The sequence below is a fragment of the Serinus canaria genome, chromosome 1 (assembly GCF_022539315.1).
Source record: "Serinus canaria isolate serCan28SL12 chromosome 1, serCan2020, whole genome shotgun sequence".
Taxonomy (NCBI): Eukaryota; Metazoa; Chordata; class Aves; order Passeriformes; family Fringillidae; genus Serinus; species Serinus canaria.
In genome coordinates, this window is record NC_066313.1 from 47,069,557 (window position 1) to 47,141,645 (window position 72,089).

Here is a 72,089-nt window from a genome sequence, read left to right on the forward strand (position 1 = left end):
CTGTTGGAGTGCTAGGTAACATTTCACAGACTAACAGAACCAATGAGTTTGGAAAAGACCTCTGAGATCATCGAGTCCAACCCACGACTGAACACCACCGTGTCAACCCCTGAGTGCCACATGCAGTCTGACAGTCTTTCCTTAAGCACCTCCAAAGTCGGTGACTCCCCCACCTCCCTGGCAGCCCGTTCCAACGGCTGGTTAAGAAGAGTTAATGGCTAAGGAGAGCTGTGCTTACTGGGATTATTTCGGGCAGGATGCTCACTCCCGGTCCCGGGGGGCGGCGGATGTCCCGTGACGAGAGCCCCGGGAGCGGGGGGAGCCGCGGGAGCGCGGGGCGCTGCCTCTCCCGCTGCTGCCGCCAGAGGGCGCCGCGGCCGCCGAGCGCCTCCCCCCGCTGCCGGCGCTGGCGGCCGGTCCTGCCGGGAGGAGGGAAGGGGAAGGCGGCAGCAGCAGGAGGAGGAGGAGGAGGAGGGCGGGCAGGCAGGCGGCGACCGCGGCACCGCCACCAGCCGGAGGCCGCTCGCCCGCGCTCCTGCGGCAGAGGCGGGCAGCCGGGCGCACCGTGCCCTTCGCCTCCTCCCCGCGCCGTGCGGCTCAGCGGCCCCCGCCAAGATGTCTCGGGAGCCAGGCTGCAGCCGCTGGCTCCTCTTCGCTGCCTGCGCCCACCTCGTCTTCCTTCTCCCGCCGCTCCGCGCCCGGGGTGAGTGGCGGGGGCCGGGCCGGGACGCCATGGCGAGGTGAAGGGAGGAGACCCGGGACGCTCGGCCCCTCCGGGGAGGAGGGCACGGAGAGCCGGAGAGCTCGGAGCGGCGCCGGAGCCGCCGCCGCTTCCCGGCCGCTGTGTCCCGGCTGGCGAGGAGCCGAGGTGCCCCGTTGCCGAAGTTTGTTGGCGGTCAGGGCTGGAGCGCGGCCGGGCGGCGCGGGATCCCTGCGAGGTTCCGGCTGCGGGGGGAGCGGCTCTTGCCCCCGGGGCGGGGTGCGGGGCCAGGGCGTGCGGGCAGGGACAGCCCGCACCGGGGAAACCGGCCTGGGAGCCGGAACAGCTTCGGGCAGCAGCCGAGCCCCGCGCGGAGCACTCGTGCTTGTGTCTGGGCAGCGCCGCACCGACGGAGTGTTCTGCTCGGGTGTGGGGGGGAAAGGTAAAGCCGCCCGCCTAACATGCCAGCCGAGAGGAAGGAAATATATTACTGTGTTTTAGAGATGTTTTTCATGTGTCTAGTCAGCTGGGAGAAGATGAAAGGAGAAGGATTATTAGAATGTCAGCGATTGGGTTGCTACAGGCTCCTGGAGTTGGGAGCTGCTGGCGTGAGTGTAAGAGGCAGAAGTAAATGTTTACATCTGTGCTCTTACTCATTATTTCTATTCCTGAATATTTCCATCTCTTTCAGCATAACCTTGTCAGTTTGTTGTGATCCTTTGGATTTGATTCTCTTCCACTGCTATGGGTTGTGCGTCAAAATCATGCAGGGGAAAACTGGTGATAATAAATCACGTTTCCAGCAAAGTAAAACTGTGATATTTTGGTTTTCCCTCTGCTAAACACTTTTCCTTTCACAGACATAGCTTAGTTTTTGGAGGAGTCCTAATACTCTACAGCTCTTCCTGAAGCTGCATTTCATTCTTTCCAGGATGAGTAGTTTTGCTCCAGTAAGGTACTATAGCACTTCTAATGGCAAACAGATTGTAGTCAGAGAATAGCAGATTCAGTTTTTCCCATATCTGTGTTTATTGTACATGCATAGATACCTACCTACATGCAGGTAGAAAGCAGAAATGGAAACACTTGTGTTCTTGTTTCGTAGGTCTTGATTTAATCCTTGTATGGGATTTATTTACCAGAAGCTTCCTGCATTATCATGGTTTTCTTTTTGTTTTTTAATACCTGTTTATGTTACAGAGTCTGTCCTTTCCCAAATAACCCATGCTTTTGAGATGGCCTGGATAGTAAATTTGTTCTTCAAAAACAGAAATAATTTGAATTGCCTTCCACAGAAGCAAACAGCTTGTCTGTCAGTAGTTGGGTAATTTCATAAATTCCAGTTTGCAAGTGGCAGCTTACAGAATGGGAAAATGTATTCAGATGATTTTGTATGGAGTAACTTCTAGGCAATCAGAAGGGATCATGATGATGCTTTTTCTTCTACTGTTCTTGCTTGCCTTTTTTAAAGACAGTGGTGTACACATTGAGCCATTCCAGTGGTTCAGAGTAGTGATTTCAGCTGCCTTCTTCCCATATGTGCCATTTGTGTAAAGAAATAGGAGTAGTTGCTTATATTTTATGAAAAGCTTCAGATGCTGCAAATTTGCTTGCATCAGCCTCTCCTCTTCCTCCTCCCCCTGCTCTCTCCCCATTTTGTGCTGAAGAATCTGTAATACATTCTTATCTGGCTAGACCAGAGTCTTTGATGCTGATAGTGAAGAAATATTATAAATATCATAAAAGCTTGCATTTAAATACACAAAACTAATTTGTAGTGCTCACAGGCTGTCTCATAATGGAAGATCCCATCTCTTTGACTGAAAATATCAGTGCAGATTTTCTCTGCAATCACGTCAATCCATAGAACCTTATGTTCTTTGAAAACTTCTATGGGGGAAGAAACCCAACCAAAACAAAAATAGGTCTTTCATTAAATTATTATTAGAAGTGTAAAGAAATTCTGGTTTTAATGTTTTCTCTACTACATAGAACGTAATCACTGGCTGTCATTATTCAAAGTGGTTATTATCAGTCACAGTTTTGCCATACATGAAGTCATAGAATTGTTACTTTTTTGTAGCTCATTGAAACTGACCCACAGCTCAGTGAGGGTCATTCCAACCTGGTCAGTATTCCCCCAGGTTGGAATGACCCTGGGGTCAGTCAACCTTGAATCAGACTGTGAAAGAGGAATATAACAGAAGTATTGCTTTTCTGTCTCAGGTGGATTAGTCTGTGAAAGCAGAGAGTTAACTCCTCAGTTTTAACAGCCTTGGCACTTCAAGGACATATAATTTCAAACGTTTGGTAGTTGTTTATGCATGTAAGAGTATTACCAAAGAAAGGATTGCTACTACATATAAAATGTGATATTGTATAATTGTATATATTTATACAGTGTGTTGTGTTTTAATGCTGCAGTGTTTACATCCACTTTTCCATCCTGCACATATTCTTGCAGTTCGGTGGCTGAACAATGAAAATAATTGCTGAGTTTAACTTTCTAGTGTTATAAGCAAGTCTACTTACTTATCAAAATTTTAATGGAAATACCAGAACACTTGACAAAAATGAATAGGAATTGAACTGAATAGGAGTTCTCATATAAAATGTCCAGGTTTTGAATGGATCCAAAAATGTAGTCTAGCTTTTCCAGTGGATTTTAGTCATGCTCTCAAAAGGTATAAAGATAAGATTGGTGATAATATAGAACTTTAAAGTCTTTCTAAAATTTCTTTCCTTTTCTTATCCTCAGTTCTTGGCCATTTAGCAAAAGGAGGGGAGGGCTAGTGATTGGTTTGCTTTTGTCTGCTTGTGCCAGATGACATGATGTTAATGCACAACGTGTGTTAACAACCTTCAGAGTACACAATGCATTAAATAATGAAGTGACAAATACAAGATTACAGTTGCATTTAAGATGGTGCCTTGCTGTTTTTTTCTGCTTTGGATAGCTTTGTTTGCAAGAAACTGTATAGTTAATTACCCTGGTCTTTTGGTTACTGTGGTATCTACAGGGCTTGAACTTTTTCCAGCTAGTAAAATTCTTCTTGCAATGTATTTTCTCTGTGCTCTGTGGCAAGTCCAACTGAGGTATGCTTACCTTGTATTGGAAAACTCAAAAAGGGCTTGGGGAAATTCTGGATTTTTCAAAGCTACCTCTAGCTCCAGAGAGGGATATGTGCTTTAGGGAGTTATACTGAAAGAAATCCATTACAATGGTCTGAATTAATAATGATGTTTGAGCATGAAAAGTTACTGTTTTGTTTTAGTAGCATCTAATAGCTCCTAGACATAGGTCATTCTTCTTTGTGCATGTATGCCTTGCACACCACAAAAATACATCCTTCACACAGAGAATTTACGGTTTTTGCCTGTGTTGTACAAGTGACCTGGCCATGAGCTGCATCTGGAGTTAGAATTTTTTTATCAGTGGTTCATTCCTGGGACCATCTTTTTCAGAAACCTCCTGGAAGTGAATTGCATGTGAATGAATTAATCTTGGAGTTGTCCATTTGTGCCAAGGCTCTGTATTTTCTACCTACCCTGTGGTCCATTTTTTTTTATGTTGTAGGCCAAATAAATTTACCACGTTCTTTTCCTGCTGCCATTTTCCCAGTAAATCCTTAGAAGGGGATATTTATTTGCATGCTGAGAGACCCAGTTGCTTAGCCAGAAGAGTCTTGGCCACAGCTGCCTGCTGAAGACTGCTTTATCAAATTAGATGTGCATAACAGATTTGCTAATCAGGTAGAAGAGTGCTGCTAAGAAATTAAAACAGTCTCTGTGCATGAAAAACTTCACTATTGTTGGGTGAAGAGTCTTATGGCTTTTTTGGTGGTGTCTTCAGGGGTCTGTTAGTGTGTTTTATGAATGGTTCTTCAGTAGCTTAAAAATAGTCTGAACAGTTCTTGTCTTATTAAAATGTATTAGCTGGAAAAAAGTCTTCCTTATATACTTAATGTAAAAGATACCAAGTCATTTTAATGTGTTTAATTGTTGAAAAAGGAGGGGAAGCTGCCTTAGTGAAATCACATGGAATAAGAATAATGGTACAGCAAGAGACTTTAGCATTCATTGCATGTATTGGTTTGTTGAATAAATTATATGTGTAAGTGTTGAAATTGCACTGTGTGACAGAGTCAGAGCTGGTTGATTTTCAAGACTCTTCTTCTACAATAATGATCCATCCCCACATGCAGGAAGGCAAGCAAAGATGGTAGGAGGCCCACATGCACAAACAGGAGCTCCTGACAAAGCTCAAACATAAAAAAGGAAGCACACAAGAGATGGAAATACAGTCAGGTAACACGGAGACACTGTCTGAGAGTGCAGGTATGCCATTAGGAAAGCCAGGGCCCACCTGGAGTTGAATCTGGTGAGAGATTCAACTTGTGAAAGGTAAGGAAAAGGGCTCCTGCAGGTGTATCAGCAAAAGGGAGACTAGGGAAAATAATAACAGGCCTTCTTATCAATGGAGGACAGGATTAAATAAGTACATGAAAGAGTGCAAGGAGCTTGGAACCTTCTTTGCCTTGATCGATATTATTAGAACTCACCTTCAGCCCAGGCCCCTAAAATTCATGAGAAAGTCTGGAGCAAAGGAGAGTTACTCCCACTGGAGGAGGACTGCTTTAGGGAACATTTAAACAAACTGGACATGCAGAAGTCCACAGGACCTGGTGGCAGTCACATACAAGCTCTGGCGGAGTTTGGCAATGTCAGTGCGAGACTTGATAATCTTTGAAAGGTGATGGTGACTGGGGGAGGTTCCTCAAGACTAGAAGAATATCACCCTGGTCTTCTAGGAGGCCAAGGATAAGTTAGCTAGTGGTACCTCAGTCCCTGGGAAGGTGCTGGAGCAAATAACCCTCAGTATCCCTGCCAAACAAGGAAGGACAAGACAAACATGTGAAGGACAAGAGGGTGACTGGGAGAATTCACCATGTTTTTATGAATGGGCACTCGTGCTTACCAGCCCAAAGGACCTCTGTGAGGACATGACTGCCTTCATGAATGTGGGGAAAGCAGTGGGTGTTGTTCATCTCAGCTTCAGCAAGGAGTTTGAGCTCAGTCCAGTCTCCTACAATGTCATAACAAACTGGTGGAAGTATGGGCTGTGTCAGTGGACAGTGAAGTGGATAGAAAGCTGTCTGACTTGGTGGGCTCTGACGAGTGGCATGGTGGCTCCTGTAGTGTTTAACCTTTCGTTAATGACAATGGAGTGTGCACACTCAGGGAATTTGCAGAGAGTATTAAATGTGCAGGGGGAGTTGTTGCTCCAGCTGGCTGTGCTGCCATTCAGAGGGAGCTCAGCAGGCTGGATAAGCAGGCCTACAGGAAACTTGGGAAGCTGAGTTCAGTGAAGGGAAATACAGAGTTCCCCCATACAAGAGGGCACCCCATGCTACACTGCACACGGGGGGCACATTGTCTGGGAAACAGCTTTGCAGGGCAGGACTTGAGAGTCCTGGCATGCAGAATCTGATCATGTACCAGCAGTGTTCCTCTGTGGCCAAGATGGCCAGCAGCCCCCTGAGCTGCTGGGGGAAGAGTGTTGGCAGCAGGGCAAGGGAGGTGATGCCTCCTGTCTGCTCTGCACTGGTGTGACACACCTGGGGTGCTGCATCCTGGTCTGGGCTTTCCAGTACTAGAGAGATATGGAGATACTGGAGTGAGTCCAGCAAAGGACCCTGAACATCATAAATAGATTGGGACCCCAATGGACAAGGAGAGGCTGAAGGAGTTGGAGCTGTTTAGCTTGGAGAAAAGAAGGTTCAGGGAGAAGCTCCAACATGTAAATACCTGATGGGATGCAATAAAGAAGACAGAGCCAGACTGTGGTAATTAACAGGACACAAATCATTTTACACAAATTGAAATACAGGAAATTCTCTTGGAACATAACTACTTCTTTCTTTGGTTTTTATTTATTTTGTTGTTTGGGTTTTTTTTTTTAATTTAAGAATGAACACTGGAAGAGGTTGCTCAGAGAGTTTATGGAGTTTGTTTGAGGAAATAATCAAGACCTAACTAGACAAGGTCCTGAGGATCCAGTTCTGGGGGGTTGAACTAAATGACCATTAGGGATCCTTTCCAACCTCAACAAATCTGTGGTTCTGTAGTACCAGGATGAGTAGGTTGCTTAATTAATTCCCTGAAGAGCTTTATCTGTGCTCTCAAAAATGTGGTGTGAAATAGATGATCTGATTATTGTTTGATTTGTTTCAAGGATCATGTGTGTTAATATTTTATAAAGCTCAGGAGCAGTGTGGCATGGGTTATTGAATGCACTGTGGTGACAGAGGCAGCATCTCTTGTCAGTCACAGTTGTCTTAGGTTCCATGTGTCATTCCTCAGGTGCATATTAAAACCTGAAAATTAGGCTTGTGAATAAACTGAATTTATGAGGTGACACTTCTTCAGGTTAATACTACATAATTAATACATTTCCTGGAATAAGGATGCTATGTGTTGATCTTGTAATTAGAATTGTGTCAAGAGGAAGGTGTGGATCTGGTTTGTTAGGGGAAGCTATTCCTTGTCTGAGCTGTAAATACTGCTATATTGTGAGAAAAGAAGGAAAATTACATTTTTTCAGTTGGTTAGAGCCTGGTGCTCATAACATGCATTCAGTCCCTGTACTCGCCACTCATTTAAGAGTTGTGGGTCCCTTCCAACTCAGAATATTCAGTAATTCTGATTTATGACCACCATGAGTCTGAGTGTTAGAATGATTTTTGGGAGGTCTGGATCCAGCTGTGTGATTTGACATGCAGGTTAACCAGCACCTGAGATGTCACTGTGAACCTCAGCTCCTGGACACTTGATGAAATTTGATCTCCAGCTGGAAGGGCATAAGGATGTAGGTGTTCAGAGGTGGGGCACCCTGGACCTAGGACAATCTTGTCTTGCTGTCCTATATTGTAGGTTTCTAGTGCATCAAAGGAATGGTTTACTAATGGCTAACAATTCACTCTGAAGTGAATAATAAATAATAAATAAATAAATAAATAATAAAAATTTGTCATGAGACAATCCAGTTGAATCTGTTTTCCACCCCAGATTTTAAGAAAGCCATCAATTTGACCATGAAGAATAGCATCTTGAATTCCTTCCAAATTGTAATAATTTGCTTTCATTTGCATCTTTTTAATGCTTTTAAGTAAAGGATTTCTTAAGAAGAATCTTAGCAAGGCTTTCTTATGTTAAATGGAACTACTTTTACAAAAGAGCAGGCTGAGACAAATTGACTACATCAACAACAAAAAAAGTAGCACCAGAACCCATTTTATGATTATTTTTTCTAATACAAACCAGAAGTGTGTCAAAGGTGGTGTCACTATAAATAGTTTAAGCTAATACTACTTCATTGCAGATTAGTTGTGTGGGGACCCTGTTCTTTTTGTAACATATATTTGGGTCCCATACATTTACAAGTTTCAATGTTGTTTAAAGGTAGCATTCAAAGCCTGTGATGGGCATCTTCACTTTTGATAGAAATTTCTGTCAGCCAATGTAAGTTTCTGTGGTTCTAAGAGAAGCTTTGGTAATTCAAACTTCAACCTAAAAGCAGTGCACTGCAGGTCTCCTGTGTGGTAGCACATTAGGCTGTTACCAAGTGAGCTACTGGACTGAACAGATTTTTTTTTAAAGGGATTTATTTGCCTTAAAGCCAAGAAAAATTGGCTTCATATCAGAGTGATTTTTTTTCCAGTGATGGTGTGGGACTGTCAGGCAGCAAATGTTTAAATTTTTTAAAAACAGACTCTCATGTTCACAAAGATTATTACAAATACAGTATCATTTAAGGTGAAAAATCTACCTAAATGATTAAGGGGGGGAGGGGAGTTGGGGTTTTTTTGCTGCAGAACTTCATCAGTTGTGAAAGTGAGCTGCTGTAATATGAAAGAAGTCTGTTTTTTCTTTCAGCTTTTGCTGTAAGTGTAGTTTCTGAAGGTGCAGAAGATGAGACTGAACTACCAGTGCTGCAGGTAATAATTTTCAGTTGCTAGAGCAGGAACATTTTACAGACATTATAAAATAAACTGGAATAGACCTGAGCAAAAAAAAAAAAAAAGCCTAAGATCTGTGGCATTGATTATTTTAATTATTGACTTCAGTAGTACCAAATTTCATGTGATGTCTTTCTGTTCTGGGTCATACAAGTTCTTAGTGCTATTGCTGTTGAGAAAAGTTTTGAGTGTATAACCTTTATTAATTCAAAGTTTTTGAGTATATAAACATTATTAATTCAAATTAATTCATTTTCCTTTTTTCTTGGTTTTGTTAAATATAGACTACATAGAGAGGGAAATGGCTGCCTCTCTGCCAAATTAGCATTATTACATATTACCACTCAGGTCACGGCTGAAGCAAAGCTCGTGTATGAAATTTCAAATTATCCAGATGAGGAGAACTAATGGTCAGAGCTATCCCTAGCTTTAAATAGCATCCTGAGTGTTAGGTGTGTGTGACTGCATGTCCTTTCAGAGACTTCTGACTACTGTTTGTATATGAGCACATATTTTTAACAGATATTTCTGTATGTATAAAAGAAATTTAAAGGAGGAAAACAAAAGAATTGGAATGAATCAATGGTTAGAATCTATAGCTGCCATTTAGATCTAGTGATCTGACATCAAATACAATAGCAGTATAGTCAGAAGTATATGTTTCTAAATAATTTTTGGTTTTGATGATGACTGCTATAACTACAGTAATTTTTCTAGGTGAAAAATATTCCTGTTGCAAAGTGCTGATCTGCCTCAGTGGCTGGGAGACTCTGTTGTTATTCCTGATATGTTGCTGGTTGTTAAATTCCATCACTGTCTCAATCCAGCTGTTACCTTCTTATATAGGATATAATTTATGAAAGCTTTCCTGCTATTTTACACTTTCAAAACCTTCCCTCAGATGAGGTCAGAGGTGCTTCCTAGAACTCTTCAGGCCAAAATACCTTTTTCCCCTGTTTTTTAAAAAATAGCATTAACAGGACTATAACAGGCAACAATTGTTTTGTGTTTTAATAAAAGTAATTTTAAATATGGCTTATTCTTCACACAGTGTACCACAAAACACAAAGGTTTTTGTTTGCATGGAAAGTCAATCTTCTGTGGTTTTCTGATCCAGGTTAGCTTTGAATGTTAACTTTCTGTGCTATATAACAACAAAGTTGTGTATAGCTATCAAAATAAATTAATCTTATAACACATTTTAAACTTTATTCACCCAGGCAGCAGGAAAAGGATCATAAGAATGGATGCAGTTGCAGTAATTTTTGGAAAGGTTTTACAGATGGCTACCAGGGAAGTTGGAGCTTATTCATTTCAGTGTAAAAGTCAGAGGAAAGATCATCTGATGCAAGTAGAGCTAAAAGGATTACATACATCTGGTATTTAAAAAAATGAAAGGGGCTCAGTATTTAGAAACAGAACTTGTCTCAAGGGTAGGAAAACTATGTATGAGATTATTACTGAGGAAATGTGTGGCACGTCTGTCTGAAAGTCTTGAAACACTGGAACCAAGATAGGTCTTACAATGTTCTTATGCAATTAGTAAAGATGAGTTTGATTTTCATGTGGACAAACCAAAGCACTGGAGTGCTGACACCTGGGATAAATTGTGCACCAAATGAAGGCTCTGTTTTCCTTCCTACAATTTTCTAGGCAGTGCAGAGATACCTGATGTTTGTGATACCTGAGTAAATTCCAGTGCAGTCATGTTATGTGCAACAACCTTTTGATATTTGTCTTGATATAAATTGCATTTGAGTCTTCCTTTAAAAATTGACAGAAGATAGATTTGATAGAAAAAATTGATAGATTCCTTTAGTTTTGATAGAACCTTGATAGTAGATTAAATTAATAGAGTGCGTTTTTTTCCTACACTGAACAGGTGTGTTTTTATTGTAGAGCTCCATATTCCAAACCTAGTGCTCAGAAGATACATAATTAAAAAAAAAAAAGACATTGTTAGTAATAATTTAAAGAGCTCTGGTATAAATTGAGTAATGGAAAAGCATTTTCTCTGTTTTTTTCTTACTCTTACTGTATTTTCTGAGTCATAGTATGCAAGCATGTAGGATATTTCTTGCAATTCTTGATGATGAATAAAGTTTACTTTATTTTTCATATTAGTTTTCGAGTTAAAACTTTTATGTATACGTTTATAATCTGAGGAGTGCTTTGACTGGCAGTGTGTTTCTGTATAAATATTTGAGGCTTTTTGTATATTCTTACTTGGTTTTTTTTCTTTCTTTCTTCTAGAACTCTGAAAAAAGTAGAACAATTAGTAGAATAGGCAGAGGTAAGTAGAGTATAGGGCTGTTTCACAAATACTTTTTTTTTTCTTTTCTTGGTTCATGTAGTCTCATCAAACAGAAAACTGAATCTTTGACTTTACTTGCAGTTCTTGTAGTTAAGTTTTCTGTGAACGTGTGCTCTTGCACTGTGAAAAGGATGAATTGCTTTTTGTAGTGCACTATAGTTTAAAATAAAATTTTATGATACTTAGCTGTTCCTCTAACAATTTAAGATGAAACTGAATTTTACCATTCTGCTAGGCTCTAACTGTATTCATAGTAACTAGGGTTATTGTAAATTGCTTGTAACAAATTATAGTTACTTTGTAATATCTAGAAGCAAGTATTTAGGAAGCATGTCAAACATTAATGGGTAAAATAGTGGTAAAACTTTTTGCTGCTGGACAGATGATAAATAATGAAAATAAAAATTCTGCAAGGTTCTGCCTTCTCTGAAGACCAGTCTGGTGTCCTTCTGGCAAAAAGTTAACAGACCTGACTTGCATTCTCTGTGCTGTAACTGTGGACTTTTCACTCTGCTAAACCCTCAGGACTTGGCTCTGCTTGTTCTGAAAGGACCCAGCTTAATCATGTCAATGCTGGGAGGGTATGAGGGGCACTGGAGAAAGTGAAGGTTTGGTGGTGTCTTTCCTCTTACTGCTGGTAAAAAAATGTAGTGGGTTAGATGGACTGCTGGTCTGATGCAATACATCATTTTTTTTGCCTCTTCTTAATAAAGTTATTTTGGTTTCAGGGGTTTTTTTGTGTTTTGGGTTTTTTTTAAGGTCTTTTAACCCATTTCTATAGGTAAAATGTAAGGGCTTGAAACAGACTGCAGTTCTTGATGGTTCTTAGTTCCTCTGATATTTCATTCTTCTCTTTTGAACTGTTACATACAGATCAGTAGCCCCTTTGGAAATTAATCTTTCAAAAGACTGTTTTTTCTCTTGCTTCATTGGGTCTTTCTCAGCTTGAGAAACAATTGAGGTGTTCAATATTGTAACTGTTTTCTGCTGACATTTTCATACACTGAATATGTCTTTTATTAAGGACTTTACCTATAGCAAAGGAAACTATTTCCATTTGATTTAATCATCAGAGTAGATGTTATCTCACTCCTAGAAAGTATGCTATTGTGGAATGTCACAGGTGGTGTTAAATGTACCATAAGAGAAACCAAGTGTAGTTCAGATGCTTCCATATCTGTAAATATACTGCTACTAAATCAGCAGTTACTAAAAACCAGGTAGTGTTTGCTTTTTGTCTCTGTAGGTGTTTTTGGTGTTGTGCATGTAGATTTAGCCCTCTGGCTCTCATTAGCATCAACAAAGTGTAGTTTCAATTTTCACACTGATTTTAATTTTTGCACAGGAAATCTAGCAAAGATCTTGCTAGATAGCAATTAGTTGCTATTCAGAAGTTTTTATTATGCATGGGGTTTTTAAGCAGTTTGGTGGTTCAGAGCATGAGCACTGTTGATTCCTACACTGTGTAGGAAAAAAGGGAAATGAATACTGATATCTATCCAATGCTTTTTCCACCTCTGTAATATATCACCAGAAACCTCATACAATTTGACAGTTGTCTTGATGAATAAGCTAATAACTTGAGGGAAAATAATATTGAAGGGAAAATAGAAAAACATCTAACTGCAGCTTTGAGCTGTCACAGGTCTAAATTAACAAAATTAACAAATAACTTTTTAGAGCAACAAAGCAATATAATCAATAGCAGTCTTCTCATAACCTTAGTGCAGATATTTGTGGTTATTTTCCTTGTGATCCTTCTTCATGGGCTCAGTTTTACTCTTTTTCCTTGTGATTACTTCTTTCCTTCTTCGGACTTTCCTTCTTTTTTTTTTTAAGTTTTTGTTTGGGTTTTTTTTTGGTTTTTTTTTTTTTTTTTTTTTGTGAGCTTTGTCCTTTCTCCACAAAAAAAAACCAAAAAAACAAAAAAACAACCCCCCCCAAAAAAAAAAACAACAACAAAACCCACAACATTCTGTACAGATCTCCTGGGCATTAGTTTCTTTCCTTGTGGCGCTGTCTCAAGTTTTTATATTCTGAGTTTCCTGGTACACTTTCTACACAGTATCTGTCAAGTTCAGCCTTTTATGGCCAAGCAGTCCTCCTCATTGATTGATTAATTAATTGATTGATTAAGTAGTTAATGGTCTTGAGTGGGTTAAACAGCATAGATAACTCAAGATAGAACTCTTGGTAAGAGTTCTGGAAAAGGCATCTGTCCTCTCCCTTTTATCATCTCATCCTCTGTTGTTGTCTGCTGTGCTCTGATTCTGAATGGGAACGTATCTTCCTATTTTCCAAGATTTCCAAGTATTGAGGGATTATTCTGTCTCCTGTTATCAAGAAAATTTGGCTACCTGCTTCATCATCTACTTGTATTTTACAAGAGGCACTTGTATAATCCATAAATGTTTGCAAAGCTACTTCACTATTTTCTTTTAAATTGCTCTCAGTCTTCTCTCCTGCTTAAAGTTTTTAGTTATGATGCCTTTAAACAGTGTGAGATATTGGTGCTGTCATATTAGGTAAGAGTATCAGCTCAGTGTTCTTGTGTGTGTCTCTCCACCTGATGTTTGTTTCTGGGTAGGATTTTAAACTGTTGGTTTGTTTGGGAAGCAGCTTTTCTGTTTCATGTTCATGGGTTTCCTGCTGAGGGGAGATGCTGGTCTGTGACCATTTTTACTCTGGTGATGAGGAGTGCTGGTGTCTTGGAGAAACAGCAACCTCATGAATGTGGCTGCTGTTAATTGCTGCACATCTTCCAGTCATGCCACGCTCTTTTAAAATGAATCTGGAAAAGAGCTGGTTTGGATTTTCATGTGTGTCTGTGTGTTAAATAATGCCTTTTTACTATTTCGTGAAATATTTATATAATTAAAGGAATAGCTTACTGTGTAATAGGTTTCTACATACAGCTGGGTTCTCACTAGCTTTGGAGCAAATCAGAAAATAACTTATTTTATCTTTAAATCTTCTTATTTTCTTGTTTACAGAAATAAAGGGAATTGTATTTGTCATCCAGAGCCAAAGTAATTCTTTTCATTCCAAGAGAGCAGAAGATCTAAAAAGAGATATTTTGAAACAGGCTGCAGATCTTGGCAAGGTAAGTTGAGATAATATTAAGTGCCTTGTTATATATCCTGTTGCTGCAATGTACTAAAAATATTGGGGTTTGTTGTGCCTTTTTAAAAATCCATTCTATTTCTTTTCTAATTGTTTTTTGTGTGCTTATAAGAAAACTAATTCATTGGTTATTTACTGATTGTACACTGTGATTTACCACTGCTTTAATTTCAACTATCAACCTTTTTGTGTAACAGCTGTTTTTGTTTGGATGGCATTTGATGCAAAAGTGATAAGAAAGACTTGGAAGAAGGCAGCTGTTCAGTATGACTGTAGTGTGTTTACAGAGCAAAAAAGATGTATTCTTTATGATGTGAAAAACATAACAATTTGATTATTAGTTAGAATAATTTTAGCTGAGTATTTTAATAGAGCCAGTGAATGTGCTGTAGTGTAGATTTTGTCAGAATTCCATTGCACAGTTGTGACATGGTGGCAGTAGAATGGAAATGTGTATGGACAGTAAATTCCTAAGGCAGGATTCCCCCCCTTTCCTGCAGCAGCAGTCCTCCACACCTCTCTTTTTTCCTTCTCTAACTATTCCTTGTTCCTCTGCCACTCCTCTGCAGATTGAGCAGAGCCACTCCTCTCAGACTCTCCCCTTGACCTGCTGGTGGGTCACACTGACCTGAGAGCTGCATGTTGTACTTTACAATCTGATGGGAAATTTGATTTGTAAAGCGTAAGCCCAGAGAGAAGAGGTTTTTAAGAAACTTATACTGAAAGTTCAGTGTGCATAAACAATTCTTTATTTTCTTTGTGTTTTATAAAATTAAGAAAAAATTAAGAGTGGCATACAGCCCCTCATATGAAATAGCTTGCTGTGAGGTTACTTGACCTATTTCTCATTTCCATGTTCTTTGTTGTAAAGGAAAAAGAAATCTGATGTAAATTGTCTTATGTACATTAGTCTTGTAGTGCCTAAATCAGATTGCTGGATGTTTTAGGCTTCATTTATCCAAGCTTATCAAACCTGTTGTAATTAAATCCATTTTAAATGCAATTTTTAATCCCTTAATGAAATCAGTCATGTGAGCAGCCTTTGTTCTGCAGAGCTCTGCTCTTTCAGAGTCCTCTTTGGAATAGAGAGGAGCGTTCAGATACAACGTGTGCAGAGAGGATTATGGTGTCAGTTGTTAAACCCAAGGATTTTAGTTGAGTTCTGTAATTGATGTTGCAGAATATGAGTAATAAAAAGTTCAGTAAGTAGAACTACAAATGGTTTCAGTGAGGCTGGAATATAAGCATGTTTTGTGGGAAAGAGGTGAAATAATTTTGTAATCAGAGTTGTATCTGAAACTGACCTGGCTTCTAAAAACCTTTATTGCCTAGTTGAGAAGATGCCTTTATGGAAATGCTGAAATGGTGGTGCTTTTCTTGTATTAAGAGTTACTTCTTGAGCAGCAGTCATGGTGTCTTAAGAGAAGCAGTGATGGAAATCCCGCCAGTAATCTCATATCTGAAATTTGGGAAAAGGGGAAAGCCGTCAGTGTATAGGAAAAAAATAAATGGGCATAATCAGCAGGTTCTTGGTAAATCTTGATTGTTTTGGTCAACTCACAACGCCACTGTGAGACACTCCCCAGTAATGCTGATTATGGGCATGGGGCAGATCATCTCTGCAACCCTGCATATCAACATTTGAAGTTGGCATTTTTCACTGCAGAGAATACATATGAAATTATTAGCTTCAGGCAAAAAAGTTAAATCCTTGTGTTTTCAAAGACAACTGCTATATGAAAACAAAACTGAATCATCAGGTTCACTCCTCTGTTGCTACAGGCCCAGACAATAGTCGGTAAGGTTTCATTAGTTATTTTCTGCTAGTTTGAAATGAGAAATGGAATCCAACTGCTAGATTTGTGTTACTTCATTAAGCCAGCACATATGCCTCACTTCAAAATGGATTAAGTAACTGACATTAATCTTAACAAGTGATTTGTCCATTTATTTTCTTTCATGGGGTACTTAAAACGTTTTTCTAATGTGAAACCAATCTGTAATCCTGGTCACCAGTAGATGTCAGTATTTTGTTCTTGCTTAGAAACATTTTCCATAGCGATTTATTGAATATTAGCCAAAACTCTTCAGTTAGAATTCAGCAATGGCAAAAATTCATTACAGTTTCTACCAGTCTTCTTAATTTTCTGATGTTATGTAACATTTAACCTCTGTAAATTAGACCTTTGTAAGAAGCACCAAATAAGAATAAGGAAGCTGTTGGGAGTGTAATATTTGGGACTATGCCCTTTCTGTCTAAAAAAGTCAGAATCAGGATTACTTTTTTGCTATTACTTTCAAAATCAGAAAAGAGGTAAAATAAAGTTTTTGAAAAATTACCGGTTTAGGTGCACTCAGTGCTTTTTAATTGCCTGTGATTATGACACTGTTTAGAAGACAAAAGTCTGTATATTTCCCTATGAAAACTCGTCTAGTAGAGTTGGAGATTTTTTTTGCTTTGGGTCTTGGAGGGTTCTTGCATTGAACACCCTTGGCCAATTCAAAAAACTGTAATTTTTCCTGTAAAGTCTAAAGATCAAATGGGGTCCTATGAATAATGTTGTGGTTATAGGATTTAGTGGAAGAACTTCTTTTTCAAGGCAACTGAGTTATTTTTAAATAACTGATGCAGATTTGTATATTTAGATAAAATAGACAGAATTTGCTTGAGACTTTTCAAAATCAATGCCATGAATTCAATGCAATCCATAATGTACCTCTTGCTTCCATTTACAGTTACTTGCTCTAATTCAGGATTCTAGTATGAAAACCCTGCTTGCTTCTCTCCCTCCTGTAATGGCTTCCCATTTCATGGAAGCCTCTTTCCAGCTGAGACTGATCAGGCCATTCATTTTTTGATCCTGCAGTTTTAACAAGGTTTAACAGATTATATTCAGGTGAGGTGTTGGGCTACATTCTGACCTGCCCCTCCATCTCCATGTGTACAATAGTTTGTCTCTATGGCAAGGTTTTCCACCATATCAAGATCAACCCTGTTTTTTAAATTAAAACAGGCATGTTTTAATGTCAAAATTTCTCAGTATTAATAGATTGATTTCCTTTGGTTTTTTGTGTAAAATAATAGTGTGCCTTTTATTTTCTTCCTAGCAACAACTTTCTCCTTTTTTTTTCCTACAAGGATTTATTCAATATTGTGTTTGCAACATCATCCACAACTTTAACATTTGCATTTATTTTCATAATCTGTCCATAAAACTACATTTTTATTATGTGGGGAGAGCTTGCAGTATAAAACCCTAATAAGAGTGTGCATTTAAGTGGTCGGTGAATGAAGTTCCTATTTCTATATTTTTATCCACGTTAGCACCTGTGTTGGTTTTATGTTGTGCTACTTATTCTGCTTGCATACATTGCCTAGTATCAGTATGCTCTTGGTCACTTTTCTTTGTTTTTCTTTGTAATGCTTTTAGGATTTGCATTTTAAAGTGCAACTGCTGATTCTGGGGCTTTAATATTTGGGTGCTCCTGTTGTGAAATGCTTCTAAACTCTGTTCTGTGGAAAGGTGAGGTACATTCAAAATAAAACCTTTTGAAAGTGGTCCAGGAAAAGTGTACAAAAGATTCTGCTTAGTTTGGAAAATGTATTTCGGAGTTGTCTTAAATCTCTTCAAGGTCAGCTTGCAGGGCCTTACACATTTGAGTGACTTTTGTTTTATCTTTGCTTTCCTCCAGCTGTTCTCCCAGCTTTTTGTTTTAATTGTTTGATCTTTGACTTTCTAATATGCCCTCGCTTCTCATTCTGCAAAGGTACTGGCATCCTTTTGACAATTGCTAGGCTTTGTTATCAGCAGAATTGATGCCTTGCTCATTAGCTGTTGAAAGTGTAAAAGTTACCTCCACTTTGTGCTGGAAGGTGAACAGGATCGTTTTCCTCTAATGGATGCTCAGCAGATTTGAAGGAATTTGTAGCAGTCGGATAATTCTGCACTAATGAGATCTTTTAAATGTTTTAGTAGTGATGAGTGGGCTGCCCTCAGCCCTGCCTTGCAATCATATGCCATTTCTATATCACTGCTTTTACCAATCAAATATGTGGTAGCTTCCTTCACGTTTTTAATGTAGAAAATAGGACCTGCCACCTCACAGAGATGTCCTAACATGTCAGGGCAAAATATAGACAAGAAATTCAAAAGTTTAGAGTGCTTTAGGCAAACTTCTCAGCCTCTTCAGCAGCAATCTCTGCATACTTAATAGGATTTGAACAAACCTGTTTTACTAAGGTATTTCTTTTCTTAGTAAAGAATAAGAGATTGCTTCATTCTCCACTGGTTTTGGCTATATTAAAATTGCTCAGTCATCTTTATAGAATAGAATGCTCAAGTGTACATGAGACTGGAATTACTAAATCATCAGATTAAAATCATTACCTGGTGACAGTTGTTTTGTTCTTGTATATTCTCCTGATCATCTGTACTGGTACTTGAAATACACTCACCAAATTTCTTGTCTCGTGGAAGCTTTTTTCTGCTCTCCTGTTCCTTCTCTTCTTCCCTAGTTAAAATAGGTACATTAGATTTCCTTGGCCAGAGCCTGTTGTGGGGAAGGGACCTGCTCCCCCATGTATCACACTGATTTAGCTTGGGAGACAACTGTCTCAGTCTTGCTGTCAGTGAAAGATGCTTTAGGCTTTCCATGAATATAAATCTACTTATACTGCTAATCTTGCTGATATTTAAAGAAGCATCTGAACCCCATAAATTGCTTCATTTCATTACTTGAATCATAGAATCATTAAAGTTGAAAGAGGTCTCCAAATCATCAAGTCTTTGACTGAATACCACCACACCCACTAAACCATATCAGGAAGTGCCACATCTGCTCAATTTTTGGAATACTTCTGGGGATGGTGACTCCACCATGGCCCTGGGAAGCTTGTTCCAATGCTTAATCACTCTTTCAGTGAAGAAACCTGTCCCAATATCCAACCTGAAGTGTTTTTATGCACTAGTTGTGATTGACAAAAAATTTGCTTTTAAGTAAAAACTCACTTTACACATTAATATTATCAACTACAATACTAAAATCCTATCTTAAACCCATTCTAAATAAAGACCATACTCAGACCAGGCAACATAATTACAGTGGTTCATCTTTAATATTGGCTTTCATGAATAATAGCTATGTACTGTATACATACCACACATCTGTCTTTTGCATGATTGCATTTATTTAGAATTCCTGTAAACTGTGAGCTGTGGAGAAAGTATTCCTTGCTGCTTTTTATTCACTCAAAGGAAGAGCAAACAAATGGCACTTTACTGCAAATGTTGTCCTGCTAGGCTACTGTCTTATTATGCACATCTGTGGTAGCATTTATAATAAGCACTCAAAACTTCTCCAGATTTTTTCCACACCTTTTTTTGTCTTGTTACAAAAAAAGGTCTGATTTGTTAATTTGCACACAGTACTTGCTGTGTTTTTTTGCACTCAGTATTTGCTTTGGCTTTTTTGCTCTTGATTTGTGAAAGCAGGGCAATGCTATGGCCTTTCACTGAACTCTCTGAAATGACACATAATATATTATGAAAACTCAACTCTTTTTTAAAATGATAACTGGGCATCTGAGAGTAGAACAGAAGTAGAAATTCTCTCTAATGGAAAATAATACATTATACTTTATTACTTTGGGCTTCCTGAGGAACAAAGATTATTGGAAACCGTGCCTTATTAGAATCATGGGGTTTTTTGTTGTGGGAGTGTTTTACACCTTATTGTGGCCTTTCTGTACTTCAGAGGGGCTTATAAAGAAAGAGGGGAACAGACTTTTTAGAGGGCCTGTAATAATAAGGAAAGGGTAAAGTTTTTAAACTAAAGGAGAGTAGATTGAGACTCAGCATAGGGAAGAAATTTTTTACAGTGGTGTTGGTGAAAAACTGACAGTTTGCCAGAGAAGTGGTTGATATCCCATCCCTGGAGACATTTGAGATCATTTTGGTTGGGATTCTGAGCAACCTGATATAGCTGAAGGTGTCCCTGCTCACTGGAGGGGCCTGGACTAGAGTTTTGAATGTTCCTTCCAACTCAAAACTGTTCTAGGATTCTATGAATGAAGCATAAAGGAAAAAATAGAGCAAGAAATTAAAAGGATTGGACAACTTTGGAGAAGCTCCTAAATAACAGATGTGTTAAACAGAAGCAAAGTTCTTTTACACTGGTAATGTATAATAGAACTTTAAATCATCCATGAGTTGTATTTGAATGGGATTATTGAAATAATATTTTGTCTTGGATTCTTGGAAATGAGGCTCTGATAAGATTGATACTTATGTCTTTAAAACATGAAAAATAATTTAAATGCCTATTGTAATTTCCAATATTTAAGGAAATTGTTAGAATATAGAGAAGATGAAGTGTTTGGTACAATGTTTGAAGCTGGAAATTCCCAGTAAATTGTCTGACCCACTGGGCTTAGAGGTAGGAGGTTTGCTATTACTTTCTTTTACTACTGCTATTGGTATTACTTCTTTTAGAAATCCTTCAGGATGTCTACAGAATTGGCATGTTTTTGAAAATAAAGCTGTAGGGAGACTTCAGTATGTATTCCACAGCTCTACTTTGTCAGAGTAATCATAACAGATGACTGTAAGAGCTTGGCTTATTTAGCCTCCCAAGGGAAGGCTGAGAAGGTAGGCTAGCTCTGAATGTGTCTTAGGATTGATTACTGAAAAGAAGAGAGTAGGGGAAATGCTGTTACGTGCTTGAAGGGTATGTAGAGCTAGAAGACATTTCTGAGTCTGGAGCTGTGCAGTTCAGCAGCAATGCTCAGGGTATAAGGTCCCCACTCCTGCCCCTCACCTCTGGGCTTCATGAGGCAGTTTAATGAGCTCACAAAGCACAGAGATAATAAATGCAAGACACCTACAGATATGAGCAAACTGGACTCATTAGGAGCAAATTCCTGTACACTACTTTATTTTTCTCTAGTGTATTACAAGATGGCTTTTTGCTCTGCTCAGGTGACTCAGTAATATAACAACGAGCACATTACTGTCGTGTTTTGCATTTCACTGCAGTTCTGGATCTGTTTCTATGCCTTACTTGCAAAATCATGTCACATAGGACATATAATTAATAGTGCTGAGCAAGGTCTGGTGTGAGTTGTGTTCTAATAAAGTGTGTTCTCACAAAAGAATACACTTAGGGCAAGGTTTGGTTATGCCTAGGTGAAATTCAGTGAGCTACTCTGTAGGAAAACAAAGCAAATGCAGTTCTGCTAGAGGAACCTAGAGGATGTGACCTAGCCTGGAAATCCCATTTTAGCTGGGGTGGATCTCTGCCATCCTGGGTGTATACAGGAGCCCACGTTGACCTCATAGTCTATGAAACCATAGCATTTCCTTTTGTTTTTACCCTGTATGGTTTTGTTCTCTATAAATTGCACATTTCTCATACAGGATTTGGTCGATTGATGCGAAATTCCACGTAGTGCAGAAAGAATAGAGATACATGTTTCAGGTTAAGAATTCCCTTATTTAGCTCTTAACTCTTTTACTCTGAATTACCTTTTCTTTATTGGATAATGCTAGTCTTCCAATTTTTTTCATGTTAATGAAGAAAACTTTCAATATTTATATTCAAAAACCAGAGCTCTCTTGATGATTTGGTGTGAAATTGATTGTGCCATCTTCATACTTCAACTTTCATAAAAAATACTAGATGATTTTAAGGTACAAATGAGGCTGTGTGAAACTGTGTCTTTAGAATTAGCTTGAAAATGTGGATCTAACCCCTTTATTCACACTTAGTTTTTCTTTGTGTAGTGTTTGCCATTGTCATCAGTGACAGGTAATGTTGATCTCACTGTGCTGATAGAGTAGGTGTATTGGGGTAAAAATATCTCATACTGTATTTCAATTCCATTTCTTGGTTTTTCCCTTTAAAGTCAGCTCTGTTGTGTAAGTGGGGAGAGTAGTTTCTGAGTCTTCAAGAAGTGATTAAATTAGGTTATTTAGATTATAAAATACTTGTCTCATATGTAGAATGTTGGTAAGTGTGAAAGCACATGGTTTGTAACTGTGGAAACATTAGTTTCAAGCTAGAATAACCAGGGAATGCAGTACAGGCCATGGATGCATTTGTAGGAGAGTTTTATGAGATAGACACAGTGTGCAAGTTACATTTCATTACCTTGACTGCATGTGCCCTTCCACTCCTCAAAGCTGACACCAGATACATTTTGCTTTTTTGTTCTGTCCTTGTACTGAAGATGGAATAAATAAAATGAACAGGTCAGCCCAGTTCCACTAGGTTCAGAGTAAAAATGAGAAAGGAAAAGCAACAGAAATGCTCCTGTATTTTTGTAAGTGGCTGTTTTAGATCTCTAGAGTGTGTTTTAAGCATTTCCTTTATTAAGTTAGAATTAATGCATGGTTCGAGGTGAGTGGAAGGAAAGGCTCCTGCAGGACATGAATTTTCATGTTTTAGAGGGAGTTGGGTAGAGAAAGAGAGCAGGTTTATGAGAATGTCAAAGAGAAAAGATATCTTGTAAGCTCAAGAGAGCTTTTTCTTTATCATCACTCCTTTGCTCTGCACAAAGGAAATAGAGTATAATGGTACAGCTACTTAGATTATGTAATTTACTTCATATCTTTTGCATGGGTAAATGCTGTTTTTATCTAGAATTAATCCAGTTTCAGCCTTCAGTGTGATAGAGACCCTGAGTATGTTATTATTAACCACTATTTTCTTTGTCTATTGTACATGAAATACATGGCTTCCTGAAAATACTAGCAGGCTTTGTATGCATGTAAAAAGAAATGTTCTTTTAAAGACAGAGGTCTTCCCTTTTATCTTCCTATCTGCAGCCCCTTAAGGAAGCATAATTTTGTGGTTTTACCACAAACTTATGCTAAAAAAAAAAAAAAAAAAAAAAAAAAATCTAAGAAAACTAAAGATAAAACTATAAATAAAGATAAAACTATACCCAAGTAAATTTTACCATTTTCACATTTGGGTGAATTATAAGGTGTTGAGAATACTATGACTAAGATTTGCCACTTCCACTAAAAGCTCTGAACTTTTGGTTTTTCAGTAAATTGAAAACAAGCAGAAACATATTTGTTAGGTTAGTTTGAACTGGAACCATAAATCAGAAATGCTGATTTTTGAGATGCAGGTGAATATCCTGTTACAAATTGGAGTTTTGGCATTGTTTCTTTTCAATTTGGGTCATTCTAATAGCATAAATCCTTATTTTTGTATAAGGTAAATGCACTCCTGAGAGACACAGTTATTCCTTAGAGCAGTAGATGTTTTCTTTAGTATATGAAATTTGGAGGTTTGATGTATTTCTAGATGCTGTGCTTAAATGCCCTTAAAAAGGATTTAAAGTAAACTTGACATAGTCAGCAAATACTGCAAACTTTATCTTAGAGCTTTTCTTAGAAAATAAATTACTTTTGCGTTTTAGTGTGAATTTTATGTTAATGGCATCATTCACAAATATCATTCATCAATCAGAGATGTTTGGCACATGCAAGCTCTGAGTGGAAAAGGATTAGGGCTTGGAGAGGCAGGTGCACCCCTACAACTCATGGTCCTCTCTGTGCTTGTGGGCACACAGACCTCCAAAAACAGACACTCAAAGCCTCCTGCCCAGGAGTTAGGAATGTGTCACTGTTATATTTTCTGGAAAAATCCCTTTGCCCAGGATTCTTTTCCTGGGAAACTGAGAAGCCTCAGGGAGAAAGGGAAACAATATTATCTCATTTGCATCTCCTGTGTTTTGCCACTTTGGAATGCGGTTGGAGATTGTTTATCCAACAGGTGGTTGTTTCATTGGTTTCCTCTGAATCATTTTGACTTAATGACCACTCAGGGTCAAACTGTATGGAGGCTCTGGAAAGAGTCACAAGTTTTTCTTGAGTATCTTTCTCACCTTCTGTCTGTATCCTTTTAGTATTCTTTAGTATAGTTTAGTTTAGTGTTCTTCAATATATTCTAGTATCATAAAATAATAAATTAGCCTTCTGAGAACATGGAGTCAGATTCATTATTTCCTCCCTGCTAATACAAAAGAAATGGAATTTAAGGAGAAGACAGGACAGACTGCAGTGATCAGAGCAGGCCATGGCAAAACAAGTGTCCTTCCCAGCAAATTGTTACAAGTGACCACCTCCCTTTTTTCCCTGCACTTACCAATGATTTTTTTCCTCCTTGGCCTGGTTTCAGCTAGGATAGGGGAAGAGAGGGGTTGACTGAGCAGCTATATGTGGTGCTTTCCAGCTGGGCTTAAACCACTCCTCAAACACCATCATCCCTCCTCTGCTGACCTTGTACTCTTTCCTAAGCATCTCATGTGAAGTTTTGAAGGTGAAGGTGAGCAGGGAGCCTCTCCTTTCTCTTTAGCTGGTGTCACACCTGGACAGAATGATGCTGCAGTGGGGGATTGGACTCGCTGGTGGAGCAGGGTACTGCTTGTGTATTGAGGGATGTGTCTGCATCCAGCTTTCCACATGTAATACAAATTGTGCACTTTGGTTTATCAGAAGGCTGTGTTTAAGTGGTGTTTTCTTGGAAACTACCCCAGAATTCTAGCTTATCTGCTGGACACTGGGATCTGCCACATCAAAGAGGTTTCGAATAACAAAAGAGCAAAGGAATTTTTGAGTATTTTCCTTTGTAGGAAACCTTCTTTGATCTTTCAGGAAAAAAAATGTTAACTCCTCATATTGATTTTTCTGTAAATCCATCGTTTTTTGTCAAGATGTTAGTGTGACAAGTCAAAGCTCAGCTCAAAGTAAAGAGTGTTGGAACTCTCACTTAAGCTGAGTGCAACGTGATTGTCCAATGGACGCCTTTGCAGAACACCCTTCATTATTTATAAGTATTTCTTCATGGGATTTTATGGAATGGCAAGGAGATTACTATGATCTATTGATTACGTGGGTTCTACTGCAAAGCATGGAACTCCAAGTCTGTTAGCTTTATAGCTAAAAGACAATTAAGAAATTACAGGTTGGAAGAAGCACTAACCCTCACTTGCAGTTCACCTTGTTTCGTACCATCCTGAGTCATCTATTTTTCAGGGCTGCTCGCCAGTCAAAACCTAGTTACTAACTGGAAAACTAATTAGCTCTTCCAGAGTAATTTTTTAAAGATTGATTGATGTTTAGGAAGAAAGTACATATAATTCAAGTTTAATGGGAGTATTTTTATTTTTCTTAAAGGAATTGCCTACAGTTCTGCTTATTCATCAGATCGACAGGCATGAGGGTGCATGGACAATATTGCCATTAATGACAGAGTAAGTGTAATGCATGCCAGTCATTTTCAGAAGTTTTTGTAACCAAGAATATATGTAATAGTTACTCAGACCTTTTTTTCTTTTTTCAAAAAGCAAAAATTTTTAATGAGAATTGCAACTTTATATTTTAACTTTCTTACTGTACTTCTTTTGTTTTATAAAGCAATTTTCTGATGAACTTAATTAAATCAGAGAAGCCTATTTAAAATAAAAGAACAGCAATAATAGAATTTTACTGAGCAACAACCTTCTTCAAATCACAGAGCATTTTAAAATTATTAGAGAAGTAAACTAGTCTAAAGAAACAGCATTTTAAAATGTGTATTTTTCTGTTTGGTCCCCGCTTCTCACAGTGTAAGGTGTGAGGTATTACAGAAATTTTGATCTTTCAGATTACTTGACTGAATTAAGTGGAATAAATTGAAAATAAATGGTTCATAATACTTGTTAGGGGTTTTTATTGCTTATAGAGTCATATGTCTCTGTAGTGAAAAGTTTTAGGTTTCAGCATCTTTTTAGATGCTTATATGGCAAATTTTCATGTTAATGTGATCAGAAAAGACAGGTAGCCTCAATATCTTTTTTTCTTAGCTTATGCAGATGGCTCCAAGGAGAACATGCTGCATTTACATGGTAGTATCTTGCAAACTGTCAGGAAGTTGTTTTAGTAATCTTGAAGCTCCATGATACTGAAGAATATCTTTTGCCTGAAGCTTGCATTTGAAATCTGCAGCCTACTGAGGTTTAATTTAGTTAATATAACTTATTAGATGTATTCAGGGTGAGGTTTTTATGTCAGAGTGGTTGCAGGACAGGATACTTTTCCTTTTGCTTTCCATTACTTTGTGTGTAGAAAAACATAAATAGTGCTTGCATAGCAGCTGTCTGTGAGATATATGTAAACTGTGAAAAATAGCAGAAGAGATTTGAAGTAAATTGAAAACTGGAAGATGATGTTCAAGCTATCAATCATCTTTCTTTTCTTCCCTGCTTAGCTCCTGTTTCAATGACCTTGTGGTTCCTCTTCTGAATTATTTATGTCATGGTGACAGGGTTTACAGCTCTTATAAGATAGCAGAACTAAAAGAAAAAATACAAATGCTCATTTGTGTGAGAAAGCAGGAGAAAATTCTTTAGAAATCAGAAGAAGAATCTTAAGTAGAGGATTTCCATCTTGAGATTTCTGGAATGTGAGTTTCGTTGTGTGTACTGTTTCACTTAGTACTTTTGGCAGATGAGGACATGGAGTAGTTTAGCAGTATGTTCATGTTTTGAAGTTTGTATTTTGTTTTCTCAATGGACAAAAGAGGAAGAAGGGAGTTCAGCCCATCCTGCAGCAGGAGAGGATGCTTTTAATTGTGGTATAAGATGCATCTTTACCAGAAAATTGCTTCCAAAGAATAGATTTCTCAGTCCTGTAGCTGTCAGCATTTTTAAGGAGGTCTCTAAGCAGTTGTGAAAATTTTTAATTTTTAGTTCTTGGGCACAGGTTAAGTTGGACAAAATATTTAATTTCAGAAGATAGAATCAGTGAATGTCTCATGACACAGTATCCTTACTGTGCCTCGAAGGCCTGCTGCATTTCCTCTCAGTAACCATGTTCATTCAGCAGAGCAGAAATCCCTTTTTTAAAAATTATCCAAAACAGGATCTTACCATGGTATCCCCAAGGTCTCCATGCAGTCTGAACTCCAAACATTTGTGCTCTGAAGTCTCCATAAGACTCTCTTGGAGACCTTAAGTACTTAGCCTTGGGAGTCATTCCCAAAAGCCAGGCAAAGGAAACTGGAAAAATAAATATAGCAGGGTTTTTTTTGGTTTTTTTGTTTGTTTGTTTGTTTGTTTGTTGTTGTTGTTGTTTTTTTTTTTTAATTAGGATGTTATTAATTAATCTGTCTCTGTTTTGATGAGTAGTGGAAGAATTAAGGCTAGAGGAACAGAGAAACAGGGAATGTCATTTTTCTGAAGGGAATCCTGCATTGTGATTATTGCTATCTTTGAGGATTCCCTTCAGTCTGTACCGTTTCACTGTACTGGAAAAGCTAATGAAGTTTTTACATTACATTTACATTTTGTACCTTTCTGAATGGAAATTCTTTATGTATCTCTGTTCCCTTCTTTCTGGAATAACTGTTTTTTAATAAATAGATAGCAGCAGAGTCAGTATCTTTATCCATTCACAGTAGTCCTTGATGTGAAATTCTAAATCAGTAGTAAAATTTTCCGTTTCTGTGTAAATGAAGAATTGATGGCAAATTATTTATATTTGGGGAATGTGCCTTGAATGTGCCATTTTTGTTCATAAGCCACCTTATTAGTGAAATGTATCTTTCTCTTTTCAGCTTCTCTGTTACCTATGGTAGGAACTCCTCATGGATTTTCTTCTGTGAAGAAGATACAAGAATACAGGTCATAAAACTGGTAGAAACACTCAGAAGATTTGACAAGTCTAAGGTGAAATAAAAATTTAGAGATTTGACTTTCCTTTTGAATGTGATTGAGTGTGTTTTGCCAAATGTTGGAAAAGATGTGTCCAAACACCTTAAAACAGGGGCATAGATTTCTTTGCTGAGGCTGAAAGCAAGGTATTTAGCATGCAGCAGTACAAATGCCTGTATAGCTGTTGAAGATCTGTTAAAATTGAGCAGAGAAACAATTTTTTCTGTGAATAGCCTGAAAATTATGTACCATAAATAAAAATATGAATGTGGTCTGTTTTGCAGTCCCCTCTCCCCATTTTCCTGTCTGTTACCATTCTGATTATCATCAGACTGATTGATGCTAGTTTGTCTCTGATGTAAAATAGTAGGGTGGTTTACTTGCATTCTGTTTCTAATCTGTCTTGGTGATAAATATTCTGTTCCTATTGGAAAAAACACCACCAAAAGACTTGCAGAACAAAACAGAAGTACTGTCACCAAGGAGCAAAGCAAATTCGGCAATGCAACTGACATGAAAGGTGCTAATATTTAGAATTTTCAGTGTTCAGAAAAAAACCCCACCTTGGTGTCAGTCCTTTGCCTGTAATAAAAGAAGCCAAAATCTCTTGTGTGAAATATGTTTTGCTTCTTTGTTGTAAGAAGCAAAATTGTTGTAATTCTGCTTCAGGACTCGCTTTAGCATACTTACTTCTTTTTCAGGCATGTGGCCATGTGTTTTCTCACAGTTCTTTTCTAAAATGTTAATAATAATAAAAATTCAGAGGTCTTACCTTTTGAAACACTTGGTCTTCTAAACAGAAGACTGAATATATTGAGACCTTTGTAATATTATTTTTTTTTGTTTGTTTTGTTTAAGAAACATCTACTTGTAATTTATAGTCTCAGAACAGAAACATGAACATTTTTGTTCTAGATGTGCCCTTTTGCCAGTTTTACTCTCTCCTTTGCATTACATACAGGTTCGAATGAAGTTACAAATTACATTCCAACCCACGATGAAAGGAAAATAAAACACTTTGCTTTTGTACATAGTAATTGTCATCTTAGTGTAACAGTCCATCCCTGGTTGCTTATATACAGTAGTAGTCCATCAGATACAAAATTCAAGGTGATTTATATCAGAGCTCCTTCAATATTCTTCTTAAAGCCTCAGCAGTCTGCATAATAATAAAAAGTTGGTATACAGGTTGCCCAGAGAGATTGTGGAATGTATTCAAAAGGTGACTGGACGGAGTCCTGGGCAGCCTGCATTGGGTGATCCTGCTTGATTCCTGGGGAATTGGACTGGGTGATCTCAAGAAGCCTCTTCCCACCTCAGCCGTTCTATGACTCTGGGATTCAGTGTTCCTTGAACAGGTGGAAGCCAAGGCATGTTCTGGAGTTTGAAAGTGCAGCCTGTATTTGATTTCAGAGAACAATTTTTAGTTTCATTTCTCACCAAGTACAATTTTTGTCCAGATTATTAATTGTGAACAATGTGCTTCCCTTGTTTTTGTTTTCAGGTTTGCTTTATTCAGCATGAATGCAGTCATCAACTTCACTAAAGGGATGCTGTAGATGAACAAAATTGTTTCCTATATTCCTTTACAGGAATGGTTTTTAGGTAAAGCATTATATGATGAAGAATCTACAATAATTCACCATTATGCCTTTGCTGAAAATCCTTCAGTCTTTAAATTTCCGGATTTTGCTGCTGGTTGGGCGCTTAGCATTCCACTTGTTAACAAGTAAGAATTGAATTCTAAGTCACTTCCCATTTATGTGCCATTATTCTACATATTCCAAGTATAATTGTTATAAACATTTCACAATTAAACAAGAGTGCAGATATAGATTTCTGTACCATTGCTGTGCATGTGATTTATTTTGCTTCACTCTGCCTACGTGAAGTAGCTGATAGTTGTCCAGTAGTGGCTGTTTAACTAGTTCAATTCCATCTTGTAATCTTAGGGATGTATTCTCCCCCAGACAGTGGTTTTATTCTGGGTTGTAGAGTGGCTGCATTGCCCTCTAGAAGTGTTTCTCATGCTGTACAGACAAACTACATATTTATTTCTGCTTAGACTCTTAGGTGCTTTCAAATGAGATTTGAAATTTCATAAATTTCAGAGGTTGAATGTGTCTTACCATAGCAAGGATCAATGTCCTCATGAATTAAAAGTCCTTAAACACTGTGCTTTGAAATACACAGAAAGGTAATATTGTCTGTAGTTTGAGATGCTGACCAATACTGAGCTTCAAATGTGCTGCTGCTTTTAATCTGTTGCAAATTTTATGCCAGACTCTCTACCTTCTCCAGGTGAGAACTTTCTTCTTGTGTAGGAAGAATGTATCAAAGTGTGTGTTTTGGAAATTAATGTTAACATCATGACACTGTCACATTTTTTTAAAAAAAGGATTGATATGATAAATATAAGTTGCTTCTTGAGGCAATAAATACAGAAATGTGATTTATTATTATTTTCCCCTTTTAGGATGGTCGGTAGTACCAGCCACACTTTCCTGCATGCACTAGTGATTGGGGTTTTTTAGTATGTTTGATTAACCTTCTTCATCTCTAATTGCATAGGCTTGCAAAGAAGTTGAAGAGTGAACCACTCAAATCAGACTTTACAATAGATTTAAAGCATGAGGTAAGCAGTGGTGTGATGAAAGAAAAAATTGTCTCAAAGTTGTATATTTGAATGGTGTTAAATCATAATGGAAATAAGAGATTATTCTTAAACATTGCTAAAAAGTTTGACTGCAATGGCATGGTAGATTTCTTTTCCTTCCTTTAGAATATTGCAGTACTTTAGAACTATATTTTAAGCATAGAAAAATTCATTAAAGGGCTTGCATTCATGTACGAATGCATACATGGTTGTATACATTAAGGGATCTTCTAAGGATTGCTCTGTAAGGAAGGAGAGAGACTTCCAATTCCTGAACCATAAGCTGAGGTGAGTAGTAGGTCAGTTCTAGCCAGTCTCCCTTTCTGAATCAGACTCTCAGAGGTAAATATGGTGGGGTTTGCATTAAATACTCTGAGGAATCCACCTTTGTGTGAACAAGCAGTGCTGCAACTTGCAGCTTGGAAGTCTGGAAAGACTCCTTTTTGTCTCTGGTATGCAACACTTTAGAAAGGTTGGCAGAAGGTATTTCAGACAGTGAGTGAATTGACTGAAAGGAACATGAAAAGGAGGCTCTAAAAGAGTATCTGTGCTACTTTTTTGGAGGCCTTTTTTATTTTTTTCTGCATTTAAAATGTTTGTGCTGTCCAGGGTTTTGTACTGTCACCAAAGTGAACTTCTGAACCAGAGGTGGAAGAAGGGGATAAATCTGCCATAAGCTTCTGGCCTGAAATAAGAACATGATTAAGATTAGGGTAAGGAATGTGAAGAAGAAGGAAAGAAGAACAGGATTAAGATTTTGGCCTGAAATTATGAGTGACACTGAAGTAGTTTTAATTCTTTTAACACTCCTGAAAAGCATCTATAAATTGTTGTTCTGGTCCAGAAAAAAAACAAAACACCTTTACATAAAACTATTGCTGCCTTTTCAGATCTCATAATGGTCATAAACCTCCTCATTTACAACATAAATCTATGGTGTATTTATAGAGTATAGATATGTAGCATATTTAAATAAATTTTGTTTTATGCAAAACCATTCTTTTATATAGTTCCCCCTCATTTTCTCAAAAACAATTGAATCCCTCTCAGCTTTCATTTTGCTGTGAGAAACCAAACAGGAAGCTGTTTTCTTCCTCTTGTTGATTTTTCTCAGTGCAAGACCTTGGGCTTCACAATGTCATTTTATTTTAACTTTATTTTTAAGACAAAATCATTCATATATTCCCAGTATTCCAGTCTACCTCAGCACTAAAAAGTCTCTAAATACATTGTCATAAACAAAGATCATTAAGAGCTACTCCTTTATGTTCCACAGATTGCTTAGTAAAAAACAGTTGGTCACTCAACCAACAGAATTACTTCCATCCACTTACTATTCTGTTAGCAGGTCTTTGCATATGTTTTATTTCAAATTTATTGCCATTGATAACCTACTTCAGCCCTGGAGTTATTCTTTCTGCACAGCCTCATGTCTCCCTAGAGACAGTTTCACTCCCTCTCATTTATTTAATAAATCACCATCTTCTCTGTCTTCAATCATTTTTTGTCTACGCTCTTCTTGTGTGAGTTGAGATTGACAGCAAATCAAAGAATATTATCTGTTGTTTTTTATGATTGTGTATAATGTTAAAGTTTATGAGAGCTATTTTAGTTTGAGGGACTCCTAAGAACAGATACCTCTAGTTTTGGGTATTTTATTGTGCTCTGCATCCTTTTTATCTGCTACACCATGCCACATCTTTCACTTTTCTCATAAATTAATAGTTTAATTAAACTATTAATTAATTAAACATAGTTTAATCTATGTTTCCAATTTTGATAGATTGCCCTGTACATTTGGCAGAAAGGGGAAGGACCACATCTTACTCCAGTGCCCGAGTTCTGCACAGATGATGTGAATTCATATAAGGTTGATCACTGTGCAACAACTTTCAGTAATTTTCTGCCACTTTGTGTAAGTACAATATTTTAAATACCATTTGGTTAGTAAAAGTAAAATCCTTACTAAAGCATAGAATACTTGAGTTCAAAAACCTCAAAACCTGAGAAAATATTTTCAAGTAAGCTAAAAAAACCTCAACAAAATAGTTTGTTCTGGCATTTATCTAGGATGTATTTTGGAGATGCTTTCAGGCTTCTGTGGCACGGAATATTTTCTGGCAACTAATATTGTGTATGCTTTAATGAGTCTTTATACCACAGTGTTTGCTTGGTGCATGCTCTATAAATTATTTATCCTTACACTCCTTACACAGTGAGATACTGAAGTATAGATGATCTTTTTTTGTTTGTTCCACACAGATGGGAATCTAAAACTTGTTGAGGCTAAAGATAAAATGTAACGTAGTATTTGGTGCCTAAAAGTCTCTTCCACCTCTAGGAGAATACATTTATTATATTATGAGTTAAGTGTAGCTGGTGGCCAAAACGTCTTCCGTGCTTCCAGGAGAGCAAAATTCTAGGTGCCAAAAAAGATAACGAATCAAAGTGGTCAAATGGTTTATTACAGTGGAGGAAATTCAAAGATTTCTAGTGTGTATCATTTAAGCTGGTTTTTCCAAGTGTGATACAATTTGTGTTCTCATAGGACTGATTTCAAAGAAATTAAGAGACATTCTGTTTCAGATTAATCATTCTTGGTTCAACAAGTTTTTCTACTCATGGCCTTTTCCTGGTGATAGGTGTTTTAGTTCTTGTCAGAGTACTACATCAATGGAAAAAAAATCCAAGAATGTTATTTCAGGAATTTTAAACAACCAATGCCTTTTTTTCAAGATACAAAAATTTACTTCCTGGTGTATCACCAGACCATATTTAGAACATAATAGAACACCATTCTGCTTGATAGGCTATAGAATAAAAAGATATTTCCTGTTTTATTATACGTACAGACATACATATCCTATAAAATACTACAGGCACAGCCTGCACTTAAAAGATTATTTTTTGTTTTGTTCCTATAGGGAGAGCCAGTGAATAAGGAAGATGTTTTTGTTGCTGTAAAAACATGTCGAAAATTTCATGGTGACAGAAGTAAGTTGTTGGCTGGTCAAGGTAGTAGTTCTATGCAATATAGTTCATAAAATGAATTTTTAAAAAGCAAGCTGATATATGCTGTCTCTGCAGCTCTTGTGACTAAGTGTTTGCAAAATCGACTCAGAAACAGGAAAGTTTTGGAATTTTAAACAGCTTATCCTTCAGGTAGAATCTTTTTGCTGTTCAGTGTCCTCAGGAGTCAAACATTTAAGATTAAAAATGGTTTCATCATTAGTCACTGTTGGCAAAAAACTTGGAATTGAATACCTGAATTAAAATGTGCATAGGATTAGCTCATATTGTTGTAAATTGGAACTGTTGCAATATGAATTAATACAGCAGCTATTAATATCCTTCAGTGAGTTTCCCAGATAATTGCTTCATTTCTTTTCTTTGTGCCAGCAGTGACAATTGTGCAGCTCTTTGGTGGCTAACTTAGAAATCTGAACAAGCTGAAAGGTCCCTCATCTCCTCCTTCCTTTTGTCCTGCCCTCCTCTCCAGTAAAAGATGGAGCAGCTCATGCTGTCATGTTGCTCCTAGTTGTTCCATGTGCACATGTACTTGATAATGCTTGGAATGAGAAAATCTGTCCCTTCCAGAAATCTGGTCATATGTAGTACTTTGTCCAGCCAGTGGCCCAGATCAAGAGTGTGTGAAACTCTGTACCATGTTTCATCTGGAAGTTCATCTGAAAATTGTGGAGTTACACAAGCAGCTGTAGTCACCATGCTAAAAACAGCAAACAAAAAACCCCTTAGTGCAGCCCAGCAAGATACACACAGTGAGCATTAACTTCCTCCTCAGAGACACAGAGAACAGACACAGGGAGACTCTCAGCTTCTGCTAGCACATAGTAATGCTCAGCTAAGTGGAGGGAGATCAAGTCTCAGCAAAGCTTGGAAGGAAAAATTCCAAATCCAGCTATTGAACAGAAGACATTCCACCTACTTGATGCCACCTACCAGTCTGTTCTAGTTTGCTTTTAGACATTTTGTTACTAAGGAAGAGATTTGTTTCCAGGAATCTGCTTGAATTTTGTGTGCTCTTTAATACTCCAGGTGCACAATACTCTCTCCATTAGGCTTAGTTTATTTATAAGCATAATTTAAAGGGATTATAATGGCAAAAAAATTGAAAATCAAGTTATTGGTTAGTAGTTGTACCAAATTTTGAGAGATTTTTGCCATACCTGTTGTCAGAGGACAGGATGAAAGTAAAAGCTCTTTTCTTAACTAAGTCTAGTTAAAAACAGGTGTTTTTTTTTCATAATAAGATTTATAGAATTATTTTCTTAATGCTACTGCACCTGATGAAAGCACATTTGTAGTGTTTTAGTCACATAATTGTTAGGTTATCTTTAAAGTAGCTTTTGACAAAACAAAATTGACTGTCCTGTAACTGGAGTTCACTGAAGAGTTCTCCTTCCTGGATCCATGTTCATTTTTTGATATCAAAATTTAAAAGAAGAAAAAGAAAAAAAAAAAAAACCTAGAAAGTCAGAAAGAAACATAAGGCCCCAAAAAGATAGCATAAACATCCTTCAAGAAACACCTGTTGAAGACTGAGGAAAATTCTTGAACTTTCCTCACAGCTTCCAGTGTTATGCAATAGAGGATAATCTTACTCCTGATTTTGAAAGATTAATGGATGCCAGCTTCAGAGAGCTCTTTTTACCTGGTAAGTCATTCTTTATTGTATGCCAAAAACTACATTAATGCAGCACTAAGGCTTGGAAATTGATGTGCTTTTAAAAGCAGCTAAATTTGACCTCAGAATTTACTTCAGTTACAACTCTCCTTCTTGCACATACCATCTGTAGTTATAAAAGAAATTTTCAAGACTGCAAACATGCATCAGGGTTCTAGAAAGGGCAGAAATAAAATGTCATTAAGAGCTTAGAGATGACTTTTAAATATCTCTAGTGGTATTCAGACTTTGGTGTGATCACCAGTATTAGTGCATATTGATAAATATTTGCATCATCATCTAGTCCAAAATTTCAACTAGTTTTCTTTGGAAGATACAATTTGCCAGGAATTACAAAGTATTGGTGGATTCAATTTGCAGTTGACATTAGTCTGCATGGTGACACTTCCATCAAGACAAACAAGGGAAAGAGAAGGACACTTTAGCCAGCAGCCCCCTTGCTGGAGCTTGTAACTGAGATGAGATTCAAGTCCTTGCTTCAGTAAACTTTTCTTCATTTATAGAAAGAAGGGGGTGGGGGGCCACCAAATGAATTGGTTTCTAATTGCAAATATTTCTGTGGATCCTGCTGAGTTTCAGGTCCTTGTTTGGAGAATTATCAAACAACCTTCACAGGTGCAGCTCTTCTGCCAGGGAAGTTTGGATGCTCTTGTGTATCTGTGATTCTTCTGTTCTGAAGCCATGTTTTCAGAAACCTTTCTCATTTTGTTCTGCTGAGAAATAGTTTTAAGTAAAACATTTCAACAAAATAAGAAAGTAATTTCCTGCCTATACATTTGTTTTTGAACATAATTCTTTTTTGGATTTTTTATGAAGAAATGAGAATGCTTTTAAGAACTTTGAAAAGTAGTATGGACCATTGCAATATGCTACAAAAGTAGGGTTTTTTCCTTTTCAAAATATTCAAGTCTTTCCATTAGTGCATTGAGTTCTTATTACTCTGTCTTAACACCAAAAGGTAACTGTTACCAAATTGAGTGTTGATCAATCGAGTAATAAATTCTCTGTGTTCAGAGTAGAGGGAAGTGAGCAGCTAGGTCGGCAACAAACATCAAATTAGGTGATGGATGATTCTAGCAAGGGTTTAAAGTGAGTTGTTCACAAGCATCAGGGTTGTATAGCAGCCAAGGGAAGTTATGTAAGTCTCTCCTCCATTGGAAGCACTGCCTGCTACTGGTGAGACCTCCTGGATGGTGTCAGAGAGCATAAAGCAGAGGAACAGTAACAGCAGAATGCAGAACACTTGCTCATCTCAGGCCTGACCTCCTCATTTTTAAGATGGAAGAGAGATCATTATTTCCATCTGATGGTTTTCAGTTGAACACCCTGCAGATGGTTGGGTTCTTTTTGTGTTACCCATAATTTATTCACTTCTCGATGTAATGTAAACACTCATGGCATCATTATTAGAATTTTGTGGGATTAATTTTAAATCCTGATGTAAAATAGCAGACTAGTAAGAAAAAGGTGGTTTTTTAAGAGAAGCATTAAGCAATCCTCCTTTGAATAGAATCTCTCCATGGGATTAAAATCGATTGTATGATATTTACAAACTGCACCATACAAACACTTCTTATTTATAAATGAAACAATAAATATTTATAAGTTTATAACAGTAATGGTTATAAAATGTCCTGTGAGTGTGTCTCCAGAGACAGGTTCTTTGGAGCATTGATGTGATGTTGCTGTCAGATAGCACGTGTATAATACCAGTAAAGTGTTTCAAAAGGTACATTTTGTCTCTTTCTTATTCAGAATATGTTACAGACTTTACAGCTGGATTAAAATGTGCCATTTCAATACTGGAAGAAGGACTAATCTGTGATAGTGTTTGTGCTGATGTGTTCTATGAATCATACAATAGCAAGTGTAAAAGCAGAATTCCATGCTTTGGTTGGAAAAATGTAAATATCACAGTTTTCAATTATTATTATGAATAATAGGATCATGAAATATAGTAATATTTTAATAAATCTCTTTTAATCATTTAAATAAAACTGTCCTGGCTGGCTTTCATAAAAATGTTAGGGTTTTTTTTTCTGTCTAAATATTATAGGAAAGAAAGTACAATGGACATTTAGAATCATGATGCTGTATTTGAAGCAGTGTATTTATTACCATGTGAAGAAATGTGGCTAACAAAACGTGGTTAACATGAATATTTGGATTAAGTATCTATTTTAATCAAGTTCCTTGTGTTTGAATGCCAATCATTGTTTTGCAGTACCAGTTGTAAAGCAGACCTGGGAAAGAGAAGCTGCCCTTATTGAATACTACAGTGATTATGCAGACATCTCCATTCCTACAATAGATTTAGGCATACCTAACACTGACAGAGGTGAGCAGTTTTGCACAAATGACTGACTGAAGAAGTGAAGTTTTATGGATGATACGTGTCTTTCATGTCAAAGATGTCATTTAGAAATTCTGGTTTTCTCCAGCACATATGTGCAGCCTAAACCAAAGAATGCTCTTCACACAGGAAATGGATGGAGAGTACATTCAGAGTCCCCCAGTGCAGATAACATATTCTTTTAAGCAGAAACCTAAATACTGAGATTATGAAAGCATGGTATGCTGATATAGTCCAAGAACAAAAAAAAGGTTTTATTACTTGGGGTAAGAGTAATAACTCTACAGTTATTTATGATTTTTCAGTAGGATCATTAACAGTGAAGAAGACATAAATTTATTTCAAAGGACCTCAGGCAGTGCTAAGTAGTTACTAAGCATAAACTGCTTGCCATATGGTATTCAGATATTATATCCATGTGCTTTGCAGGTCTTGAGTTAAGCACAAAAACTGAATGTTAAGATTGAAACATCTTTCTATAGCAAATAACAGGCATTTAAATCAATTTACTTTGTGTTTGAATATAAAAAAGGCTATGGATCTGATTACTTTCTTGAGTTTATTAATTTTTTTTCTTCCATTTGATATATTGTTCTTAGGCTGATATTTTATATCTGTTACCTTCTGAATCACAGGTGTCCAGGCAGTGGCCTTTTAGCCTTATTTGGCCCCCTAGGTCAGTTGTTCTGACCTCTGGGTTATTTCTGCCCCTTTGTTTTGTTTGTTAGAGGCAGAGGGAGCATAGGCAGGGATTCCTGAGTGCACAGGTGGAAGAGTTTCCAGAGGGCAGCAAGCCTGCTGAGCACATGTGGATCAGTGCTAGAAGCCATGCCCAGTAGTTCCAGTCGTGCCAGGAAGCTTCCACAGTTTTTTATAGAGTATAATATAGAAATCTTGGGTTTTACCTTGGAAATGTTCAGATATCAGCCTACATTAAATTCACAGTCTCACAAAATCACCAGACTTCCTTCATGTCTTCAGCACAGAATGGCTGCATTTTCTCAAAGACTATTTTAACTGAAAGTGGCTTCAAATATAATATTGTTATTTTGAGTGATTGTTTACTAAATGTAATGTTGATAGCAGTAATTACTTTAGATGATCAACTGTGATGAATAAAGACTGACTGGAATGAGGTTTGTCCAAGATCTAAAAAAGACTCAAAAGAAGTCTGAAAATTCTTGTTTCTCAGGCCCTGCTTATTCTGAACAAGTGTGTTCCACTTCTGCACTCCTAGCAAAGGGTGTCTTACCTCCTGAACTTCCTTGTAATCTTGTGATAAATGTTCAGACCTTTCCTTGGAGGCAGTGATCAGGACCTGAGTTGCCAGTGAGGAGTACAGTAGATTAAAATAGATTTAAGTATTTCTGTAAAAGCAGTGGATCTGCCTGATGCATCTTGAAATGCTATGACAGTGTCTTGGAGTATTTTGCAGAACATTTGTTTCTATCATAGTCTCCTCATTTTTACAGCTCTTTAAATTTAGAGTCACAGTTAGTCCAGTATTGTTCAACAGCTTGAAGATAGCTGGAATAAAGCTTGGTTTTAATTTAATTCCTGTTTTATTTAAGTGTATATTCCGTTAATTTATCTTCTTTTTAGGTCACTGTGGGAAAACTTTTGCCGTTTTGGAAAGGTTTTTGAATCATACTTCTCCCAGAACCCCTTGGTTAGTTGTAGTGGATGATGACACACTGATAAGGTATATATTGCATTACTTCAGCAGCTACCACTGTTTGTGGCAATAAGAGCTTTAGCAATATTCACCTATCCTTTATTTAAGAGATACAGCTATTTTATTAGTCATACGGCTTTACATTACTTGAATTTAAAAAAAAAAAAGTCACTTCCTATCAGTATTCTTTTGATAGATATTAAAAACAGTGTTGTAACCTGGTTAAAACTGTGCATATCAGTGTTATTGTGTGATCACATAGTCTGAATATACCACATTTTTTGATTCCTCAGTGTAGGTATGTTTGAGCTGATAGGGTTTAGTCATTTGCTAACAACTTTCCTAAGATGTGTTCCTCAGGCAAATGTGTCAGAAGAAAGGTTCCATAAGCTCAGGCCAGGTTGTCCAAGCTGCCCAGAACGGTGTTTTGGAACTTGCATTTGTTGGAAAATTAGATCCCATTCTGATAAAACTGCAACATAAGCTAAATAAGGCATAGTGAGCAATGTGCAGGATCGTGGGGTCATGAACAGTGGTTCAAGACTTTACATTAAATCACGTGACAGAAAAAGAAACAGTGAGAGGATGTAACTGTGGATAAAGCAACATTCATAAAACTAAACCTGCCTTTTCAGTTTTCAATTTGTAAATGTTCATAGATAATTTGCAAAGATCCTGTTGCTTGGAAAGTGTCATTTCATGTTTTCTCTGAGATGAGATGCAGTTTTGCTGACAAGCTGCCTACTTAAAAAAATACTTCAAGCTAATTTGTTCATCATTTGACCAAATTGCACAGTCATATCTCATAGTAAATGATCCAGCATGAAGTTCTCTTTAGCAGTTTGCATCTCTGGGGGAGTTTTTGTTGGGTAGAATTCCTGAATTTTTCCTGTCATCTTTGTACTATTTAATAGAATGCTGTTGAGGGTAGCAATGTCTGTTCCAAAAAGAATGTTTACAAGATTTTTTTAAATTTCTTTTCATATTATAGTATATTCAGGCTCCGAAAATTGCTCAGCTGCTATGACCCAAATGAACCAGTATTCCTTGGAGAGCGTTATGGCTACGGCTTGGGAACAGGAGGATACAGTTATATCACTGGTGGAGGAGGGTAATTTATTTTAGTTCCTCCTGGCATCTACATTAGTTCCTGTTTTGAGTGCAAATGTTTTAAATTACGACACAAATCAATTTTAACAGAAACAGTGATGTTTTCCCCAAATTCGTGCAATTTTCCTCACACCTTCTGTGTAGTGACCCATGCTGGTCTCAAGTCCCCAACTCTTCTCCCTTACATTTGAGTAAGATTGAGGAGAACATCCCTTTTGAGTCCAGGCCAAATTTAGAAGGAATCAGCCCTAGTAAAAATGGGGGGTAGCTAAATTATTGTTGGAATAACAATAATGGGTATAATTGGTGTAATTAGTTTTCAGTATAAAAAGTAATTATCTTTCAGAAAATGCTTCTTGCACTATTTGTCAGTTCTGACCCCTTAAATTTTGGATTTCAAATGTGTTGTATCAGAGGGCTACATTCAGTCTTGCAGTTTTAAATAATTTAGCAATATTTATTAATATTTGGTGTCTTTAGAAGTTTTTATACATTTCATGTGCTTTTTCCTTATTCAGGATGGTTTTCAGCAGAGCAGCTGTTCAGAAGCTACTTGCTAGCAAGTGCCGGTGCTACAGCATGGATGCACCCGATGATATGGTCCTTGGGATGTGTTTCAGTGGCTTAGGAATCCCTATAACACACAGTCCACTCTTTCATCAGGTCTGAGAGCTATCTTTGAGTATTAAAAATGTATTTCACTTTTTAAGTGTACACATAAAACAGTCATGAATATTCAAATTCCATCCATATGTAATAACACTGAGATGCTGCTGCTGCTGCTTTACCTTAATTCTCAGCAGAACAAGACTGATAAAATAAGAACATTGTCTTAGCATGGATTACCACAATGCCTTTGCTAGTTTATGTGATATTTTAGCTAACCTATAACTACATTTTATTAGAAATGCAGTCAGAGGTGAAGATTTTGAAAAAGAAATTGAATTAGGAGCCACATGCTTAGAATAGTTGTCATATGTTCTCTAAGGGAGGAAACCAACAACACAATACTTTTTTATGCAGGTAATGGAGAACTGAGTGTAAAATTTTTCAATAAATCTGCCTGCTCTACTTACCTGATTTTTCTGTTGATTCAGTATTTACTATTCTGAAATACCTCATTAGTGAAGATATAAAAAATTATTGCTTTTATGGTGGATTCTGAAGAATGGGATAAGTACAAGTTGCTCTATGCTAGCACATGGGAAAGAGAGCTGACAAAACATAATTTTCATGTGAGTTTGGGAAAAAAGGGCTGGAGTAGAATTGAATCTTATGTCTATCTTCCACAGTATTTAACAAGCTAACTGTAGTGTCACAGTGGAAAGCATTGAGGCCTATACAGATTTTCTTCCTTGTAAGCCAAGTAAACCAAATCCTTCCATGGTATGAACAAGAGAAGCACTAGAGATTTTTTTTCCCAAACAGTGCACAGCTTTTTTAAAAGTCAACATTTAAATCAGTGTAGCATTTGATATTTTTCAGGTGTCGATCTAGTTGAAAAACTGGGAAGACCTGCATATCTGAATATGAGCTGAGAATAAGATAATAAGCTACTTGAGAATTAGTAAATCACTCTGTAGTTCAAAGCAGCTGTCAGTGGAGGTGGGGAGTTTCTTATTTAAATTATCAGCTTTTCCTGTGTTAAGATTGCATTTCTGATTACATTTACTATTTAGCGAAATGGGAAGACTCAGAACATACTATTTAATATTTTAATTCCTTGTCCATATAAAAAAATTATATCTGTTTACTCTCCTGTTTTGTTTATCATTGCTTACTCTGTTCAATATAGAAAGAAAACAAGTCATGCATGTTATAAATTCAACAGTTACTGAATAATTTTTCTTGCACAGCTGTTAAAAAAATCCAAAACAACAAACCAGCCTAATTAAAGGAGAGTCAGAACAGAACTCATTCTCCAAAATTGTAAGAATGATTCTAATTGAAAAAAGGACCTCCTTGTAATCCTTAATAGTGTGCATTTGATACTGAATCACTTTGAAAGTGAAACCCTAGCAGTTTGATTTTCCACACAGAAAATTGCACTTGACTTCTAATTCATCTTTACTGTTGCTTGTAACAAATTCTAATTTGACATCCCTTGTACAAAAATTAACCTGTGGGGGAAAACCACTGAATAAAAATTGAACATTCTTAAACTACTAAATCCACTATTTTGCAAAAGAAAATGTAAAACTGAGAAAACCAATTTTGGATTTTCTGTCAACTAGAAAAGAACTTTCCAAGGACTTGACTGAAATATTATGATGTGTGATATTCCTTGAAGTATGTGAATCTAAAATTGTACAGAAGCAAAGATATCTTCATTCTTGGAGTGTCTATGATATGTTTGCTCAGCCTTACTGGTTTCCTGCTGCCTGCTTGCTGAGGTAGATACATACTCCATAACCTGTTCCAGAGGTTTTTGACTCTTAAAGAGAACAGGAACCTTCCCATGTTGAGTAGCAGCCTGAATTGTGATCTTAAATAAAAAATCTGGGCTAAAGCAATATTTTGGATTTTCTAGAACACCAAATACAAATGTTAGCCAAAAAAAAAAAATTACAGTTATTAGAGTAGGTATCATTATTTTAGAATTATAGAAACACCATAATTTTGTCTATAGCTTAATAAAAAGCTGATTCATTTTCAAACAGCAAAAATCTTTGGTCTCAGATGTGTAAAAACTGCCTCTATCCAAAATAAATTCTTCAGCTTCTTGAAGCCTAAATGTTCTTCAAAGTGTTTTTCAAAAGTTGTGAGGGATACAGATTCCCTCTTGCTTTCTCCAGTGGAATTTTTAAAAATAAGCACTCTGTGTTTTAAATATCAGAATTAAAAAACCCAAACCACCAACAACACATACTCAGATTTCATAATGTCAAATTCTGTTGCTCAATTTAATGACTGTGATGTATACAGAACTGTGTGAAGAATTCATAAATACCACCATAAGTAGGTGAAGTGTGCAGTATTGAATCAGTTACCAGCTTAGGCATCAAATTAATTATTTGTTATCCAAATAATTCTATTTTCTTCTTGATTGGTTGGTTTTTTCCCCCCCTACATGTAAAACACAAATGTTTGCCTTCCATGCATTTTTCTTACAAAAACTCTAATGGCAAAACGGAGTTGTTTTGCCAGGGACCACTACAGGTGGGAATGTTTTATGTGATGATGCACTCAGTGTCATTGAACTGCCAGAGAAAATGAAATACATGTGGAGCATCAGGACAGCAGCTGCATCTTGTAGCTGTGTTGTAATTCTGTCTGGTTTGATATAGCCTGATAAAGAATAACAACACAGTTTTCTAGTACCACAATGTATCCCATGTTTGGAAGCTTTACCTGTCATAAGCTCTACGTATTTTGGCTGCTTATGGCTTTATTAGAATCCTACAATCACAGTGGCAGTGCTGACAACTCTCATTAGAAGAGGAAGAGAATGAAGTTTAAAACAATTTTGTCATTATTGAGTAAAAACTGCATGTTTAAAAATATTTCATACCAGCTACACTGTTTATCACTTGACTTCTGAGATGGTGGCTATTTCATCCTAAAAATAGGACAGATTAAGTATCAGTGTACTTTATTCCTAGTATGATGACTGCAGTGTGAGTTGAAGATTTAATCTCATGCTTTGTCAATTGATTTAATAGAATGATGGAAAAACCTCTTTGTCACCATCTTGTGTATTTTGTCACAGGGGCCATTGAGCTGTGATATCTTTTAAGAATTATTACTGATCAGTAATACTGGTGCTTTTGCTTTATTCTTCCATCTTAGGCAAGGCCAATGGACTACCCAAAAGACTACCTTTCTCACCAAATTCCAGTATCATTTCACAAGCATTGGAATATTGATCCAGTGAAGGTGTATTTCACATGGCTGGCACCAAACACAGAAGAGTCAAGCAATGGAAAAAAAGTTGGATATAACAGAGAGGATTTATAAGCAGTAGAAGAATGTGTTAATTGATATTTTATCGCTGTGAGACAGTCACTACTGTGATTTTTGTTTGTTTTAACATTGTTCATTTGTTCATGACATTGGAAGACAGTGTTTTGTTCCTGTTGGTTGCATCCCTTCAGAGCAATGGAAGAAGGCACTTAAATTACTTTGGCATTCTTTTCCTCCACTTGCTTTCTTTATAGAATGATTTTGGGCATTGTATACCAATGAACTTGACTCACATTTGAGAGTCTTGTACAATTTCACCTGTGTTCTGCTTTGGACTTGGTTCAGACAGCACCGGTTTACATTCTGTTCCTTTGCGCTCTCAAAAGCTGAATTTATGTATTTGGGACCCTAATACTGAATAAGAGTTGAACATCTATTAAACATCATCTCTTGCTGTCTTACAGAAAACTGTTCTCTAAAAGGTTCTGGAAGAGTTTCTTGATAAATCATAGAGGACACTTGACTTTTTTTCTGTGACCAGGAGCTAGGTTGTGTGAAGGTTGTGCTCCTTATGCTCATTTCTGATAGAAATAATCTCCTTTGCTGGAGCAGCTGGACCAGGCATGAAACCACTGTTGTACCTTTTAAGTTTATTGGCATTTGTGTGGAATGTCATGTACAAAATGGAAGAAAAGGTTAAGGACAGGGATCTCTTAGGTGGCCACGGGAGGTCACTGTGGCTCTTTTAGAAACCGAAGTCATCGTGCATCAATTTGGCAAACATAAAAGTGACTCTGAAGGATTTTTGCAGAACTAACATTTCAGTATTTCTGAAATGCACGCATCGGTATTTCTGATGTGTGCCTTTCAATAGCATATGAATGCCAGCTTTAAAAATTTTGTAGTATCCCTAATTTATATCATCAAGATAAGTAATTTTATGCATACAACATGTAAAGTATGATTCATATTTAAAACATACTTGATTTTTTTTTTAGTAATTCAGTTTTGTAAAAATGTTTGTACAAAAACTGTCTTTAGTACGTTCTAAACTAATTTTTTTATTGTAAAACTGCTTCTTTTGAAATGACAGTATATGGCACTTGTATGCTGTTATTTAACTTGGCTTGCTATATTGTAACCAAATACAGGGTCTTAAAGCCATAATGCTGAAGTGGTTAGTGTTTTGGTTCCTTTTAGTAGGTTAAAAGTTTATTCCACTCCAAAGAAAAGCAATACTTGCTCTAGAGTCGAAGTAGGGGAGCCGCTGATTCCTGTCTTGGTAATCCCTGAACTTGTATAAACATTTGTTTGTGAATGTAGCTTGTGGGTTTCTAAACATTGAATAGCAAGCACATATTCATAATGCATTCAAATTCCAATTAAGAAAGAGCAATCCATGTTATGTCTTTTTTTCTTCCCACTACCAGTGCCTTAAGCAGTAGACATTTTACTGATACCAGGACTGTGTTCTCTGATACCGTTGGTGAATTGTTAATTATGTTTACTGTTTAGAACTGTGAAAGCTGAAAGCTGAATAAAAGCATTCTTTAACCTTTTGTGCCTTCTTGCTCTTTGTAAACCAAGTACAGGATTCTTTAAGCACCAGTGAAATAAGTTCATCACCTTAATTGTAATTACTGTCAGTTTTATTAAAAGGCAGCATAATCTTTGGAGTTGTTTATGTTCTGTCCTGACCTCCACATTAGGTCAGTTTTCAGCCTCTAGTTTTGTGCAAATGGAAAATGCTGTTTCAGTCAACACCTTGTGATTGGGAGCCTTGAGGTTGTCACAAAACATATTTTACTGTCAAATTCTCCAAATGTCTTGCAACTCAGTCCAGTCAGGTCCAACTTCCAACTGCTGATATTTAATCTCTCCTTGGGCCCTGTGGAAGCAGACTAGATCAACAAAAGATGATGAGATTTGAGTCCAAGCTGTGTTGTACCTCTAGACTGCTTATTTAGATGTGGGAAGTCATTGACTCATTGATTGATTGCTTACTTGACTTTTATTTCTGGTTTGACAAATGTAGTAGTAGCTGTCCTGAAGTCCATCTTTTCCCTTGCTGTTAGCTCTTGGTTTTACTGCAAGGTTTCTGGAGGTATTTGTAAGTATCAGACTTCTGATTTTAGTCTCCATAGTTTTGAAGGCAACAAAGCCATAATTTGCTCAAGTATTTTTCCCCCAAAACTCTGACTTTTGAGACACTGCAGCAGCATGACACAAATGACCTTTTATTCCACCACCTAAATAAGATTTTTTCAAGCAAAGGATCGCAAAGAGTTTATATAAACAAGAAATAAAGCCTTCTGTGTGATCTTGAGTTTTAGAACATTTAGGATGACTGTTACTAGCTGAAACCTAAGGACAAAACTGTGTGTTAATGAGCCTGAACAGTACTAATGTTTCTAATGAAAATCAAGTGGATTATAAAGGGTGTAATGTTAAAGAAAATTAATAGAAGAGGCATTCACAACTCACCTGGTAACAGGCAGATTTAAATAGGTCTGCAAAGTTGATTGATTGGTTGAAGTTTCCTTTTCTGGGACATTGCAAGGTTGTGGCATGAAAAAAGAAAATCTGGGAATCATTACTGACTGTTTTAAATGTTTATAGCATTAAATTTTTCCACGCATTAAGGTCTTTCTTTCACAAAATTATTTTGATAATTTGTTTGGTTGGTTCATCTGCCAGGAGCCAAAAAAACCCCTTGTGCCTTCAATAGAGCAGATGTGTAAACGAAGAGTGATGAAGTATTTGAGGCCCAGATTTGATCATGAGCAAGAAGGAGGGCTGTGCATCTGCTTTGACTTCCCTACATCTGCATCTGGCCCAGGGATGGAGAGACCCAAAAGGATCTGACCTTTTTCTCTTCCTCTGCAATTTGGAAAATGGGCAGGAGTCCTGAGGCAGCTTGCAAGCTGGGTAACTTTGTGTTTGTGTTTGTGCAGAACACTTTGCCCTGACACCAGCTCTGATGGCTGCTCACTGGAGGGAGGAGTCCAAATTACCTTTTTTCCAATTCTTTAATTTCTCATGGATTTTATTATCAGGGCTGGAGCTAGAATGTCTCATTGGAGACTTGTCTAGTGTCATGGAGGCCTGAGACACCATTCAATGAGATTCCTGGAAGGTGAGAGCAGCACTGTGCAAGACTGCCATAATTACGTACTGTGAGCACCTCCAAAGCCAACAGTGCCAGTGCATTTCCAAGAAACATGGAGAAGTAGTAAGAGATTTGCTTTTTGCAACACTGTAAAGCTCTGAATGCTTTTGTGTGTTGGGCACCATGATAATAAATGTATTTGAGTTTGCTTCAATGCCTTTGCTTCTTCTTCTTCTTGTTGATATGAAACTAAAGGGAAAATTTAGAATTCTGAGCAAAATGCTCCCTGAGGGTGTCACCTCTGAGGTCCCAGCTCACATCAGCATGGTGGCTTCACCCTCTGTACTAACCCTGTACACAGGTCTGCTGTGTCAGAACAGAACAAATTCACCTCCCCAGTCACACTGAGGGGTTTTTCTTTAATTAATTGTTTCATTCAGCAAAGAAACAGATTTAATATTGATTTGTAGGCGACTAATTTATCTGTTTCAGTTTGTGACACACATTGTGCATGTTTAAAGAATAGCTTCTTTATTACACAGTCTCATAGTGGTAGCCATTGTGTAACTGCTTGATTTAAATTCTGTCCTGAGATCAAAAGTCCTCATGCTCTTCAGATCTCAGCCTGTTGCTTACAGGAGGAGACCTGTGGGACTAGAGGAAGTAGAGAAAGGTGAACAATGTGTTTTTATCTACCTGCTTTTGCAGATTCCCTTGACTTGTTTATTTGTGCCCTTGTCAGCCAGGAAGCAGAAGTACCTCCACTGAAATCAGTTAAGGAAATTTCTTCTGCTAGGACCTTGCATTTGCATGGCAAGAATGAAGCAGCTTTGGTGGAGTGTGTGTGCACTGGTTAGTTCTGAACACAAGGGGAAAAGACACAGTAGAAATAATTTATTTAAAGATGAGAAGGTAAGTAGGCATTATCCAAATGCATACAGAGGCCTAAAGGACTCACTGTCAAAGGAAGGAAGAACTGGTTTGGAAAACAGGCTATGGAGAGGAAACTACATCAATGGAGTTTAATGAAACATTCTTTATGGAAAATCTATAGGCATGCTCCTTTTATAAGCTAAAATAACAATGCTAAGCTATTCCTGTGAGAAATAAAATTTTAAAGCAATGCTTTTGTAAGTCTGAAGGCTTAAGAACCTGACTGTTAAACAGAACAACTCCAAAAAAGTTGAAAGCACTAGGCTGTTAATATTTTACAGACTCAACTTACAAAAAAAAAACCCAGTGTGAGCAGATTGTTAATTAATAAGAAGCCATTAAAGAAAATTATCTACTGGGAAGATTATTGTGCATCATCAACTGATTTGTGCCCACTTCTCATTTATGTATTTCTAGCTGGGACATCCTCCAGACAGTTGATAATGTACCCCATCAGGGTCCTTATAGCAGGCGCTGACGTGTTGCCCTCGTACTACAGGCACTGCACCCCATCTTCACAGGGGTGCTGTGTGACATGTGTGGCACCTGCTCCCCATAAGCCTGGGAGAATGGCAAGAAATACAGCTCACATTCCTCAGGAAGGAGGGAAACTGTAGGAGTGAAGACCTGGGAATTCTTCAGTTGTCTTAAGGAGAGCTCTCACTGGTTCTCCTTCAAAGTAGCCATTCCCTGGCTAGCAAGGCAGCAGAAATGATTGGGGTGTAACCCTCAGTAAAGACAAATGTGCAGTAATAGCCTGGAGCAGGTCAAGCTTGTTTGTATCTCCAGAGGCGTTGGTAGGTCTAAGGACAGTCAGTCACAAGTGCTGATGGGTGATGTTAGCTGATTCACCAGCCTTTTTTTCCAGAGATTTCTTAAGACTTCTCATGTTGCTAAGATTCTGTTTGCAAGCTCCTTGAGGGAGCCCTTCACACAGAGCAAAGTGCTCCAGGTGCAGTGCTTTGATGCAGCCTGTGCTGTGGCTCATGGCCTCATTCTGCCCAGTCACAAAGCTCTGCTGAAAAGTTCTCAGTATATTTCTCGTCCTGACAAACCAGGTTATTAATTGGTTGTTCCTCTTTCTGTTGCTGTTTTTTTCAGGCTAGAATTTTCCTGTTGATGGATTTTTTGTTAACTAAAACATCTGATCCTACAAATGCAAGTTCTGGAATGACTTTACACCTAATAAACAGTGAAATACATTTTTAACAAAATAAAATGTGGATAATCATCTGTAGTTACCAGGTTATTATATTCGTGTGAGTGTGAGAAACTCTGTCAAGTGCCATTTGAATGTCTGAAAAAGATACAGTTTTCTTTCATAAGAGCTGGCTTACCTCTACTGTGGTTTGTCCCTTGTTCAATTAAGTGATATGATTAACATGTAAACAATCCTTGCCTCAAAAGCTCATATTTGTCCTGCCACCATTGTCCCAGCCCTGCTCTTGGGCACTTGGTGCTTGAAAGCTGAAGCTCCAAGCAGGGAAGTGTCGTCCTTGTCTACAATTTTCTCTTGTGCTCTGTCCATCTGCAAAATCTGTTTGACCCTGGACCTGTGAACTGAGCCATACCATTGTTCCTGGCTTGAGAAGAGGAAGATGGAGCCCAGCTCTGGCTAGGCTGAAATCCTGCTCTAGGTGAGTATTTAATTGACTCTCATCAGCATTAATCACAGTTGGCCCCTGAGAGGACTGGTGCCAGTGCTGTACCTGCTTCTTCTGGGTGAGCAGATCCCTCAGGCAGTGCCTCTCAGAGCTGTTTCTCAACAGGAACAGCACATTTTCTACAGAGAAACTCAGAACAGCAAAGCAGCCCAGGCTCCTCTGGAGGTCACCTGGTCCAGCCCCCCTGCTCAAGCAGGAACACGTCCAGCTGACAGCTCAGGACATGCCCAGGTGGCTTTTGAGTACCACCAAGGATGCACCAAGGATGCCCACCACTTCTCTCAGCAACCTGTGACAGCGTTTGATCATCCTCACAGCACAGAAGGATTTCCTTATGTTCAGTTGAAATTCCCTGCATTTCAGTTTGTTCCCACTGCCTCTTGTCCTGTCATCGGGCTCCGCTTGGAAGACTTCAGCTCAATCTAATCTACACCTTCCCATCAGGTACTTGCTGATAAGATCCTACCTGAGCCTCTGCCTCTGAGAAGTCTCTGAAGCTGCCTAAGTGGGGTACAGAATCAATTTGGTTTTGTTTATCTGACAGTTTCTCTTTACCATGGCAAGGTGACTCCAGGCACTTCCCACCAGAGCCTGTTTACAGGTTTTTAATGACTGTCACAGTGCCAGGCGTTTGCAGCATGGTGAGAAGCTGCTGGGAATAATTAGCACCGAGGGGAAAATGTCAAAGAGATTCAAATGTAACATTTATACAAAATGCTGCTGCTTTTTAAAATTCCGATCAGCAGCAGCACAAAACCTCTGTGATTCCCTGTACCCTGAGGTTCATGCCACCCACACAGCTATGCAAACCAAGTTCCCCACTCAGAGTCCCATTTCTCTTCCCTGCAGGAGTGGTGCCAGAAGTGCTGGGAGCTGCAGAGACCCGTGAGCTCCTCAGTGCCCTGGCGCCCTGCACGTGGCACCTTTCTGCCAGCCGTGTTATCCATGGATCATGGCCCTGTAGGAAGCTGCCCAATCTGTCTGCATCACTTGCATCACTGCTCAGCCCTTCTCTCCTGTTGCCTCCCTGCCCTGCCTGGTTTTGCCTCCAGCCACCCTGTCAGTGTGCCAAGCTTTCCCATTCTGCACATCAACCCCCCCAGTACCAGCCATGAGTTATGTGACGTGTTCCTCCTGCTGCCCTCATCCCACTAAAAATCAAAGGGCAGTTACTGAAACCTGCAGGTTTTGAATCGTTTGCATGTGAAGGAGAGTTGGTTTTCCATTAACCCTTATCCCCCTTGCAGGGTTCATCACCAGTATCCAGCATAAGGTGTTATTGCATCCTCCCTGAGGATTGTACTGCTTCAGCTGAAGGCACTGGGGAAGAGGTTTCCTCCAAAACTCACTTGCTCTGTGCCTTCCCTGATACTCCTATGTGGAAGTGCCCTCATCTTGCCAGCACAAATGTGACCTGCTCTTAAAACTGCATGCTTTGCTGTGTTGGTATTTTGGGGGTCAGATTGAGGCTTCTCCTGCCAGAGCTCCTCTCCCAGTGCAAAGAATGGAGGAAAAATTGTTTGCTGATGAGGCCGAGTGGAGGGTTTAAAACATTTGAGGGATTGGTGCTGGCATCTATTTCCCTAAATGTTCACATGGAATTGCTTCCATGGTGAGAAAAGAAATTCATGCATTTCTCCAGGGATGCCCCAGTAGGACTGAAGTGCCAGTGTATATCTTCAAAGCAGGTTTATATCTTCAGGAGCAGACATTTAGCTCCACAGCAGCCCCACCACAGAGTGCAGAGCAATATAACTACTTTTAGTCATCTCCTGGGGGTCTGACCTATGGGTGGTAACTTGGAAATATAAGGTGTTTAAATTGGTAAGATACAAATACTGTTTTCTGTAATATCCCCAGGCCTATAAAATGTTTTCTTTCCCCCATTTAGTCCTCCTGACTATTGAAAAAACAGTTATTATTGCAGATTTCCAGATAGTCATGATATATTCTTCTCCCGCCCAGAAATACAAAAAATTTTTAAAAATCAGCAGCAATCTCTTTGGATTGTATCCCTAAAGAGAATGTATAGGTATGTGTTCTACAATTTATATGTACATTTATAGCACCTTTTTCAAAGACCCATGATTCTGTTAAACCTCAGTGTTAATATTTCCAAGAAGTGGTGGAACTGCAGTCACCACCATTAAAATCCTGTGTTTACTTTTCATTATCCCTGGGCTGGGAAATAATGGTACAATACAGGTAATGATTTTTACTGTCCTCTGTGCTTTTCTCAGGTGCTCCTCATGCCTTGGTTGGCCAAGTCCTTTCTGAAGTGCCCTTTTCACCTGTGCTGAGAGGGAGCTGGAGTGCCCATCTCTTAAGTTTCAAGCAAAAACACTCCATGCTCCCTGGAGCCACTGGATTTCTGGACAGGTTGCTGTTGCAGACATTTCATTTTAGGCAGAGTATGTACACACCCAGAGGAGCAGCCCACAGATCTCAGGTGTTGCCCTGTGGTGGCTGAGCTGCTGGGGGATCTTTTGAGATAAAGAAAAGTAAGGGGTCCCTATTCAGGTGACAAGGCTGCAGTTACCTATCTTTGTACTGAGAAATGTTTAGTACAGTTGTATTTGTATCATTGTGGATGCAGAGCACCTCTCTGCAGTCGAGGGTAATTTATCACCTCCCAGTAATTGTGAGCCAGAACTAAAAAAATACCTGTAGTGTATGCTAGTGTATTTTACTTCTCAGGCACTGTGAGGAATGTAGCAAGGCTTTCTTAATTCTGAATTTTTAGAATTTACTTTAAAATGCAGTCTTTCTAATTTATCTCATGCAATGACTATTGTACAGATGGAAATATCCCACATTAGACAAATAACAAATCATTTTGAGTTGACCAAATCATCCCTTTCAGGGTGAAATTAATTATTCAAAAATACACATCCAAATGTTACATAAGAGCTCCCTTCCTTCTGAAATTACCAAGTATAATTAAAAATGTATAAAGGAGGAGACAAGTAGCTTCAAATATCTTTGGGAACTTTTAATTATTTTCAAAATATGTTCAAAGCCAGTATAAGACTTCCATATTTAGCACTCATGCCTCTGACATCTGTGTGCCACCTCTCTGCCCAGGCAGCACCAGTCCACAGCTCATTTAAAACCCTGGTCTGATGACAAACAAAACCAGGGCAAAGCCTTACATTTAAATCAATAGCTAGAAGAGATTATTAAATAAAAAATTATGAGAGTTTGTTTTTCCTAGCAGCAGGAAGCAGGAATTTTCAACAATAAGCTACTGAATAACAAACATCATCTTTGCTGGGCAAGTGTTTCAATTTTATTTATGAATGAGGGAGATTTTAAAAAGGAGATTTACTCACAGGTTGAAAAACATAACAATCTTTACTTTCTCTAGTTATTTCTCAGGGGTTGTGGATCAGCCCTGTCAGACAGGCAAAGGGAAATGCTCTGTTAAAGCAACAGAGGCAGATTAACCTGGTGGGGCTTCTTCCCAGGCATGCTGCAAAGCTCCACACATTCCATCAGTCCTGCAGGGATAATTACAAGTCTGTCAGCACCTCCTGAAACACTTTAAGCTTTCACACCACTCAGCCTCAGAACCAGTATTGCTTAACAAATCCCAAGGCCTGTAAGACTCTTAAAAAACTTCATGCAGTCTTAAATTTTACGTACCTGTTGTTTACTATTTCTTCCTTTCTTTTGCTCTGTTTTCTCCCTCTGATCCCCAGCTTGTTTGGGTTTTTTTTATCTTTTGGCCAATGAACCACTCAAGCAGATTTGGTAGGGAAGCTGAGGGCACTCTAGTCACCCACCCCAGCCCAACTAGTCTGGCATGCCCTTGACGTGGACACAACCATCTTGTTTAAACCAAGGCTACCTGTGAAGTAGAAAATGCCCTGAGCACCTCTGGTTTCTTTTCCTGCTTGCCATTTTTGCCAGTCTATGCCCTCACATACATTTTGTTCCCACAGAGAAGACAGGTGTGCCATTGTGTGACAGAGTCAATGCAGAGCAGTGTCTCGGGTCTATCATGTGTCAGTGCTCCCTGCAGGTCCTGCTGTAGGGAACACTCTGAAAAAACAAAATGTGGTGTTTTCCAGCTTGCCAGTGCTCAGCCACCTTGGGCCCTTGGCAGCACCTTTGCAGATCTGCCTCCTGAATTTTGAATAACCCATCCCATACCTGAGGTCAGGTTCCTATATGTACATGCTGAATGCAGTTAGGAGATTTTGGCCAAGTGTTACCATGAAGAAAGAATTATCAGCTCATGGTGAGCACACTCAAAGCTGAAGAGCTTTACAGGAGGAGGCAGAACTCAGTGCTGTACAAACCCAGAAAAAGGGGGAGTTTTGCAGGCTTTTAAAGACCAATACACAGTTGCTATTTTGTCTTGAATTAATTCCTCTGCACCCATTACCTTTGAGCACTGCAGTGGTATAATTTCCCTTCAGAACTGGAAGAAAAATTCTCCCTGGCCAGTGTGATTTCTCTCAACATATTTTTCCCAGGAAATTAGGCTGTTTTTCTTTCTGCTGTGACTGAGTGCTCAGTGCCCTGAGTGCCTGTCTTCATTCACAAGTGCCAAAAGGACTCTACAGCCCCCTGGTCATTCTGCTCAGGCTTGAGCCTGCATCAGCCTGGCTTATCCTGGTGCCACAGCTGCAGCTTTGGGTACTCAAAGGCGCATGAAATTCCTGTCTTCAGCTGCCTTGTCCCTAAGGATATCACTGTATTTGGCTATAGGCTTTAAGGCTGAAAGGACCTAGTTACTGTCTGGTCCAATGCGCTGCAGAGGGAGAGCCCTATGCCCGGCTGGAGGCTTGGCTGCACAGTTTGGGGAGGGGTGAGGTGGGTAAGGTGGGACCTTGCTGGAAGGAGACATGGCAGAGTCCTTGGGAATGGCACACGTGGACCTTGTGGGGCTGTGTGGTCATGGAAAGCAGGAAACTGAATGGATTTCTGCATTAGGGGTAGGAGGAGCTCGAACATTTGCAGTGAAAAGGAAAGGAGACCCAGGCAAATCGTGTGAGACCAGCTTCTCTCTTGATATATAACCCTCTTAAGGGCTAGCTAGGAAAAAAAAAAAAAGCAATAGCTGTGGGACCAATTTGCTCAATTTTTAAAAAGTAAAACCAGTTCTCTTCGTGTCTTGGAGTGCATGGCTTTCCTTGACATTTATAAACCAAAATTTATAGATAAATATGGATCTTTAAATCATGCTTGAATATTATAAAAATTTTACATAAGCTCAAGTATTCAAGGATTGATGTACAACTGACTTAGTTGCATTTCATCATGAAATCCCTTTTTTGTGATGATTTCATTTTGACTCTCGGCAAAATTTCATTCAAAACCAGAGCCTGGTATTGGTTTATCATTGGTCAAGGTTTCTCAGTGTGGTCACCCATAAAAAATTCTTCTTCTCTCCACTTTCAGATTTCCAGGCAGTGTCTATATCCTTCTTGTTTTGGCTCATCCCATAAAATGCCTTCTCAGCTGATTTCCAAGGTCTGTAGCAAATTTTCCTGCATGTGCCTATTGCTCAGGGGTATTTGATCTCCTTCTTCCAGAGCACTGCTCCATGCTGCACTCCTGGCAAAGGTGATGAAAATCCACAAAGATTGAGAAGATGTGAATCACATAAATTTGGGGTGTTTTGCAAAACCCTGCATGACCTCAGGCAAGTTACTTTGTGTCTGGTGAGACAGGATAGCTGTAGATGTCAATTGGTACTACAGTTTCATATCTATAAATCCATGGAAAGTCCTGGATTGCTGTACCTTTGAAAGCAAAGGACAGACACTTAAATCTAGACACGTAAAACCAAATAACCTTCAGTGAAATGTGGGTCTGTGTTTTATTTTACCTTATTTTTCTGGGCACTGGGATAATGTGTAGCTTCAGAAAACTCTAAATTTGGTTGAATTAAATTTTATTTCTATATGATAGAGGAGTCCTCAGGACTTGTTTGGTACACCTATACATTTGTCTACATACACATGAACTGGGCAATTGCACAACTCCTGCAAAAATAACTTGTTGATGACCCTTTTTGTATTAAACCCCCAGAGAGACACTTTCTATCACAAACTCCTTTTGGGTGACAAGTGTGTTTTAAATACTGCTCTCTATATCAGCTCTGACAGCCCTTCTTAGCTAGTAAATTTGTGCTTTGGGAATCGAGACAAACAGAATGTACAGAAATAAAAACCTCTGTGATATAAACTGTGTCAGTCACCAAGTCCCAAAGCCTAATGTATTGTAACCCACTAAGGGTAATTCTGGCTATATCTGGCAGCTGGAAAGGACTAGATTAAAACATTTTACAAGGCTAAGGAAAGTCAAATTTACACACAAATTCAAAGCTGAGGTGAATTGTTTGCCTTCAAAGCCAAGGAGAAAAGGCAGATGAATGGGAGCTGCGTGCTCAGCAGTGTGTGAGGCAGCACTGCCCGTGCTCTTGTCTCACCCCATTCCTGTGAGGCTGTGTGCCATGGCCAACACCCTGACTGCCTCACAGCCCATGGCAGACTGAAATCAGGCTCACAGGATCATTTCCCTTGAGGAGGCGCTGGGGAGGGATCCACCACAGATGTAACAAGCTCAAATCCATCCCTGGGGCTCAGATTTGGGCTCAAAGGGAAAGGTACTGTCTGTCCAGTTCATCTCTTATGGGCCATGCAAGCTAAGCTTCTGCCTAAATGGACATTTCTGTGAATGCTGTATTTGTGAGCCACCTTCTGCCCTCACTGGGATAATGGGAATGGGCACAGGGTCAGAACCCCTGGAGGAAGCCCTCTTGAGACCTCCTTTGTGCCCATGGGTGTCTTTGCCAGTGGATTAGTGAAAACCTTGGAATTATTTTGAAACAAGCCTTTTATCAAGTAGCAGAGAGCAGTGTACCTATGGCCTGGTAGCTTTGGAGTTCTTTTCTTTTTCTCTGAATGCTGTTCAAGCTCAGTGTTATGCAGTTCCTCTTGTTTATGCTTTATAGGAGGAAAGTGAATCTCACAACAGTTCCTCAGGTTTCTTGGAAGTTTCAAGAAAAGCAAGGGATTTTTGGTAATTTTCACTGAAAAATTTTGCCCAGCTCTACAGGTTAAATGCTTCTTCTTTGAGGCCCTTCTGGAAACTAAGTGTTGCATTAGCAGCTCACAACTCCCAATCATTTCTGTCCCTTTGTCTTGTCCTGAGGGGGAAGATGATGTTTCATCAAAGGAAGCAACACAGTTGCTGTTCTTATATAAATATAAAATTAGTAATTTGAAAATAGGCATACATTTACTTATTTTCTGAAAAATTTTTCCTACCTTATTATGAAGATTTCGAAAAACTAATTTTCTTATTATACTTTTTAAAAATCAGAATTAAAGTTGACCAGTGAACTTTGATTAGAAAGGCATTTTAAAGAAAAATAATTATTAGGAAACCCCCAGTGTTTTCCTGGGGAATATATTTTTTCCCCCACAGATCTGAAGTGAGTCACAATGTTCTATGAACTGCCATGTATCTTATGGACTTTGCAGCATTCAGGGAGTCCTGACTTCTTTTCCTTTTTTTTTCCTCTCATGGGACAGGGTTTATAGAAAATGGTTTGTCCCATTGAGTGTGTTTGGAGGTCACAGCACCCTGAATTTGTTCCATCCTTTTGTTCACAAAGATCAATAAGATAATCATCAACTCTGAGCTGAAGATTATCAAATGAACTTAGCAACATGATCAATTAGTTGTGCCAAAACCAGGTGCTCTGATTCTGCAAATGCTGAAGTGGTTCATTCTGATATTGCTTAAAATTATACATCCCAGTTTTGCTCTGGAATGGGATCAGAATCATGGGTTTAAGGGCAGCATTTGCTGCAGTCTGGATCTTCTGGACTCAGCTCAGTTTGGTTTGGCAGAGCAGCCCATGGAGGAGAGTGTCCATGCAGCATCCTCTCTCACCTTTGCAGTGCAGGCTGGAGTGAATCCAAACCTCTAAAGGTCACTGAGCTTTGCTCAGTGCTCAGTTATAGAAGAACATGCAACTTCTGTGGTTTCACAGTGAGAAGTGATGCCTTGTGTCCATCAGGGTGATAAATGCTTGTGCCTGGGGCACTGGAACTGTACTTCAGCTTGTACGTGGTCATGCAAGAAACAGTCTCTCTCAAGACCCCTAGAGGGATCAGCCCTTCTCCTGCTCACTGGAGTGATGGCTCTTTCTCCAGCTTCCCTCCAAAAATGCACCAGAAGTGGCGGCTGCTTTTCAGTGAGCAATTCCCCAAACAGCAGTGCCTTGGGCATGGAGAGCTGATTGGAGTTTTGCTTTTCTAAAACAGCACACAAAGAGCTCCCCTTTGGAGCTTTCATCAGGTTCATGTCAGTGGTACTTCTAGAGCTTTGCCTAATGCTTTTTTCCCAATCTTCTGCCTCTTGGTGGTGTGTGTCTGCTGTGTATTTTGCTCTGATATGCTGCTGAGAGCCACTCAGCTTGCTGCCTCTGCATTATCATTATATCTGCTGTGGGAAACCCTGTGACTGAATGAATCAATATCACATATGGCCTGATTCTAGGGAGGTAGAATTCATTATACAAGCCACCACTGATAGTGTGCTTTTCCATTGTTTGGCCAAATCTGTCCAAAATTGTCACTGTCCATTGTCTGGGACTCAGTCCATGTGGTGAGAGTTTTCTCAAGCACTCAGAAAAAATTGTTGATCCAAATATGCACCAGTCTGTCTCTCAGTGAAAAAAAATCCTGATCCAAACAGAGGAAAGTAAGGGGGGAAACTGAGTTTCAAACTGCAAAATAGTAAAACCATGGGATGATGTCAGTCCCATTAGGCTAACAGGGTCTTAGGGTTACATGCACAGAGACTTCTGTGAAGATGTGGTGCTTAGGGTTTGTGGCTCTGTTGTTCTTTGCACACAGTCATTACTGCAGCAGCTGTCTCTAAATAATGCATATCTCTTTGCATGCTTTATGGGCTTCTTTTGAAGACGTGGATCTCTCTTAAAGCAGTTAATAGAAGTATGCACAAGAGAATTTGACTCTGTTACCCTCGGAAGAAAATCAAAGAAAAGACTCCAAAGCTCTCCAAGATCTGCAAAGCTGGTGTTTATTTCCTCAAGGCAAAGTGAGCCCAGCCAGGAAACACCAGGCAGAGGCAGTCCTGATGAAGCAGGTATGCTGCCCCTCATCCAAATCTGAGCAATGTTGAACCCTCTTCTCAGCCTGCTTATATCCCCTCTGTCCTGGTACCAGCACCAGTGGCACACGTGGGTTCTCATCAGGGACCAGATGGGTAGAAATCTTTGAAAAAATCTCTGCTCAGAAACATCACCTAAAATGGGATTGTTTTATTTTGTAGATTTCATCTTACCATAATATTATCCATTGTCCTATCCATTGATTCCTTTATCACCTTCACATGATAAGGGAATCAATGGATAGGACTCGCTAGATTCTAGCTTACTTGCTGTAGAATGTTTCATATCAACTAATGTTAATTAATTAATGTTCTTTGGTTTGATTCCTGGAGTAATCCTTGGCACATGCATACAAGAATTGATTACTCTAAGTGGAGATGATGCCAGTCTTGTTTCTGCCTCAAGGCTCAGCAAAGCTTGAGGGCAGCCCACGCCAGACCTACCCTATTCCTGGTGCCTCAGGAAGGATCCCATGGGGCAGGAGGTGGCTTTCAGGGCACAGATCAGACTCAGGGGGCAGGCAGGATGGTAAAAGTGTGTCTTTAGTCCCAGTTGCTCCTGAGGCACAGAGCAGTTTTGTCTGATGCCCTGGGCATACAGACAGCAGCAGCAGCCCTGGGAAGCCCTGTCCCTCCCAAGCCATCAGCAAAGCAGATGGATCTGACAGGGAAGGGTTTCAAGGAGGAAGAGAAACCTTCAGGGGAGCAGAGACTCATGTGCAAGGTGGGCACTGACTGCTGTGTGCACCCTCCCTTGGGAAGTGCAGGAGGGACCAGGGTCTCTTGCCACGTATGAGGCCTCCAAAGGGTGCAGAACTGCCCAACTCTGGGCTGGTGCTTGCTGTGCATGCAGGGCACACCAAACCCAGGACAAGCTGTACTCCTGGATGGAGGTGTTCAGTACAAAGGCCTCATTTGAGAGGAGGGAGATCACCATCACACAGTCCCAAAAAAACTGAAAGCTGGTTGGAAAGAACCCTACCTGGAGTTCATCCATCAACCTTTGGATGCTTTGGCATCCAACTGCTGCACCTCTCTGCCTGTGTGTGCTGTGCCCCTTTGCCAGAGGAGCAGTAAAATATGTGCAGAAAAATTACTTGTGAGAGCCCTGCAAGAGTTCAGGTGCAGGAATTTCATTAGTGAGAAGCTGTAGTGTTACCCAAAAAATCCTCACTAAGGGCTATAAATCAACTCAAGCAACTTCCACATCCAGGGAACTGAATGGCTGTAAACTCAAGTGCAACAAGCAGGCTCCTCTCCCCTGGTGTGGAGGGCAGACATCCCACCCACAGGATGAGTGGGAGGAAAAAGAAACTAGGAGAGCAACTGAATCAAAACCTTTTCTTCCATAACTAGGCAGCAAAATGAGAAAATGAGTTTTCTGAATCATGGTAAAGTATTATTCCTGGAAGTGCAGGGTCTTCTTAACATGTAAAGCAGGAATAGCCTCTAGAATTTGTTTTTTTCTTTCAGAGAAGTCTAAAATTAGCTGCTAAATTATTCTCCTCTCTGCTGGCTAAAAAAAAAAAAAAAAACAAGAAACAAACCATCCAGAGATTATTCACATTTGACTTAATTTGAATAAATGTGCTATCACTGACATGATTGCTAATTATCCTTGTGCTCAGTTACTCAAATTAGCATCCTATGAATTGATTAAAATGGATAAGCCGTGTCAGGGAAAATATGTTTATTTGCCTAAACCTGCAGTCTTACACAGATAGAAGAATATAGCAGGGCTTCAGCCTCTGACAAGGTGAGACCACGCTGCTGTTTCACACTATTTAGCACTTTTCCTACCTTGGGCTGAAGGGAACAAGGCTGGCTGCCCTCCCTTCTCAGCAGATAGAAAAGGGACTGATGGTACCCTTTTCATTGGACCTGTCTGGAAAAAATGAGATGGACACACTCAGCTGCTCCAGCCCTGTGTTCTTCACTTTTTTGGTCATGTCTTAATCCCATCATTACATTTCTTTGTGAAACTACATCACAGAGAAAGAAAGGAAGTTGAGTGATACAGAAAGGAACATCAGGACAAGAGCCCTGGATGTGTTTTCCCTTTGTCTGAGGAATGTGGCAGAGTTTCCTCAGCAAGAAGAAATACAGAAATGTGCTGAGACAAGTCAGGAGAAGAAAAAGAGGGAGAAATAATGAGTGGAAAATTTACACTGGGGCTAGGTTAATATAAGAGATGAAGACACAGATGGAGGTAATGTAAAAATGAAGCAGAACCTGCTTGTTGTCAGGTGGAAGTGACTAGTGACTTGGAGAAGTGGCAGAGACAGGGAGCCAGGAGTGGAGACAGAGTAATTTTGGAGTCCCTAGAAATGCTGTAGCCCATCACACAATCCAGCATCTCTGTTTCCAATGTGCCTGATTTACTTGGTGGGATCATTTAGCTGTGGGACACCATTTGTTGTTTTTCTTTTTTTTCCTCCCATCCTAAATGTATGAGATCACTTATTGCAGAGCTCTTTCCAACAGGCATGAGACCCACAGGGCTTTGACCATAGGAATACAGTCTCACAGGAGATTTATTCAAAGGTAAGTGAAATCATGAGTCACTGCTTGAAAGCAAGAATTTAAACATAAGAAAGGAAAAGACTTCATATTTCTTGCCAGAAAGAGCAGGACAATGAACATGTTAAATCTTGCAAACTCCAGGGGTCCCATGGCAAAGCCATTACTTGCAGCTTTCAAGATGTTAGTGGAGCTGCAAATGGATGTTGAGCACCTCTGAAGACCATACCTTTAACAATATCGGATCAAAAATGTTCCTACAAGTCTATTAAATTGGTTCTTCATTGGTGTTCTCTTTAGTTTTTATTTAACCCACCAGAAGTGAGAACTTGGCCTGGGGCTCTTCAACTAGAGTTCAGATAAAGAATAATGTTTGATGTGAAGTAGGACTGAAATTAGCTCACCTTCACAGAGTATCTTGGCTATGTACTAATCAAAAGAATTAACACTTGCTCCTAATTGGCCAAAGGGGAAATGTCACTGAACATGTAATGAAGAGCATATCCTTTCAAGTAATCTCAGTAAAAACACTTCCAGCAACTATGTTATAAAGGCATGGTGCCAGGTAAAACAGACTCAAGAGTCGTAAAAGGCATCCTATAGATCCAAGTCTTAAAAATCATAAGTTACATCCTTTTTTGCACAACTTTCCATCCCCTGCATTTGGCTCTCTTTTGCCAAAATTGCTGTAAAGAATTATTTTATTTCAGAAAATTAATATATGAGCAATATTCTAAAATGATTTGATTATGTTCACCAACTATTTCTGGCTTTGCATAAATAAGTGATTATATCCAACCTCTAACCATCTTTCCCTCCCTCCACTTTCACCTTTTCCCTTTTAAAATCATAAATTGTCCTTTGCAATATTTCCTGGTATAGATCTCAAAATATATCCCAGGCATACAAATGTACTTTCCCCCAGAGCCCTTCTACACCCCAACACATTCCATTAGTGAGAGGAGAAGCTGACTCATGCTCTGATGATTGATGCATCTCCTGTATCATGCAGGCAGGAAACTTGATGTGCAGCATTACTAAGAGAATGTTTGCAATCTGATTACTCCATTTTTTGGCTAATCCAGCTAAATTTGCTGATCCTGTTGAAGTGCATAAAGTCCTTTGCCTGAGTTACCTTTAACACAAGTCTGAGTTATTCTTTGTTTTATTGTGAGCACAATAATGTCATTTAAGCCCCAGACTGACATATTCCAATGTCAAAGGTGACTCCCCATTTCTACATATAAATCTAAACATACATAAACCAGGGCTCAGCTCTTAAGAATTACTTCAGGCCCCCAAACAAAATCCCTGCCATTTGCCTTTTGTAATTAATGTCCATTACTCTTCTTAATTAAGAGATTCAATTAAATTAATTCTATTAACGGTACTGTGTTTGTTACTCAATGTCATAAATAAAATACACTTTCAGGGAATTACATCAGTGCTTTTTTCCATTAGCTTCTTTTGCTCTCTAGAAAGCATCTATTCCTCAGTTGGTCTGAATCTGCCACTTTTCCCCCATTCTTGTCTGCTCTGGTGCTACCATTGTAACCACCCCAGGGGAGCCATGGAAGACCTTGGGGGCGATGCACAGAATCACCACCCTTCTCTCCAGGCCCTCAGCATCTGTACTTCCAATTTAATCCTTGCCTTTCATGCTTTGCTGCTCTTGGCTGGGTTTGTCAGACACAAACAGGCTCAGCACAATTCCCTTCCCTCCACCCCATTAACAGGCTTGTGGCAAAGGTTTGGCTCATACAGGATTTCACTGATGGTAAAAGCTGTTCTGCATCTCTCCTCAGGAAACAAACCTTTTCTCTCAAGGCAAAGCCACTGAGCACTCATGAAAACCAACCCTTTCAGTACTATATGTCACAGCTTTAATTGAATCTCTCTCATTTCAGCAGGGTCTTTCAACAGCTTTGTGGACTCAGTGAGCTGATGAAAACTTGAGCTGGAAAAAGAGATTAGTGTGGCTACTGGCCAGGACAACTCTCCTGCATGATATGTGCCACATCACTTGTTGTATTACAATCACTGTGTCAAGACAGGATTGATCCAAACAACAACATCCTGCTTGTACAAGTGTGGCTATTGTGTAAAAAAGCCACATGACTACATTTAAGCACAAGGTTGTGTTTGCATCTGGTGAAATTCTGAGCCCTGGAGCAAATCCCAGCTTAAATGAGCAAGGTAAAGCTAATGCTACATCTATATTAGCTCAGTAGGTGAAACTGCAAAAATCAAACCAGTTTTCAGATACACATTCTCTAAACCATGAAGGGACAGGAAGAGCCACTTCAAAACCTAACACGGGGTCTCTGTGCTTGAAATATTCTTAGCCTTCCAATTCTACCCAATGGTCTCCTGAAGAAAAGTTATTCCTACCTACAAAAATTTGATTCCCTTATGTTCCTGGGAAGTGAGGTCTACAGCAGCATTGCAGATTCATTTGTGCTTCATCCTACCATCCTTTGGTCTTTGGAGCCATCTGTCTGGAGCAGGAGGGACATGACTCCAAGAAATGGCACCATCTTCCCCAACCTGGAGCAGATTCCTCCTCAGGAATGTGGGTCAGTGAGCTGTCCCTTAAACACGCTTCACAGCAGCATTGAAAGGTTATGGATATAAATAAGGTTGAAACAAAAACCACTGACATTTATTCATTTCCCCAAACAGAGAGCACTTTCTGAAATTAAATACACTCATTAGTGCAGTTGTGAACCAGACACCTAGAAATTTTTACAAGGGCATGCAGTGACAAGAAGCAGGGGTGGCTTTAAACTGAAAGAGAAAAGGTTTAGATTAGATGTTGGGAAGAAATTCCTTACTGTGAGTGTGGTGAAGTCTTGGTTCAGGTTGCCCAGAGAAGTTGTGGATGTCCCATCCCAGTAAGTGCTCAAGGCCAGGTTGGGTGGGACTTTGAGCAGCCTGGTGTAATGGAAGGTGTCCCTGTCCATGGCCAGGGCATGGGAAGCAGATGATCTGTAAGGTTCTTTCCAACCCAAAGTGTTCTATGATTCTATCAGTAACACTAGTGAAGCTGAAAGAGTCTGCTCTACAGAGTGGCTGCTTTGGCTCCTGAGTGCCCAGGTGGGACAGGGCACCCCTTTCTATTTGTGACAGTCCAGGATTTCCCATAAAACTTACCTCACTACAGAGCAACCCATAAACTTCTTCTTTCTTTTGCATGAGCAAACCCCCCTCATTTTATTTAAATCTCCACTGAAGGACCTGATTTAACTCAATTTTTAATGTTTTTTACACATAAAAAACATTTTTTGTGTTTTATGCTCATACTTTCTGAATTCCAAAGAGCACTTCTTGATCTTTGCAGGCTCAGTTCATATTCTGTTCTCTTTGAGGTGAGTATTCACCTCATTGTGTAGCATTTACCTACGGTCAAGAGCTGCAGCTCTGATCTTACAAGCATTTATCACCTCCTTGAGATCCAGGTTCCAATATTATTTGTATTTTTGACCTGAACAAATGTTGAATTCTGTCCACATTCAAGACCTTGATCCCTCTGCATGCATGGCTGATCTGAGGGGGTCCTTTCATTTCTCAGTACATTGCCTGCTGAGTCTTGAAGAATGAGAGGCATTTACACTGTCAGGTTACTGAATTTTGAACATGAAAAAGCTCAGCATTCAGTCTGCCTCTGAATGAGTGAGTAGCAAAGGAAGAAGGTAGGAAAGAACTGGGGTTACAGGAGTCATTCTTTGTCTCTTTTCTGCTTGATTTCTTTTCTGCTATTTCACCTGGAGCAGAATTTAGCAATAGAGGGGAGTGAGGGAATGTCAGGAGTATATCTATGTTGATCAAGCAGATCATCAAAACTTCATTACACAATAGTTCCCCTGGGTAACAGAGTAGACACGATTGACTAGGGCTCCCAGGACAGCTGGAAACTCAGTGACTCAGGAGATCTATAGTTGAGGCTGCTATAGGGGAAGTTGTCCAGGACTTTATGAATGAGCTGAACAAGTTTCTCATCCTCCATCCACAGAAAGGTGGGATGAGGGGCACTGCTCGTCTTGAAAGAGTGGTTTCCCCACTGCCTTCAGTGCTGTTAGTCTCCTGCCATCCCCTTGGTCTGCTGGTTGCCTCCCTCAGAGTTCCTGGGAGATTTAACCCTCTTTGAAGGCTGGCAGCCACTTCTGTTGGAACAGCTGCTCCAAGGAACCTCATTAGGAGCACAGCTTCCATGACCATGTCTGTCATTACTTTCTGCCGTAGTTAAGTGCATTTTCCAGGTGCTTGCTGAAAATAAGGCTCTGGTCTTCCTTTCAGGCACCACTCTCAGCAGTTTAGTGCTCAGCTCAGCTCTTCTCTGCCTTCTCTCAGCTGCTTCAGAGAAGAGCCCAATCTTGACTTTTTCTCAGGTTGAAACTGGGTGTGCACCCGTGGTGCTATCCTGCAGTGCTCTTGCTCAGACCTTGACAAATTTGTTTTGCCATTTTCATAGCCACCAAGAATGTTGATGTTAAAAACAATTTCTAAGCATGCCATTTCAACAATGCCAAGTCTTTCTGAATATCTGCCTACTAGGTAATTTTTGTCTTTTACATCCCATGTCTTCAAACATCTTTGGGATTTACCTTTAGAGACAGTGTAGCATTGTGGAAGTAAACACTCAGTTCCAGAGCTCAAGCTCTGTTCATATGTGCATAAAAGGAGAAACTGTCACATTCAAATAACTCAGACCTCGTGAGAATGTGGAGAAATTCCTGCAAAACCCATGCTGATTTTAACATTTTCTGAACTACAGACTGAGTTTTCTAGTGCAGAATACACTAGTAATCCCAGAAAGTAATAAAATAAACTATGCAGAACAATTTTCTTTGCAGAAGGCCATGTCAGGATGTGATGTCAAATGCCCCTAAAATAAGACATGCAGTATCAATTTTCCTCCTGAGCTGGGAACTGCCTGCTCCTGGAGGGGAGAGGAAGGACTGTGCAGGGGGACTTCTTGCTGGAGACTGATTAAACAGTTGCTAAACGGCTGAATTGAGAAAAACTACCCCAAACCATCCTTGGCAGAAAGAAAAAAAAGAAAAAAAGAACATTTTCGGCATGTACGAAGATACCTAAATATACAAAATGTTGCTGTAAAATTTGGTAAGTAAAGGCATTTCAATGTCAAAGTACTCTGTATTTATCAGAAAAACATGGGTAGCCCCCTGCTACAATTGTGCAAATGAAAACTTTAATTTTTCTTGTTTTGTGCTTCCTGATGCCGAATAAATCTTGAAAATCAGCCATTTACAGTGATTCAAAAGCTGGGGGAGAACACTGCAATTGGAACCCCATATACACAGAAGACTTGGTGAAGAAGCACTAGAAAGAAACACAGATTAGAGGTCTTTTTTTTTTGAGAGAACATTTTCTTACTATTTGTCTAGCTGCAGTTGCTAGAGATGTTCTTTATTACATGAACATGCCTAAAAATCTGCTAGAAACATTAGACAGCTGTCACAGTGTTCAGATTTGGGATGTGAGAGTGTAGCATGGGTTTTTCATCTGAGTGAAATGGTTGAATAACATTCTGCAGTAGTACAGCATGTAAATAATTCAGCTGCTCAGAGGGCTTTATAAATAAAAATAGAAATTATTTAACACCACTTTTTAAATTGTAATTAGACCAGCTAGCCACTCCTAAAGTTCTATATTTTTTCCTTGTATCTCTCTTTTTTCATCAATGATAAATGCAGGATTTTTCCTTCAGGTGTTAGTGTGTTTGGTTCTATCATTGATAAAACCAAACTCTTTTGTTAATTTTTAATTGAATGAGCAGAATATGTCCTTCTGTCTTTGTTGCTGCAGCTTCCTCCAGCATTCACTGTATGATAACAGAGGAAGAAAAATAGCTCTGTGTCAGAAATGCAGATCATGAGTATTTACCAATGTTACCAGATAGTTTAAGTTCTAATTTTCTTTGCTTAAATGTTTAGACTCTTAGAGAGTGGGCACTATATTTAGATAAAATACTGCTTCCCTTCTATTTTTGTGGGGTGCCAGCCTAAAGCTACCCCTCTGATTTACTAAGTTGTTAAACACCAGCTGGTGTTAAAAATCATGTTCACACAGCTCTGCCAGAAGTGGTTCAAATGGCTGTTGTCACCTGGAAGCATTTTCCTCCAGAGCTGAAAACATTAAATTTGTGTGAGCACTCCAGGCTGCTTCACTGCAAAGTAACCATAAATTAACTTAAATCACCCTCAGTGCCAGAGGTCAGGGAGCATTGGCATAAGGTGAGAACTGCCAAAAGGCAAGATAAATTACAGCCTGCAATTACCTTACAATTTTTTAAGTTACATTGAATAGAAAGTGCTTTTTGAGCCATAGCAATTAAAAGAGGAAAACAAAAGATATAGGGTCACCAGTATGGGGAGAGAGGGGCAGCTTGAAAACATTCCAGGCATGGTCCCTGCCTAAATGCTTAAGTTTGTTTTTTTAGTGGAATACATCTGGAGTATGATGATAAAGGCAGGGTGAATGGCCCGAAGAAAGCTATGGAAAGAGAAATCTGAGGACAGACTAAAAATCAGCTTCATGAGGAAGGGCATAAATCCAGTTTGTGCAAACAACTGGCTTCAGAAATGGTGGATGTGATCGCAAGAATCCCAAGTAAATTTCTTGTGCTGGGAGAGGTGATTGAGAAAGTGAGCCAGGCAATCGAAAATGCAGCTTAATATTCCTGTAAAAGTGGCACTGGACATTATTTATTAGCACACAGCCAGTCTGCATTGCCCTGCTGCACTGAAGGTGACCCAGCTGTGTGTCCCTGCCTTTGCACAGGCTCAGCAAAAGGCTGCCAGGGGCACAGGGTATCCTGAGTCCATGTTCTCCTTGTGGGCATCCTGCTGTTGTCTCAAAGGATGCACTGGCATGAAATGATAGGCCAGGAGCAGACGGCAGCTGTGGTGCCACAGAGCAGATTGAATTTGCCGCTAGGAGAAAACGCAATGAGGATGAAATGAGGATAGCTGCCAAATCTACTGACTAGACTGAGCGCAGGAAAACACCCCAAAAAATCTCCTTTATGTGGTTAATACTGTCCCACTAGATAAGCTTTTACAGTTCCATTGCAAAAATGTCAAATATCAATTTATTTTTAGGAGGCACTCACCGAGGTACCTCATGTATTTCCTGAGAGGCTGAGGTTCTGCAGCATGACCTCTTGGGGCTTTCATGGACCAGTCTTGTGTTTTCAGTTCATGACCATACATCATAAACCAGAGAGACCAACATTGCCCTGGCAATGCCTTGTATAACCTTATATAACTGACAATATTATTGGAAAATAATACACTGACGCCTTGGAAAATAAGAATAACAGTATTTGACCATAAGGTATTAGTTAGCAGGGCAAGATGCAGAGCACACAAACCACTCCTGATCTCCTTTCTCTTTCTTTGTTCTGCTCAGTTTTTCATGCACAGCAAGCATGCCTGCAGCCCAGCCTCAGCTGTCATGGGACCTTCTGTGCTATTTGTAGGAGTAACTATTGATTTTAGGATCATAGAAGATTGATCACTGCTGAGTCTGTGTGTGGGACTGAGGCAACAAAATCTAATTTAGGGATGTTCCAGGCAACCTGTGATGGGATCCCTTAGTTATTAGTGAAATGCAGTATTTTGTTTCCATTTTTCAGGTAATCACTTTTATCTATCACAAAGTTGGTTTTCGTTTATCCCACTCTCAGAGGAGAGTTGTGTTTACTCTCTTATGCTGACTGATAAACATGTGCATATATATATAAATATATACATACACACACATTACATATATGTATGTATACATGTGTATTTATATATACACATATTGCTTTTTTCCATTAACTCAAAGCAATTTAAAAATGTGCTTTGTAGTTAGAACAAGAGATTGAAAAAATTCCAAGAGCAGTTTTCCTATAAAATTTCCTTTTTTACATAAAGTGGCTTTACTCTTTTTCAACATGCATTTCAATGACATTTTAAAAGTCAGAATGTACCATTTTGAATTTTTTTAAATGACAAAGTATTAAATTTTGACCTCATTATTGATTTAGATGTTACATTCAAATATAAATTTCAAAATTCTTTTTTCCCACACTGTTTACAACTTTTTAATGCAAACCTTATACTTACAGAATAATCCACATGTCCAAAATTAGGAAAATAATCAAGAAACACTGACTCATAGAACAGTTTAGGTTGGAAAAGACCTCTAAGATCATCAAGTCCAAACATGAACCCAGCATTGCCAAGTCCACCACTAAACCATGTCCCCAGTGCCACATCTACACATCTTTTTAATACCTCCAGAGGTGATGACTCCACCACTTCCCTGGGCAACCTGTCCCAATGCCTGCCCACCCCTTCAGTGAAGAAACCTTTTCTAAAATCCAGTATAAACCTCCCCTGGCACCACATGAAAGCATTTCTGCTGAAGCAATATAAAGTAAACAGAACAAAAAGTTGGAACATAGTATTTTGAAAGCCTTTATTTGTTTCAAATTACAGTGAGAATTTTTTGTGTGCCATTAGTGTTAATTTATCTGTATATAATATGTAATATCTTTATATAGTATTTTAAGTACATTGTGATTAATTTACCATGAGTGTAAGATATTATTTTGCTCCAAATTTCTGAAAGTGGCAGGCTTCTTGTTAAAACAAGTGCTAAGTCAAAGTAAGAATATATTTTAATTATCTCCATGGAAATATAGAAATTTCATCTTGGCAACCAGAGGTGGAAGAAAATCTGATAGAACAACCAAGAAGAAAACTTCATTTTTATGTACAAGTGGATACCTGATTTATTGTTTGTTCTAGTAAGCCTGTGCAAGATGATGGAGTCTGAAAAACTCTGTCTTTATTGGCTGTGCTACAGGAGAATGTCTTTGCCCTTGGTCACAGTAGCTTTGCCCTTGGTGACAGTAGCTTCAAGTATTATAAAATCAATATGAATGCATATTGTACAAAGTACAGCTGATGAGCAGGTATAATCCAATTGATTTTATTCTGTTTTTCATCATGAATTTTGTGCAAGACATTTTTGCATCAGAAATTTAGGCAATTCAGCCAGTGGATTGAATATCAACCTTAAACATTCATTCATGCACAAAGCCTTTAGGACCAGAATATTGAAAAGATCTCCTGAACATAAAAGCCTAAGACACAATGGGCATGTCTTGCAGCCTAACTACACATATTTCTGAAGAGAAGAAAATTTCATGAGCAGCTCAGGAAACTGTTTTCACAAAGAAGTTCTTCTTAGGGGATCATGGGTAGAATTGGCTAAAGATAGCTACCTTTCTAATGCATTTCCTTTGAGTTAGAAAGTCTCACTCTATACTAGAAAAAGGAGTTGGTGTCAACCAAGATGAATAATATAAATCTTTGATCCCAGGCTCAAATTACACCAGTAAAATCACAGTGAGCTTGTAGTGTTAGTGTCATGACAGTGAACCCTATTTTTGTTTCAATAATGTATTAATTTGGGATATTCCTTGCAAGGCAAGAAATTTTGTTTAAAATGAAAGTAGTTGGCTGTATCCACTGTTCAGCTTACTGCTTTTCAAAATTCTCTAGCCAAATGGATTGTTATTTCTGGAGGCAGATGTTGGAGGAAACCACGGGAGCCTTCAGAACATAATAGGGATTACTGGCTGGCAGAAAGCCTTCAAGCTATGAGATTCTTCCACTGAAGAATTTTTAGATTAGCATCTCCAAACATTTTGTCAAAATCTTGCAATAAATACATCTGAGAAACAGAGGATATGAAGGGTAGAGCCAGGGAAAAACAATATTCTTCTTTAAAAAGCACTGGTTTAAAATTAATAGATCTAAAAGATTATCCATTGAATCTTGGAAGGTTCTCCATTCCATTTTCAGGTCTCTTCCTGGGAATGTCACATAACACATTTTTTAATAATGGACTGAATTATTGCAGCATGTTATTTAAGGGCCATACACCCTGCTTCCAGTTACACCAGCCATTGCAGATGAAAGAATAATTTTGCCAGTGGTACACTGTAATGAGGATAGGAGATCTGGAGATGGTGGGGGAAATGTCTGTCTTCTCAGAATTTTTATTATGGAATAAGAAGATCTCCTTTGAAGAGCCTACTTCTGGGAATTGCCCCTGAGGAAGACTAAACACCAAGTGTGGGCCAAGCAGTGTACAGAAAACTCACGAAGAAGCCAGTGTTCTTGTCCTTAAAATGACTTGTTTTACCCATTCCTGAATTTAGAGGTGTCTAGGAATGATCTATATGGTGAAGGGAATGGTTGTTTACTCATTCTCACAATCAGATTGCTCTGATATGTGAGTTATCTTGGATAGAAAGTGATAAGCACAGGCACTAATCAAAACCACCCAGAGTTGCAGGAAGCCTGATGGAAGCAGGAATTACTGCTACTGCCACCTGTTGTTTCCATTCCTTCAAACTG

At 38.8% G+C, this 72,089-nt stretch overlaps 1 protein-coding gene across 2 annotated transcripts; it reads left to right on the plus strand.

Moving 5' to 3' along the window:
• The first annotated feature begins 479 nt into the window (after nucleotides 1–479).
• Nucleotides 480–47,585, plus strand: B3GLCT (beta 3-glucosyltransferase). Of its 2 annotated transcripts, XM_050976221.1 has the most exons (15): nucleotides 500–703; nucleotides 8,636–8,697; nucleotides 10,972–11,011; nucleotides 14,026–14,135; nucleotides 25,345–25,421; nucleotides 27,764–27,875; nucleotides 29,453–29,589; nucleotides 30,432–30,495; nucleotides 32,300–32,431; nucleotides 33,441–33,510; nucleotides 37,446–37,559; nucleotides 39,177–39,276; nucleotides 40,241–40,360; nucleotides 40,878–41,022; nucleotides 44,149–47,585. In XM_050976221.1, exons 1-15 carry the CDS (start codon nucleotides 616–618, stop codon nucleotides 44,314–44,316), a joined length of 1,539 nt encoding a protein of 512 aa, XP_050832178.1. In that variant the 5' UTR covers nucleotides 500–615; the 3' UTR covers nucleotides 44,317–47,585. The 2 variants fall into 2 exon arrangements, with proteins under 2 accessions (XP_050832181.1, XP_050832178.1); XM_050976224.1 differs by lacking the exons at nucleotides 8,636–8,697; nucleotides 10,972–11,011 and having other exon boundaries at nucleotides 480–703.
• Nucleotides 47,586–72,089: the final 24,504 nt, after the last annotated feature.

Excerpts from the sequence above, each read along its gene's own strand:
- B3GLCT (XM_050976221.1), top strand. The coding sequence starts at position 616 with ATGTCTCGGGAGCCAGGCTGCAGCCGCTGGCTCCTCTTCGCTGCCTGC. Across the intron at positions 29,590-30,431 it reads AGCATTCCACTTGTTAACAA|GCTTGCAAAGAAGTTGAAGA; the intron begins GTAAGAATTGAA and ends CTAATTGCATAG. Across the intron at positions 30,496-32,299 it reads CAATAGATTTAAAGCATGAG|ATTGCCCTGTACATTTGGCA; the intron begins GTAAGCAGTGGT and ends CAATTTTGATAG.